Source organism: Prosopis cineraria, unplaced genomic scaffold, assembly GCF_029017545.1.
Source record: "Prosopis cineraria cultivar Desert tree isolate PC_DT_omini unplaced genomic scaffold, ASM2901754v1 PC1, whole genome shotgun sequence".
In the NCBI taxonomy this organism is placed as follows: domain Eukaryota; kingdom Viridiplantae; phylum Streptophyta; class Magnoliopsida; order Fabales; family Fabaceae; genus Prosopis; species Prosopis cineraria.
In genome coordinates, this window is record NW_026555332.1 from 29,773,640 (window position 1) to 29,845,728 (window position 72,089).

General features: G+C 32.4%; 3 protein-coding genes across 3 annotated transcripts; all 3 read right to left on the minus strand.

Moving 5' to 3' along the window:
• Positions 1 to 18,664: 18,664 nt before the first annotated feature.
• LOC129286880 (zinc finger BED domain-containing protein DAYSLEEPER-like) lies at positions 18,665 to 21,820 on the minus strand. Its single transcript, XM_054923005.1, has 5 exons — positions 21,620 to 21,820; positions 21,489 to 21,570; positions 19,893 to 19,992; positions 19,704 to 19,781; positions 18,665 to 19,616 (listed from the first exon to the last, which is right to left on the minus strand). Exons 1-5 carry the CDS (start codon positions 21,818 to 21,820, stop codon positions 18,665 to 18,667), a joined length of 1,413 nt encoding a protein of 470 aa, XP_054778980.1.
• A 21,782-nt stretch (positions 21,821 to 43,602) lies between these two features.
• On the minus strand, positions 43,603 to 44,367 carry LOC129286965 (E3 ubiquitin-protein ligase ATL6-like). Its single transcript, XM_054923107.1, has one exon. The coding sequence runs from the start codon at positions 44,365 to 44,367 to the stop codon at positions 43,603 to 43,605; it is 765 nt and encodes a 254-aa protein (XP_054779082.1).
• A 4,601-nt stretch (positions 44,368 to 48,968) lies between these two features.
• LOC129311192 (E3 ubiquitin-protein ligase ATL6-like) lies at positions 48,969 to 51,161 on the minus strand. Its single transcript, XM_054953335.1, has 2 exons — positions 50,065 to 51,161; positions 48,969 to 49,118 (listed from the first exon to the last, which is right to left on the minus strand). The coding sequence occupies exon 1, from the start codon at positions 50,955 to 50,957 to the stop codon at positions 50,121 to 50,123; it is 837 nt and encodes a 278-aa protein (XP_054809310.1). The 5' UTR covers positions 50,958 to 51,161; the 3' UTR covers positions 48,969 to 49,118; positions 50,065 to 50,120.
• Between the last annotated feature and the right edge of the window lie 20,928 nt (positions 51,162 to 72,089).

A 72,089-nucleotide genomic window follows, 5' to 3' on the forward strand; every position in this document is an offset into this window, starting at 1 on the left:
TTAATGATACATGACATGGTGATTTGCATTTGCATGCTATGATGATATACGCATGTATGATCACGTGGTGATTAATGGTCTATATTTAGTATAGATGGTAGTTCACTAAAGTAGAGGAAGTGATGATTAAAATTCATATGGTATTACTGATACCTTAAGACACTAGGTATAGCTTATATTCTCAGTGATTGAAAAGGTATGGTGTTAGAGTAATAACACCCCAATTACTTATAATAGGGGTAATTCAAATAAACTAAGTGTGGTTAAGGAGTTAATCCTCTAACCAACTTAAGAAATAAATCATTTAAAACTTTAAAAAAAATTATAGGTTCTACCTATAGCGCATGGAAGCAAGCTAAACAAAAGTGAAATAAAAAGATGCTATCAGGACAGCATTAAATTGCTGTCATAATAGCCTTCCCGGGCCAAATTTTGGGAGGCACCGTTCCGCCATCTAACCTCCGATCAAAGTGATTTTAAAGCTCACACGTCACATTCAAACGGTACTATAAGTGTACCAAATTTCAAAAAGATCCAACGAATAGATTAAAAATTAGATATGTTAAAAGATTGATTATTTTTGCTATCATGACAGCTAAAAAGTTGTCATGATAGCACCTCCGGACTAACTTTCGGGGTACACCATTTCATCATTCGACCTCCAATCGGATCGATTCCAAAACTCACATGTCACTTTTAAATAGTACTATTAGCATACAAAATTTTAAAAAGATCCAACAGACGGATTGAATTTCGTGTATATTGCAACATTATCAATTATTGCTGTCATGATAGCACTTTTGTTGTCATGACAGCTCCTTCGGACCAAATTTCAAAGTGCGCCATTTCTCCATCTGATATCCGATCGACATGATTCCAAAGCCCACACAAAGATTATAAAAGGTTTTACTTGTGACCCATATTTTAAAAAAATCCAACGATCGGATTAAGATTTGGACACCCAGATGCAAAAGTGCAGTTTTTTTAGTAAAAACCATTCTTAAAATTATCCAAATCTCATCTTAATGGTCACAAACTTGTGGGAACACTTCAAACACGTCAGATAGGACTAAAAACACCTGATAGAACATTTAAATGATAGAAAAACCATTTATATCAAAATTTGACTATCCGGGTGCCATTTCCCAAAATGGATCATAAACCCCCAAAATACACAAATCACACAACAGTGGCTAAAAACTATTCCAAATATCATATACATATATGAATACACATGTTAAAAATTTTCAATTGGCTCAGAGATCTCTATGGGACCCACACACCCACTCTCTTTATCCAAGGGATATGTTTGCCCATAACACACTATTTGCAATGCAACCACTTTGCATTTACTTGTGGAATCACATATATGCCAAAATAAATATTTTCTTGTAGTGAAATTTAGTCTACTAAATAAATCCATCAAAACCACACACCATAGCCAAGTTTCCTAGCCACAAGTCTACAAGCAGACAAAAATTCATACACAAGCCATACAATCCACACATACTCACGCACATATACATAATCATATCCTACTGGCACCCTAATCCTAAATACATTACAATAGATTTGCTTAAAAGAAAGTGGTTGCAGTTCTTTACAATTCACAAACAACCCCTAGCTCTGCTCCTTTCCCCATCCTCTATTGGTTCCTTGTCCTGGACCTAAAATATTAAAAATAAAGGGGTGAGACAACCACAGTTTCAGTAATAGAAAAATCTATATTGATTATTACAAAGTAAGCCATAATCAAATAAACGAATAATAAATTCAATATAGTATATAATTTAGCCATTTAAAATGCATGAATGCATGATGTAGGCCGGTATGGCCTTTCATGACCAACAGAATGCTCCCTGGTACTTTTTAACTCACAGATAAAACCTTATACCTACTTGTACCTCCACAGGCACAAAACATAAAGGCATGATCTAATCCACCGAACCGCCTATGCCCCTTCGACGTGAATCCTGAGCAATCAAAGCTAACTCCCTCCCAGAGCTAGCCTGACTTACTCTCCATGTGAGGGTTACCTTAGCCTAGATACTCAACCTCACACTTCATATGTCGGATTTCCTCCCCCACTAAGAGGTGTCGAACACTTAATTCACTAACCACTTTAGTGCACTGAGTCCACAATACGTAAGGCAACACTGAGTACTGGCAGTGTGCCATAGAATATCAAAAGTCCACACCTTCTCATTGGTGAACTCCTACTGAGATCATGCCTTTTATTCGCGTCTACCTTTCCCGAGTATTGACCACTTCAACACTTTAAGGTAGTATAACATTTGTAAATCTCCCTTAAATGGTTCCTTAACCTATCTAAGGCACCTTACTTAGTTACACTTCCTTAAGTGAAACTTCTATTATTTATGATTACAATACATGCAAACAAATTTTCTTTCCATAAAAACATTATTGTTAAATAATTAGAAAACATATTTGCACTATAATCAAAGTAGTACCCCATAACCCCTTATAAAGCATATTTAATCTTTTAAAACATGTAATGCATGATAGCTAGTAATATTTATTCAAAAATAGCTAAAATAAAGTAATAAGAAATGTAAATTCTCCTGTTACCTCAACCCTGTACCAAAGGGTTCCTCTTGTACAAAATAGGGCTCGGCTTATTCCTTAACTTTCGAATAAATTTCACCAACAATTCCTACAACATATAAGTGATCTACATCACTTATCATGTCAAATAGCATTAATGAAGACTATAACTCATACCACACAACTTGGGTCTATAAGCCATAATCCATCCCAATGGTCCATATATTAAACCAACCATTCACATAGTATCATTTAATCACCAAAATCATTTATTAGCCATCATTAGGCTAATTTCCAATTTATATAATTTTAATCAATTAAAAACCCTCACTTAGTGACACCAACTTTCACTATTAGCCCTTATAATGAAAACTAAACCTTAATTTAAATCTTATTGGGCTCAAATAGCAAAATTATAACTAAATCAATAGGCTTAAACCATTGAGGAGCAAAATCCAATCTCTCAGGGTTTAATTTGTGCCTAAAACACTACTTTTTATCCAATTATCCACTCAAAATATTAGATTACTATATAAAAACTCAAAACATCCTCCCTAGGATCCAAAGAAACAAAAGCTTATAAGAAGAAAGCCTTTATGATCGAAATCTAGAAATTTCCTCTTCCAAAAATTAAAGAAAATCAAGAGGAAGGGAAAAGGATTGAAGTAGGGAGTTTATCTATCGTGTAGTCGAGCTCGCAATGGTCGCAAAGCTTCTTAGATCCAAGCCTAACTCCCTCTCTTTCTCTTCTCTTCTTCCTCTCTCATGTTCGTTTCTTTCCTTTTTCTTTCTCTGTGTTTCTGCATGCATTTGGCTCTTTAAATTGCTAATATTAGACTTTAGGGAAAATTACAATAAAGGGCCCAACATTTTTTATTATAACACAAAAGCCCGAGTCAATTTTGGTAATTTTTCCCATAGTTAAAAATCAAATAAAACTAAACTTTTGCTGAGAAAAATTCAAACTCTAGACCTCTATCAAATTATTCTAAATTTTAATTTAATTATATATATTTTATTTTATATTTTTTTGAAAATAAATCTGAGTCTTAAAATTTTTAGGATATTACAAATTAGAACACCTTCAATTGGGGTAGTTCTACTATGGAAGGTGAGCTTAGACTAAACATGTGCTTTGTTCTAGTGGGAAAGCTTATGAGTTCAATTTAAAGTACTAAAGGTTTGGATGGCTATAGTAATGCATTATATTATGGTGATATAATACTAGTTGTGTTAACATGTTTTTAAATATTTTCTTCTATTACTTGTTTATAATTTTGCATGTTAATCAATAGCATAAATTATCCTAATTATTGAGATGTTTATCTACCTCATGGTTACTTTTTTTATAAGTTCTATGTAAAGTTCCAACTCAATCTAGGCTTTATCATTCCCAATCACACAATCAATAAATCAAAATCAAAGTAATAGTCCTTTATTTATTTTCAAATCGTGGGATGTCAACTTCTGAAAATATATATTCAAATAAGAGGGCTAACAAAAGCGCAAACATATTCAAATGACTCAAAATACATATTATTCTCAACCCTGAAAATGGACCATGCATCATGACATGCAATACATGCGTCACGACATGTGGCATAGAGCCATATGCTTTATTTTTGACTATGTTATGCACTGTGGTATGAGACGCCATACACTATGGTGTGCCTATCTGAAATTTTTGCTGTCATTTATCAACAAAAATGATGAACTTTTGGTGTATGTCATTTTCACATTTGATATTCAATTGGAGTGATTCAAGTGCCCACACGAAGCTTACAATGTATACTAGCTAATGGATTAAGTTTGGACTAGATCTGATAGTTTGATCTTAAATTAGGCACTCAAAGTGTAAAAAGTCACTTTTTTAAAAAAAAAACTTACACCCTAAGTGCTCAATTCTCATTCTTTATCCCATTAAACCACTTCAGGCCTTGAACCAAGTCTCAAAGGACCACATATACTTTATCAACATCACATATCACATATATCATATCAATAGCCCATTTTGGCCTCTCAAAGCCACATTACACAATTATGGTCTTATATGATAATACATATATACAACACATATTCACAAATACAACTAAACTTATTCCACTCTTAACCCTCTGACTTTTATATATGGGGCTCTGCCTCACCATATAGTCAAGAATCACAAATGTACTTGACTCTTTCAAATGGAGCTCCTCTTCACCATTTATGTCAAGTTCTCACCATTTGTATTAAGTTCTCACATAACAACACAATTCACAATCAACACATATTCATCACCTATATACATATATATTAGTGGAACAAGTTACAACATAACATATATTTGCTTATTTTGCATTAAGGCCTACCCACGTACCCTCCACTGGAGCACCCTCGGCATAATGCAACACCATATATATATATATATACAAGCAAGATTTACAACACAATTCACTTTCTCATATTCACATGCATCTATACATCTTAGTTGGTAACATAACTCTATAAATAACTTTATACATTCATTTCATTCAAATGATAGTTATACCACTACCAAGTGAGGATACTCTTTCCCTACTTCCTTTCCTAGCCTTCTCATGCTCTCTTCACATGTATTTAAGAGTAACCAAGTGAGACATACATCTTAGTAACTCACAGGTAACCCTAATTACTAATTAGTAAGCAAAATTATAAACAAGCGATAAAGTAGCATGTGTATCAATGAAAGCAATATCATATACATATATAGGAAGTCATTCTCATCAACTTTGTTATGCTCATGCAATGCATTCTTGGTTCCCCATAGTAGAGTAATCTCTACGCTTAGACCAAGACTTTTAGAAACAAAGAACAGGATCCATTATACCACTGCTTAGACCAGGTAATCCTCTTCATGTATGGGGTGGTCTCTTAGGTCTATCATGACAAAATTAAACTCTATGCTTTAGATCATTAAGACTTCCTAGCCTTATACAGAGTAGGACCACGACTCCCTACCCTAGTCTAGGGTAACCTTATGGATCATTCAATATCCTAGATCCATCACAGTGGAGTCAAGCTCTATGCTTTAGATCATTAAAATTCTTCTCTTAGGTCTGTCCTGGCGGAGTCAAGCTCTATGCTCTGGGTCATTAGGACTTCTTAGACCTCATCACGGTAGAGCTGTATCGCCCTATCATAATCCAGGGTATTTTCGTAGATGTGATAAATGTTAATACACGTGCTACTTCAAATTCATTTCAATCAATACTCATACACCCACATACATATACTTTCACAATGCTGCTACTCTATCAGTTCATAACACAATGCATATGGTTATATCAAAATACTTGCAAACAATTTCACAAACAAATAAGTAAAATGGTTGCTCCAGTTATTTTTAACCCTTGCTACTAAGGGTTACTAACTATACTAAGCTCCCAAGGGCACAGTTTCTCATGAGCAACTTCACAGGTGCTCAATTTATATAACTCAGTGCCCCTCGATCAATTCTCAACACTTAACATAGGCATTGATTTAGCTCAACCGAATCCCTTAACACATAAAACAGTTCAATTGAACCCTTTTGAATTCACTTATCTATTATTTATAGTCATTAGCCCTATAAGCTACTCAAGCAACTATAACAACCTCCTAATCCATTCATTCACCTAAATTCTTACTATTAACCTAACCTTTTGGCTATTTTGAGATTAAAGTCTCAAAGATCAACCATTCAACTCTATAGTAGTCAGAAAACTTTAGTTTTGTATTCAACAGCCCATTTTAACCCTTTCTTTAAGATTATAACACTTTAAAATCTTATGATTCAATTTCTAAATCGATGAAATGTAGTAAAAAAGGGGTAGAATCGAAGCTTAAGGCTGTGTGTTACTTACTTGAAAAGTTACTAATCAAAGGAAACTCTCAAACTCCAGTTATTGTAAGCCCTAGCAAATGAAAGCTTCTCCTCCTTTCTCACGCATGTTCCTACCTCCTTCTCTTTCTGATTTCATAATTTGACTTAGCCTTTAAGTAAAAATTCTACATCATACGTCACGGCATACTCAGCTTCTACCGTGGCGCATGGCACAGTGAGAAAAATCTCACTCATGCTCGCACATTATGTCTCAGATTGTCTTTCTACCCTTCAATTTTATCAATATAACACCCAAACAACATAAAATATCAACTCAACACCCAAACCACAATTAATCCATTAATTACTAATTTACCCTTAATTAGTAACTAGTTCTTGGATTGAAATTTAGAATGTTACATCTTAAGTTAGAGAGAGGATAAAGGAAAGAGCTAAACAAGGAATAGTTGTACAGCTATATTTATTATAATGCCTGCTTTATATGTTGAACTTATGTACATGTTTGTAAATATATGGTCTTTTAGCTCGCCAACTAGGAATGCTTTATCATTTTAGGACTGCACTTGTATGAAGTTGGGTCTATTGTATTTCAACATGAACTTATATGTAGTAGTGATATATGTAGTGAAATATGTGTTGATGGGGCTGAAATATTAGTACAAGTGCAAGTATGTGTAAATGGAATATGTTGTAATAATTTATACTTGCATAATGAAACATTTGAGAAAATTTTAATCTATAATGCATATTTTAAGAAACATGATGTTTTAAGACTAACATTAAAATGCAAGTATATATTTGTAGTGATTTTTGGTGATGTGTTATGGTGAATTGGCCAAGTAGTGTTTATGTGGTGATTGGCCTTGTTCTTTAAAATGAGGGCCTTAGGTGGCCAAATCCTATATATGATATATTATTATGTATTTAATTGTTAATCAAGCATAAATTGATCCATTGGACTTGGTTAAAACACCAAATTGGGTTAATGATATAGATGTAGTGATTTGAGCACTTGACTACCTAACATTTGTTCAAAATTTGACTTTTGGCAATCAAATGTCTAAATTCTACATATGATATTAGATTATAGCAAAACTTATATCATTAACTAGATTATAGAATAAGCATTGCGTGGGTATTTGAATCACTCCAATTGAAGTTGCGCTTGTGTGGTGATTATTGATAATGTTAAAGTGGACATTACATAAGACTTACACCTCGTGAGGATAAGAGACTCAGAACCTTGGTTTCACCTGACATACTAAAACTTCCATGAGTCACTATTGGATCTCATGTTTTTTAAGTGCTCAAAACCAAGTTCCCTTTCAGAGCTTAGGAATAAGCGTCAACTTAACCTACGCTCATGAGAGTTCAAGCATTCCAAAAATTCCTTCTCTTCTAGAGCTCTAAAACTCTCATGTGTCATACTAACACTCACATATTTGAGCATCACAGAACCAACGGATGTTTTAGAACCTTAAAACTTGTGAGGGAACTCTTAGAGCCTTATAGATATGAGATACAACACTCAAAGAATAATCTAAGGCATTCATTAAAACATGCATGGGTAAGATGGCCTTATGTAGGGAATAGATGAAAAACATGAAATACATAAAGATATTTTTTAAGTTTGAAATCCATGAGAATTTATATGTGTGTGTGAGCTTAAGACTTGTCTTTCAAAACATTTTACCATATATGAAAATGCAAACTCTCTATTTCAAGGCTTTTAACAAAAGATCAAAACAAATATAAAGATGAAGCTATAATATAATATTCACTTGATCTTGAACCTTTTCTCTCTTTGATTAGTTTTGTCATAGTTAATTTCATAATCTATATAAAATAAAATCATAATCTAGTTTTGTTATCTTCAAAAAAAAAGTTTCTAATACAAACTAACAACATAAGTCTCATATGGTGATTCAAGTACTCATAGAAAGATTATTTAATAATTTAACTAATGACATAGGTCTCACAACAAAACAACATCATGTAACAATTTTGGACATATACCCAACAACCATTTTCTTACAAAAGCATAGCTTTAAGGTGTCTTATTCTTATTAGCCTCAACAAAGCTTGAACCAACATGCACCTAATTAAACAATCATATATAATGACAACTATCCAAAACATAATTTGGTCATTCAAAACCCTACAGTTAAAAAAAAGGGCATATAACAAGAACCTAATTCCAAATAAGTTCAATGGCCATTTAGCTAATCAAAACAAGTTTAAAATCATTCATGCAACAACTACAACCATATTTTCATCCATACCAAATATTAAATCAACAACTACAAATGTTTAGGGTGAAAATACATCAAAATACATATAAAATCCCTTAGGATACAAGTGATGCAAACAATGGCTACTAGTTGGCAATATGATTATATATTCAATTATACAAACTAAATAAGGCATTATAATCAAATAAAATTACTCCTTGTTAAATGATAACCACATAGGAGAAAACAATGTCTTAATAACTAATTAAGTTAATATATTCACAAAAAATTCAAGAATGTAAATGAGAATGCAAAGTGGGCTATAAAACAGTTTATAATGTCCATATATATGTCTATGCATGATTATCACACTTACCTTATGTTCTCATGTTACCTTTAACTAAATCTATAGGCTAATAATACAAACAAGACCAAATTTATGTAACTAGATTAGTCAAAACTCACAATTTTATAAGGGGTGGCCTAACAAAAGCTCCATACTCACTTTCAGATCATAGAATTTTCCTTCCTAAATACCAGAATGTCGTATGCTTGATCCACACCCTTGCGGGTGATAACATGGCCATCATATAATTGATTGAACATTAGGGCCACTCATGGTATCAGTGAGTATTACATAGATTTGATCTAACCCCCTAAGATGAACTCCCACCCTCTCACAATATGATCATGCCACAACAACAATATGCATTTCTCTATACATTACTCAACATATTCATTTCTAATACTTATTCAATTTCACAATCATCATTTCCAACAATTATTTTTAAATAATTTCATAAACAAAATATATATATTCCTAAATCTTTAACCCAGTTCACATAGCACTTTCCAAAGCAAACATAATAATATATATATATATATATATATATATCAAAATAATCATTTATCATTTCACAAAAAAAAAATCATAACAATCCAACCAAGAAAGTAAAAGGATTATATTATTTAGTTACCTTAATTATTTTGTTGCAAACAAGGGTTACCCATGGATTTTTATTGAACTCCTTGAGCCTCTTTTTTCTTAAAGATATCCAAACAATGTTAATCTGCAATTCCAAATATTGACGTATCAATTAAAAACTCTAATATATATACCTCTAGATATAATTAGCTAACCCAAGCTCATAACTCCCAACTTTAATATATTCCAAACATTTACAATCTTCCATTAACTTTGTTTAAACTCCATTATGCTACATAAGCCCATTATAAACCCTACATCACTCCCAATCATCCATTTTATAATTAGGTTTCACTTAAACTCAAGAATTCAATCCTCTGACAACATAAAATCACTAATCCTAGGCTTAGAATCTTTACACAACTCCTAAAGACTCTATTAGAGCCCATGGGTTTGACCAAATCTCCTAAGGATTTGCAATAGCAAACTCTAGCACCACTTCTTCATTCTCCTTATGTTTTATGGTTTCTCTCTTTTGTTTTGCTCATGTTCATGACAATTTTAAGTCAGATTTTGTGTTTTTTGCTATAATGCATTATATGTGACACTTGCCTCGAGTGTTACCAAAAACACACCACAACCAATAAACTAAGTATGGTTAAGGAGTTGATCCTAAAACTAACTTCAGAAACAAACCCTTTAAATCACTAAAAATTTACATAATAGCAAAACACACATATAAAACCTCTTAGAAAAGTATAAAAGATTAATATGTAGTGCACGGAAGCAAATAAGGCAAATAAGGCAGTTAATTGATGTCATGACACTATTAATTTTACTGTCATGATAACCTTCCTAGGCAAATTTCTGGGAGCTATTGACTCACTGTCTGGCCTCCGATTGAAGTGATTTGATAGCTCATATGTCACTTTTAATGAGTAATTATAGTCTTCCAAATTTCACAAAGATCCAACGAATGGATTAAAATTTAAACACATTAAAAGTTTGGCGTTTTTGCTGTCATGACAGCACATTCAGTCCAACTTTTGGAGTGTATCATTTCGTCATCCGACCTCCAATCAGAGTAATTCTAGAGCCTATACATCACATTCAAAGAGTACTATAATTCTACCAAATTTAAAAAAGATCTAACAGTCGGATCATGTGCATCCCAACTTTAGCAATTGTTGCTGTCATGACAGCATCTCTAGACAAACTTTTGAAGCACGTCGTTTCCCTGTTTGACGTCCGATCAAGGTGATTCTAAAGCCCACATGAATATTATTAAAATTTTTACTTGTGACCCAAATTTTAGGAAAATTCAATGGTCGGATTGAAATTTGGACACTCGGATGCAAAAGTGTAGCTTTTTGGTAAAGACTATTGTCAAATTTGTCCAAATCTGGACACTTCAAATAGGACTAAGAGTACCTAATTGAACATTTTAAATGATGAAAAATTTCCATACATCAAAATTTGACCACTCGGGTGTCATTTCCTAAAATGGATCCTAAACCCTCAAAATGCACAAATCATACAAGAGTTATCAAAAATCAATCCAAATATCATGTATTTATATAAATACACATGCTAAAAATTTTCACTTGACTCAGAGCTCTCGTGGGGCCCACACACCCACTCTCTCTATTCAAGGTGCATGTTTGCCTTTAGTATACAATTTGCAATGCAACCAATTTGCAATTGTGGGTAGAATCATACATATTCTTATATATATATATATATATACACACACACACACCAAAATAAGCATTTGTTTATAGTGAAAAATTGGTCTATCAAATTAATCCATCAAAACCACACACCATAACCAAGTTTCCTAAACACAAGTTTACAAGCAAAAAAAATTCATACACAAGCACACAATCCACATATATTCATATATCTGTATAGTCACATCCTACTGGCACCCTAATCCTAAATACATTACACTATACTTGCTAAAAAAAAGGGTTGTAAATCTTTACAATCTACAAGCAAACCCTTAGCTCGGCTCTTTTTCCTATCCATTACTGGATCCTTTGTTTAGGCCTGTAAATATTTTAAAGAAAGGGGTGAGACAACCATAGTGTCAATAATAGAAAAATTAATATTCCTTATTACAAGAAAAGCCATAGTCAAGTAAATAAATAATAAATTCAAAATAACATATAATTAACCAATTAAAATGCTTGAATGCATGAGATAGGCCGATATAGCCTTTCCTAACTAATAGAATGCCCCCTAGCACTCTTTAGCTTGTAAGTAAACCTTATACCCACTGTACCTCCACAGGCACAACATATAAACCAAGGCATGATCTAATCCACTGAACCACCTGTGCCTCTTTAATATGAATCTTAAGCAGTCAAAGCTAACTCCCTCCTAGAGCCAGCCCGACTTACTCTCCATGTGAGGGCTTCCTTGACCTAGGCACTCAACCTTACTTTATATGTTGGATTCCCTCTCCCACTGAGAGGTGTCGAACACTTAATCTACTAACTACTTTAGTGTACTGAGCCCACAATACAAAAGGCAACACTGAGTACTGACAGTGAGCTATAGAATATAACAAGACCATATATCTCCATTGGTGAACTCCTACCGAGATCATGCCTCCTACTCTTTTTCTACCTTTCCCGATTATTGACCATTTCAACACTTGAGATAGTATAATACTCATAATTCATCCCTTAAGCGGTTTCTTAGCTTATCTAAGGCACCAAACCTAGTTGCACTTCCTTATGTGCACTTCCTTATGTGCAACTCCTCATTTTTTTTATGATCACAATGCATGCTAATAATCTTATTTCCATAAGTAACATCATTATTAAATAGATAGTAAACATAGATGCATTATTATTAAAGCAATATCCCATAAACCCTTCTAAAACACATTTTATTTGCATTTAATTATTTAAAACATGTAATACATGCTAGATAATATTATCTATTCAAAAATAGCTAAACAAAGCAATAAGAAATATAAATTTTTCCTGTTACCTCAACCCTTTTATACCAAAAGGGTTTTCTCTTGTTCAAAAATAAGATTTGGCTTGTCCTTTAACTTCCGAATAAATTCCACCAACAATCCCTACAACATATAAATGATCCACATCACTTATCATGACAAATAGCATAAAATAAAACTATAACTCATACTACACAACTTGGGTCAATGAGCTATAATCCATCCCAATCGTCCATATATTAAACCAACCACTCACATAGTATCAATTAACCATCAAAACCATATATTAGCCACTATTAGGCCAATTTCCAATTCATCTAATTTTTAATCAATTAAAAACCTTCACTTAATGTCACCAACTTTTACCATTATCCCTTATAATGAAAACCAAAGCTTAATTTACATTTTATTATATTCAAATAGCACAATTATAACTAAATCAATAGGCTTTAACCATTAAAGAGAAAAACCCAATCTCTGGGGGTTTAATTTATACCAAAAACACCTCTTTTCATCCAATTATCCACTCAAAATATTAGAGCGCCATATAAAAACTCAAAGCAACTTCCCAAGGACTCAAAGAAACCAAAGCTTACAAGAATAAAGCCTTTGGGATCAAAATTCATAAATTTTCTCTTCTAAAAATTGAAGAAAATCAAGAGGGAAGGAAGAAGATTGAAGTAGAGAGCTTACCTATCGCGTAGTCGAGCTCATAATGGCCACAAAGCCTTCTAGATCTGAGCCCAAGTCCCTCTCTTCCTCCTCTCTTCCTCCTCTCACTCTCTCATCCATGCATTTCTTTTCCTTCTTTCCTTTTTCATTTCTGCATATGTTTCTCTTTAAAAAGCTGATCTAACACTTTGAGAAAAATTATAAGAAAAGGCCCAACATGTCTTATTATAACACAAAAGCTTGGGTCAACTTTAGTAATTTTTTCCATAGTTAAAAATCAAATAAAGCCAAACTTTTGCTTAGTAAAATTTGAACTCTAGACCTCTATCAAATTATTCTTAATTTTAATTTAATTATCTATATTTTATTTTAAAATAAATTTGAGTCTTAAAAATTTTAGAATGTTACATTATACATTTGTCGTGGTAGATGGCATAGTAAGTAAACTTGGTAAACTATCATTTTTTAATGCACATTAGAAATATCTTGCAGTGGGGCCCTTCTGATTTCCCTAGACTGATGTGGGCTTAACAATATCTTGCAGTGGGGCCCTTCTGATTTCCTTAGACTGATGTGGGCTTAACTTTAGAATTTAGCAAATTAAAGCATGACCTTTGGCCCTTTAACTATGTCATTCCCCTATCATTTTGTCTAGCATCATGCCCTTTCCCCTTAATCGCTATTCTTCAAAACTATTATGGCATTTGTGCTACTATCCATTCCCCATACCTGTTACTGTACAGTTTCCTTACAGCTCTCCCTTTATCCTTATATGTTGTGCTTGTACACCTCCATTCCTATTTCATTATGATGTAATAGCCCATCTACTCCCCTTATGCCTCACAATGTTTCATAGCATGCCCATATTTTCCACCATTAAAACATATCATAAGGATACCCTTATATCATTTTTTCCTCCTTATCATTCACACATACAATTGGCAATAAAGTTTTAGAAATATTCTATAAAAATCTTCGGTACTCCAATTGGACTACCAAATGCATAGGGATGCTATTATCATAATATTTCATAGAGACCTCCAATACTCTTACCCATGCTATAATCTTAATGACCTCTTCATCTTTAGGAATAAAATCTTCCTTCTATGGTTGGATAGTTAGATGATAATCCATACTTAGCCAGATGCCTCTTGTTTGTCAATACAAAGTCATAATCATCTTTTTTTAAAAAAAATTACCATGAAAAATCATGCTCCCATATCAATAGTCTCTCCACCACCAGTGAGTCCCCTCAATTGTTGTAATTTGGTTTCTAAGCAATCTTGACGTATCACCCAAGGTAGAAGTTTAATAATAAGCATTTTTTTGCCATTTTTTAACTAATCACTTTATTTTCCTCCAGTGGCACAATTAAGTTTGGCCCCTTATTTGTCTACATCTATAGCACTTTTAATCTCTCCTTCCACTTTTCATTACTCCAATAGTCTAACTCCTCCTCAATCTCCTCCTCTTCTGATTCTTCACTTGTAAAATTACTTATATGACATTTTTCCTCCTCTTATAATTTCTTAGGTTTCTTCATCTCCCCTAGTGAACTCCTTACTAGCTTACCTGTCCCCTATTTGTCCTCTCACATCCAATCTTCCTTTGTAACAATGAGTTGTGACTCATTCAACAACAAGCCTTCCATCATTCAGATCTCAGTATGCCTTCAATCTATCATCTCCACCTTATTAGGAGGCTAGTGTAGAGAGTTATGAATAAGAATCAAGCTTGACGGGCTGCCCATTTAAGCCCATTTTTATAAGGTTTAGGCTTGAAAAATGGCATTTTTAAAGACATTGGGCTTTAAAGCCTGACCTTGATAAGCTCTAAAAAACAGGCTCAAGCTTGGGTGGCCCTTTCAAGCTTATTTTATTTTTACCCCTAAAAACTACAATATATGTTTATACTTTAATATAAGAATTTTTATTATTCATTTTTAATTTTTAATCATTATAACATTTATTTTAAAAATATAAAATATTATAATCAAAAATTTTAATTTTTAAAAATTTCAAAATTAACAAAAAATAATAAAAATAGGCTTCTACCTTGAGCCCTTTGAATAAGGGTATGGCTTTAGAAAATGATGGATTTTAGGGTAACCAGGCTTATGGGCTTGAGCCCTTAAAGGCAAAGTCCATATGAACTAGGCTCGCCCATTTTCTATTAATGGTTGAGTCATGCACTCGATGTTTCTCTCAAAACCCTAGCATAATAAAAAAAATTATAGATTTATTTTTTAATAGTAACAACATTTCTAGTCAAACTTTATCAAATTGGGTTATTATGCTCATTTGATAAAATATTTCCATATCTATGTATTTTGTCACTTTGTTATATATATATATATATATTAGCAAAAATATTTTTTAGCGGGAAATGCCCTCCCTAATGAGACTTTAACGTCCACCATAAATAAATATTTCAATCATTTAAAAAATAAATAGGCCACCTTTTCAATGGAATACAAAATAACTTGTCACTTAAATTTTCAAAATCTTGTAAATTAATATTCGGTTAACATAAATGTAACGATACCAATTGTTTTTTTGGTCATACTGGAAGGAGAAACTTTTTTAATAGAACAAACCTCAATTGGCCTTGACAATATTTGAATCTAACTCAATTAATATAGCCATATTAGATTATAAGGAAAAAATAAGTGTAATACTTTTGACAAGTAGAAATTTAATATTTTTTAAAAAAATTATAAGAAGATAATAAAAGTCCTAATTTCCTTTATGTTAATTTGAAAACTTTGTAGGATGAAAAATTGGGTCAAAGAAAATTGTGCAGAGATTAAAATAATTGATAACAAATTAATTTTAAAAGAATTAGCAACAAATAAACAAAGCTTGGGTGGTGTGGAATGTTTGATTTTGCTTTAAATTTAATTTTTGAATCAAATGTTAAATATTTGTATTTACTCCATATTTTTTTTGGCCCAAATCTATATTGGCCAAAATCTTTTAAAAAGGAGAGAAACTACTTTCAAGAAATAGTAATTGAAGCACTTAGTGGCCTTCGTAGGTGATGCAACTCATGAAAAGAATAGGTCACTTTAATTGCCTATAAAATGGAAAGCAAGAGATAATGTTAAACACACTCCAATCTTTTTAACACTTAAACTAAGATAAAGACAAAGTATAGATACTTTCTTTATTAGAATTTCGACCGTATAAGCATCCAATAGAGCACAACATCTATAGAATAGCAAAATTACCACTCACTACTACAAAAAGGCAGTTCCACTATCCTAATTCATGTTGCATTTTGAAAATGGGACTTTGAAAGAACACAATGTGTGTCACCTAAAAGAAAAGAGGACGTGGATTAAAAAAAGTATTTGTTTAAAATTTTAATAAGCCATGTCCCCCCCTTAAATCCACATCCCCTTCCCCCATGGAGGATGTATAATATGTTAAATTTTTGGACTCCGTGCACTCACTTTTTTATTTTCAAAACTAGTGTCAGCTCCTTGTGTCTTATCACTGTGCTCTGTCTCTACCTCCTCCTCATAACTCCCTCTCTCATCTCAGCTCCCTCATTCTTGTCTCTGTTTGCATTCAGCTCCCTCCATCGCAAAACTCTCTCAGCTTTTAGCTCCCTCATTTCTTGTCTCTATCTCTCGTCTCACGTCCTCCCTTATAGACTCTCTCATCCCTGCCTCTATCTTTCATTTCTCAGCTCCCTACCTCACTCTCTGTCTCTCCTCTCCTAACTTCCTTATTACCTCTATCTCTCTCGTCTTCTCCTTATCTCTCTTGGTAGCTCTGTGAATGAAGAAGCCTAGCCACTCACGACTGAAGACACTCCTTCTTTTCTCTCCAAGTGTTTTTTTCTTGTTTTTTTTATTTTCCTAAATAATTCTCCATGCAAGAATGTGATTTTTGTTTTGACCCAAGAATGTGATTAATTAATTTTAGTTTTACTAATGTATATGATATTATGATGCTTAAATTTTGTTTGAGCCCATGAAAGTGTGTACTTTGCTTGATTTTGAAATTACAGCAAAATAATAATGTTGCTGTCAGAAGTTCAAGGATTAAGTTTTATGTTACTAATTAAATTATATAATTATGATTTTGTTAGAATGAAATTATATTTTAGGAGAAAATTACATGCTAGACTATTGCACGTATTTCTTTTGTTGTTTTGATTGTGTATACCATGCAAGTTCAAGCTCTTGAGGCTATTGCTTATGTTTAAAAATTATGCAAGTTCAAGCCTTGCACTTAGAATCTACCTTAAATTCACATAAGGGTTAGATATTGCTTTTGTTTAAAAACATTATTTATTTTAAATACTTAATTTTGAGCTTGGACTTCCATTTGAAATGGGATGTAATTCTACTAATTGTGTTGCATATTATTAAATCTTGTAAAGAGAAAATACACCATAATAATAGGAAGGAAGGAAGGAGAAAATGAAATGCTCACAGGAAAAAGTTATAAATGTTTAAAATACTTAATATTTTAAATAAATTATAATTATAGAATTATAATATTATATAAAATATTATTAAATATTGTAAAGAGAAAATACACCATAATAATAGGAAGGAAGGAAGTAGAAAATAAAATTCTCAAAGTAAAAAGTTATAAATGTTTAAAATACTTAATCTTTTAGATAATATTATAATTATAGAATTATAGGTCTACTTGCATTAAAACCTTCCATCCAAAATAAATAAAAATAACACTTTAGATAATTTAGTTTGAGAATTAAGTTTGAGAACTAATTTAGGTAGGAAATATTTTTTGAATTGGTTCTTGCATCTAGGGGTGTAAACGGGTAGGTACGGGCTGCCTGTGGCTATACCCGTTACCCGCCCGTTTATAGGTAAACAGGTGGCCACCCACCCGTACCCACTTATACCCATTTGAACCCATTTTTAAACGGGTGCAAACAGGTCTGGGCAGGTTTGGGCCACCTGTTTACCCACAACACCCATTTTCTTTAAAAAAAAGGAATCAAAACATATAATTTTCATTCCACTATAACTTAACATAAGTACTCAAGTAGCATCATTCTAAAAGTTTAAATCTCTGAATGATACAAGCACAAATATTTTAACAACAAATACTAGATAAACAAGGATCAAAAATTCTAATTTTTAAAGTGAAAACCCAGCCTCATCAATCCTCATTTATCTTCTTTGGAGTCACTTGACACAGCAGAAGATTAAGCTATTGACTCTTCCTCTACAAGACAAATTAAGACAAATAGATTAGTAAGTAATAATATATATTATATATTATGAAGAATTAAAATGAATATAATTAAAATAACTTATTCATATTATTATTACCATCAACAGCACGTAAAGTCTCATCAAAATAGTCAATATCAATCTCTTCCAATGGGGTGCATGATGTTGATGATAGCCAATTCTGCGCGCAAATGAGTGCCTCGGCCATTTTTGAAGATAAGGAACACCTGAAAGTATCTAGTACTCAACCCCCAGTACTAAAAGCAAATTCCAAAGACACTATGGAGACAGGTATAGCCAACAAATCACGTGTAATCAAACCCAAAACTTTATACTTGGAAGAATTCACTTTCCACCATGCCAAAATATCAAAACTATCATCACAAGCATCAACTAACTCTGCATTTAGGTACTCTTCCACCTCTGAAATTAGTTTCTTTGGACGCTTACTCATTACAGTGGCTAAGAAATCTTGTATTGCCACATCAATAATTTTTTTAGAAGATGGAGGAACTTGCTTCCCTCCACCACTAGAACTAATGTCCCCCATCTCTATACCAGTTTCAGATGGTTCATTGCCACTGACTGCAAGAGTTACAAAGTACTCATCAAACAAGCGATGCAAAAACCTCATAATCTTCTTTTTCATCATTTCCCTCTTCGTGTAATCACCAATAAAATGTTTAAAAGCAACTTCAACATAAGAAAATTTATATCTAGGATCAAGAATCACAGCTATTACCAATAATAGATTCATGTTTTTTGCCTTTCCCCAGTACTTGTCATACTTACTTTGCATCCTTTCTACCATGTCACTCAACAAAGAATTAGATTCAACTGCAATTGAATCCAATCGTGTCTTGATTGCAACTATATTTTGAAAGCATGTGTTTGATGTGACATAATTTGATCCAAAAAATTGAAGAGTCATAGTATAGAACAACTCCAAAAAGGTAAGAAATTCCTTTGCCATACTCCAATCATAGGCATTAGGAGGTTTAACTATACCTTTATCACCATCATGATCACCAAGCTCATCTTCATCCTCCTCTTCCATCCTATCAATAAAGCTTGAGCTGGAAGACAATTTAACTTTCTTTTTGAAGTAGTTCTTATAATCTTGATCCTCATCCTCCATTCTATCAATGACCTTAGTGAACTTAGCATTCTGCAACATGATGTATGTTGAATTCCACCTATTACGACAAGAAAAATATTTAAATGTTAGGAAAAATTGCATATCATAATGCAAACAATCATAATTTAATAATAATATAAATTACCTAGTGGGACAATCCATGGTAAGAAGACTCTTTGAATCAATTCTTAATTTTTCAATAAGCTCCTTGAATTTTTTAAGCCTGCTAGGAGAAGATTTAACAAACTTGATTGCATGCCGAATAAGTTCAATAGATTGATTCATATCTTTAAGGCCTTCTAAAATGATTAAATTTAAAATATGATCAGCACACCGCATCTGCAAGAATTCTCCATCACAAACTAGACCTCCCAAATCCTTCAAACGCTTCTTTAAAAATACAATTTCAAAATCATTAGAAGAAGCATTATCAACTGTAATTGCAAATACTTTCTCAATACCCCAATAGAATAAGCATCCCTCAATTTCATTGCCAATGGTGTCCCCTTTATGATTTTCTACCACACAAAAATTTAAAATTGGTTTCTGTAATGTCCATTCTTTATCAATCTAATGAGCTGTCAAACACATGTAGTTGGAATTTTGAATTGAAGTCTAACAATCTGTGATGAGTGACACACGAACTTTAGATTTCTTAAAATACCTCTTTGAACATCTTGCTTCTTCTAGATATATTTTGTAGCACAACTTAGCCATAGTGGTATGAGAAGGGCATGTAAATCTTAGTTCAAGCACTTTTAACATTTTTTTTAAAACCTTACCCTTCCACAACTCAAAATGACATCTCATCCAAAATGATGAATTTAGCAACTGCTTTTTTACATCATTCTGCATTATACAGTTGATGAGTCATTGATTTACCAAAAGAAGTAGAGAATAAGGACTGTCCCGCCTTTGCTTTATGTGGATTCTTTGGGCAAGAATTAAAATGTCTTTAAAGGTTCTTAGTCCTAGTTTTAGAAGAATGGCCTGCAAAATATTTTTCATAATAGTTGCATTTAGCTCGATGCTCACCTTTTTTATTTATAAATTTTTCATAATGATTCCACATTTTAGATGTTGCACTTCTTTTTCATTTAGGAGGTGGAGCATCTTCATCTTGGGAAGCTCTAGGTTTAGTAGGTGCTGCTAGGATGGTGGTGGTATTGGGAGCTTTAGATTCATGTGAACCTTCTATAGCTTGCATATTTTCCATAGTAACTTTAAAAGTAAAAACTATATAGCAACCAAACCAAATCAATCACAAACACATTTGGTACTAGGTACATCACATTAACTAAAATATCAACAAAATTATAAGTTTTCAATATTGCGTGCATAAGTCTGCTAGGCTGCTAGCAGAGTAGAGCTTACCTAGAACGTGTCCATAAATACAATAGATTTGTTTCAATACAGTTACTGCGAAGCATTTCTATTTGTATAAAATAAGTTATACAATAATACATTCAAAATGGCCACAAACATCAGATCGCAGTTAGTGCTTCATGTTCTTAATCATGGTAGGACCATATCAGTTCATGCTAGAAAAGCCATACAACTAGACAAATCAACACATAAGTAAATGAGTAAAAAATTTATGATTCATAAAAGCAATGGTTTCTGAGCATTGATACAGCATTTAGACGGTATTAACTTGCTATTGATTGCATCAATTACCACATTCAAATATCAAGAATTTTAAATCCTTTTCCACGCCATACAAAAGAATCAGAATGAAGTCTTTCTATGTTTCTAAAAAGTCAAAACCATATATAGAAAAGAAGGTTTAGCAAGTCTTTTTATTTTTCTATTCACCAAGGAAAAAAAATAGCTATGGAGTTCAACTTCCTATGAAATGAACCCATGGTGCATTTACAAATAAGAAGAAAAAAAAGAAGCAATTATCAACAGAGGAGCCTGGAGGTCGAACCTGAAGCTGAAGCGTGCTGCTGCATCTGCGTGCTTGCGTCTGCTAGTAGAGTAGAGCCGAGGTCAATGCTGGAGGTGAAAGCCTAGAGCATACGTCTGCTAACTAAAGTTGGAGGAAGGTGAATGGCATACGTCTGCTAGATGGAGCTGAAGGAAGGATGAGAATCTCGCACAAGCTATAATGAAGATCAGGCGAACAGTGGAGAAATTGGCCAGGCGAACTTGCGAAGTGGTGGATGCTGGATGGAACGACAGAGCTAGGGCACTAGCGAAGACATCGCCACTAATAACAGCTAAAGCAGTCTTAACTCTCACGAGCGAAGATAATCTCATAAAGTCACACGGGTAGATGAATGACGAGGCGAGGGTTTTGATTTTTGGAGCTTAGAACTGGATTGATTTAGATGAGGCATGGGTTCTGTTCTGACTTTTAGAGCTTGGACTAGACTGATTTGGCTATTCTTTTTTTTCCAATTGATGGTAGCACTAGTAGACCACTCTGGACTGAAGTTTGCCAAAATATATATATATATATAATATATATAAAATATATACAGGCTGGTATGGGTCACTCGAGGGCTAACCCATTACCCGCCCATTTATACTTATACAGGTATTACCCACCCGTACCCATTTTTCTTTCCTCACTAAATGGGTATGGGTTGACCCATTTATAAATAGTCGGGCGGGTTTGGACCGGTTGACGGGTTTTTGGGTATATTGCACACCCCTACTTGCATCTATTGGTTCATAATTGTTGTAATTTTAGGATGTTCAATTTTTAAGGGGAGACTCTACTAATTTTTTTTAATTTAGAAATTAAACTTGGATAAGCTTAAAGTTTGATATTTTATAGGTTTAATAGGTAAATATTTATTCAATTGCTTGTTGGTTCTATTGATTTCTGGTTGTTGTAATTTTAGGATGTTCAATCTTTAAGGGGAGACTTTGTCAATTTTTTTTAGAAATGAGTTTAATTAAAGCATAAGTAAGGTAGTGAATTGTTAATTTAATAGATTTTGTGATGATTTGTTAGGTAAAAATAGAATAGATCATAGTTAGATAAATTCTAGTAGAATGACTGAGGAGTATGAAAATGGTGTGGATCAGGTTCTTGAATTTGCTAGAAACAATATTTCGAGCAAAAATGGAAAGTATTGTTGTCCTTGTATTAACTGCATGAATAAGATTGAATTGGGCATTAATGAAATAAAAGAGCATTTAATTTGTGATGGGATAAATTTGATGTATACAAAATGGATATGGCATGGGGAGGCAATAACAACTTCTATGTCACAATATGAGTCAATTGTGAATGACTAGGATAAAAGAATAGATAATAGGATTTGTGATGTTGGGATGACGTCATTTGCACAATTACATGTATATGACAACTTGCGTAGTGATGTAGGGAAATCCTTATACCTAAGGTGTACTAATTTTATGCTCTTGACAGTTGTGTTAGGATTGGTTAACTTAAAGTCAAGAAGTAGGTGGACTAATTTGAGTTTTATAGAGTTACTTGAATTCTTGAGTAAAATGCTTCTAAAACATATGTATGAGACAAAGAAAATCTTATGTCCAATGGGCATGGATTATAAAAGGATACATGCTTTTCCTAATGACTACATACTATATAGAAATGAGTACAAAGGACTACACAAGTGTCTGAAATGTAGGACTTTGTGGTATAAAGTAAAGAAGGATGATGATATTGATTATGGTAATAAGATCATAACTAAAGGGCCTATTATAAAGGTGATATGGTATCTTCCAATAATACTATGGTTTTAATGTTTGTTTGCTAATCCAATAAAAGCAAAAAATTTGAGATGGCATTTTGATGAGAAAATAACTAATGGAAAACTTCGACACCCGACTTATTCTCCTCAATAGAAGACATTAGATCACATGTTCCCTCAATTTGGAAGCGATATGAAAAACCTTCGTCTCAGACTCTGTACAGATGGAATCAACCTATTTGACAATCTTGGTAGCACACATAGTACATGACCAGTTTTATTAGTTATTTACAGCCTACCTCCTTAGTTGTGTATGAAGTGTAAGTACATAATGTTTTCTTCGATGATTTCAGGACTAAAACAGCCAAGAAACAATATTGATAGCTATTTGGCACCTTTGATTGAGGACTTGAAAATGATGTGGGAGGAAGGCATAGATGTTCTTTATGCTTATAAGAAAGAGCACTTCAAGTTGCCTGCCATGATTTTTATGACAATAAATGACTTTTAGTGTTAAAGCCTACAATGCATGTCCTATATATGAAGAAGGCACACACAACCACCAACTTAAATATGGAAGAAAAATAGTCTACCTTAGTCGTCGAAAATTTCTTGATCAGTATTACCCTTATTGTAGATTGAAGAAGGCCTTTAATGGCTTACAAGAGTATGCAATGGCTCTAAAGGCCTTAACTAAAGACTAAGTTTATTAACATGTGGAAGGAATCAATTCCATTTTCAGTAAGAATAAAAGGAATGCAAGTAAGAAGAATGTGTGAAAAAAGAGGTCCACTTTTTTATCTTTCATATTGGTAAAGTGTAGATATGAGACATAGTCTTGATGTGATGCATGTGAAGAAAAATGTGCATGATAGTCTTATTGGTATACTTTTGTATATAAGTGGTAAGACTAATGATGAAATAAATGTTGGACTATACTTAGCTGAAATAGGAATAAGAAAATGCTTACATGCATAACAAAAAGAGGGGAAGAAAGCTTATTTACCCCCAATGGTTCACACATTATCTAAAGAGGAGAAAAGAAGCTTATGTAGATGTTTGCATGATATTAAGGTGCCATAAGGGTATTCTTCTAATGTTAGAAGACTTGTCTCGATGAGTGATTTGAAGTTACTAGCCATAAAGTCTCATGATTGCCATGTGTTGATACTGCAACTTTTACCAGTACTATTCGAGAGATTATGAAAGATGATGTGAGACGTCCTATAACTAGATTGTGTATGTTCTTCAATGCTATATGCAACAAAGTCATAGATCATAATAGTTGGATGAATTAGAAAATAAAGGTTATGTTATTTTATGCCAATTAGAAATGCACTTTGCTCTAGCATTTTTTGACATCATGGTGCATTTAATAATTTACTTGGTTAGGGAAATAAGACTTTACAATCCTGTTTATCTAATATGGTTGTACCCATTTGAGTGATACATGAAAATTTTAAAAGGATATTCTAAGAACCCATATACGCCTGAAGCATCAATTGTTGAATATTATATAGCGAAAGAGGCTATTTAATTTTGTACTGCATATCTAAAAGAATTGAAAGCTATTAGAGTCCCTCAAACTTGACGAATAAAACTTATTGGTAAGGGATCACGGGGGGTCAGAGTGAAGTGTAGGTCTCATGAAGTCTTATAAGCACATCTGTACATCTTAAATAACATAGAAGAAGTTCAACCTTATATAGATGCTCATAAAAAGTTGTTAAAAGATAAATACTCAAGAAAGAATGAAATGCAATTGGCTAATGAGCACAATAAGACTTTCAAAAGATGGTTCAAGGAAAAGGTTATGAATGAGACTAGTATGTTTGATACAATAATATGGTTAGTTGAGGGACCTCGTTTTGAGATCATGTGTTTGGGTGGGTATGATATGAATGGATATTCTTTCTATATAAAAGCCTAAGATGATAAAAGTACCATGCAAATTAGTGGGGTAATGGTAGAAGCTGAAGCTTAACATTTTTTCAGTTCAAAAGATAATGACACATTATTAGCTTGCACGAACTATTATGGAGTAGTTGATAAGATATGGGAGGTGAACTATACTAAATTCAAAGTACCTATTTTCAAATGCAAGTGGGTTCACTTTAATGCTATTGAAGTAGATAAAGAATTTTGGTTTATTTCAATTGATCTTAAGAGACTTGGTTTTAAAGAGGAGCCCTTCATTTTAGCAAGTCAGGAAAAACAAGTATTTTATGTCACTGATCCAATAAATAAATAGCGTTCTATTATACTACAAGGCAAAAAAACAAATTATTGATGTGGAGGATGATGACTCAACTTTTAACCTTGATGAAACCCCACCTTTTAGTACAAATCTACCTAGATCAATTGAAGTAGATTTAGTTGATGATGAATATGCAGTTAGAGATGATCATTGTGGAGGAATTTGGGAGAATGAATAAAGTAAGAATTAATTAGTAGAACATTGAAGTAATTGATTCCTCATGTTCATATATTTATTTCATTTATTTTTTTCTATATATTTAATTATAATGTAAGTTACTTACCTATATTATTTTCTGATCTTAACAGGCACATGGAGGGTTCTAGTAAAGATGTAGCTAACACATCTAGTGCATCTTATAAGAAAAGAGGTAGAGGAAGTACAAAATTAAAGGAGTTGGCTTTACGCTAAGGCATTACAAAGAGAGTGCATTTAGAGTTTGGTGGTGGTAAAAGACCACTTAGTATAGAAAGGGATAAGTTTGTAATTTATATAGGTCTTATAACTCAAAGTAAAGTTGGCATCTTGTATCCTAATTGGCAAGAAGTACCAGAAGCTACTGAGGACATGATTTGGAATGATATTTTAGCATGCATATTTTTTTATCTTTTTCTATTGTTTTAGTTATATTAGATACTATCATCTTACTTCATAAGTATGACACTTTGCAGCTTACTTATAATATCCCTCCTACCAATGACATGAAGAAGTATTAGCTGCAGCAAGTACATGATCGATGGAAAGATGTCAAGTCATCACTTTCCAAGGAATATATTCGAGGAGGAAGAAAGAACAATAATCCATGTTTGGAATATAATTTCATTGATAAAGATATTTGAAAACAATTTGTGAGGTCACGAGATGATCTTAGATTTTAGGTAAATTTTAATATAATTAATAATTTACTTAGTTTATTTTTGTTTAGTTTACATCTGACTTACTTTATTTTTATTTCATTATACGAATTAAGTACTGCAAATAAAGAGAGATAGTCTAAAAATAAATATCAACATTACTTATGTTGGGGGGATATAGGAAGCTAGACTAAAAACTTAGGGAAGTTGATTTGAAGCAATTGGAGGAAGCTATAAGATCTGACGCCAATATTATTGTTCATCCCCTAACTCCTCCAACTTGTCAAAGAAAATGGAAAGAGGCCAAAATTAAGAAAGGCCAATATATTACTCCGAAGGTTGCTGAAATTACTCAAAGGATTATGAGTAATTATACTAAATGGATTAAATCAAATTTCTAATTTTTTATCTTCTAAGATAAATTCATTAATTGTATATTGCAGGATTCACTTAAGAAACAAGTATCCCAATGTTCATTTCAATCCATTAGCAGAATGGATATCTTAGCATCGGCAATTAGAATGCCAGATTATTCTAATTGTGTTAAGGGGATAGGAAAAGGAGTTGGTCTCAACGAGTATTTCAAACTAATTTCATGAGGCTCGTCTGGAGTTGTATCTAAAGCTGAGCTTGATGACCTTCTAGCAAAGGTTACAGAAGAAGTTTCTTGAAAATATGAGCAGGATAATTTGTTGCTCCATGAGCAGATTCTTCAAGAGGCTAGATCCATGGTCACTAATATGAGAACTACACAAGACACTGGGCAGGGAACTAGGTAGTAGGAACCTTAGGTTTTCATTACTTCTATTTAGTTTAATATTTAGTTTTGTCTATTTTTATTTTTAATTTTCTTTCATTGTGTGTACTTATTCCTCTATGCTTCTCCCGTGCCTCAAAAGCACTAAAGATAGCTGTAATCCACTAGAGATGGCAACACATGCCTCTTGTCCCTTAGTAGAAGAGGAACAAGTTTGTTTTCTTTATATGGATAATCCTTGGAAGCAGATTGTTGGTTCAATATGCCTATATATGTTCGTAGAAACAATCCATAACATGAATATTTCGGACGATCAAGTGAAGGTAACAGTTGAGGTGGTTCTTGAGCCAAACATGAATGTGCCATTCCTTACTGATGAGGTTGGAAAATTAGATAAAGCATTAGGACAATTTATTTTATGGCCTAAAAGACTTGTTGACACAGAGATGACAATTCTAATGGTAGAAAAAATCTTCAGTTTGATTAATTATATAACTTTTGTTCATTTCATATTTCATTAGGATTTTGATGATACTGAGGACTACTCTACTCTGCTACAATTACATGATTTTTTTTAAGGCAATGACAAAGCCTATCAGTTTGTTAATGCTTAAAGGAATTGTGGGTATAGACAAGTTATATCCTTTTGCAAGGGACAAGAAAGACATCTTGGAATTCTTATTCATGAAGGAGTTGGATATCTCATGGGCTATGTTATCTATCTTTTAATTTTATTATCTATATTCTATCTCATTTTTATTTATTTTAATTTATATGCAATAATTTTTATATCCTTCTATTAATAGGTTTCTCAGTAATCTCTGCACTGGATCATGGAAGGATCAATTTGGATTTTTATGTCCAACTTCTTTAACATCGGTTCATAATGATATCAATGATAGGATTAGATATGTGGGCAATATTATTTTAGAAACAAAATTACCATGTTATCTGGCCCTAATTCTTGAATATATATATATATATATATATATATGTATGTATGTATGTATGTATGCATTATATTCAATTTGATAATATTTTTATGCTTTCACGTATTAATTTCATTTGTCTCTTTGTAATTATCATCGGTCCTTTTTTGTTGTATGACCATATTTGCACGAGATCTATTGGTTTTGTTCCATAGGCAAGCAAATGAGTGCTGAAACTAAAAATATATTCAACATGTAAGTTAAAATTATTTTTATAAATATTAGATATTTATTTTGTTGTAATACTTTATGTTTTATTTAAACTTCATGGTAGAGTATTGAAGATATTTTATATGACCGGGGCAAAGTGTCACCCACTAAAAAATGTATCTCAAAAAAATAACTCACCGACTTGAATTTTTCTATACGTAAGTAATTTCAATTCAATACTTTTTATCCACAACTTTTTGATATATATTTTTGTTTATACTTATCGTTTGATTTTTAATTTTTAGTGTCATTGCCAAATAGGGAGTATAGAGTGTGGATATTATATTATCCATTATATGTATGAGATTATTCAATCAAAAACTAATGAAAATTTACACATGGTAAGTTATGTTGTTATTTATTTTACTAATACTAGTTTTGCGAGCCTTTAAAATTTTATTATCTAATGAACATTTGATAAAAATTTGCAGCTTTTTGATAATTTACATGCTTATACCAGTGAAGATATAAGTGGCATTCAAAATAGTTTAGTAAGTTATCTTCTTTAAGAGCTATTTACATAGTCATTTCATAGTTTTTCCATTAAGTTAGAATTTTAGCAAAATCAATGGAAAGATAGAAGGATATAAATACTTGAATAGGTGACAATAGATTGTTGTTCCATTGCATTTGGTATATTTTGTTGTGATAGTATATGAATGGATGTAAATGAGTTGCTATTTGCTGGACTTTCGTTGTATGAATTGGCTATTTTTGTAGCATACTTTAGTAGATTATATTTTAGTTATAAAATAAATGAAAATTGTATGTAAAAAAATTTTAAAAACCACATCCCCCAATAGTTAGAGGGGGACGTGTTATGTGAAAACGGATGAGAAACCATGACCCCCTTGTTAGAGCCTCCCCTTATAGCAAGGGGGATGTGGTTTCTCAAACTGTGAAATGAGAAATGGGGGCGTCCCCCTCTATCAAGGGAGACGTCGTTTCTCAATCTGTGAATTAGGAAATGAGAAACTACATCTCTCTTATTAAAGGGGGATGTGGTTTCTTTATAAACCACATCCACCACCTATAAGGGGGATGTGGTTTGTCTGAAAACCACAGTTATATTTAGTAAAATGGGGACGTGAATTTTGTAAAAACCACCTTCCGTATTATTAAATGGGATGTGGTTTATGGTTTTCCACATCACACACATTTGTGACATGAATAAGCCATTATTCTAAGTCATCCAGTATGATGTCTCTTCTAGTTGTGACGTGGAAAGGCTTAAAAATGCGACATGAAAAGTCTATTTTGTAGTAGTAGCTCTTGCATTTTGATTCATCCTATTTCTTTATTTTGTTTATTTTTTATCACTTGCATTTGGTGAAATTGTGACAAAAGATATTAGGAACTCACTGTTTGATTTAGAAGTTAGGTTCATTGCATTGTGTAAGGAAAAGCTCATTTGGCATGCCCTTGCAACTAGAGCTGATAATATGGGTTGAACTCATTGGCTCAATCCATCAACTCATAAAAAAGTAGTGGGTTGAATTGGAGAAAATGAGTTCATTTAGATAAAGAGCAGTTTTGAGTCACACTACATAACTTGAACCCACAATTGTCTAACCCCGCGAATTGGCAGGTTAGCCCTCTTTTTTTTTTAAACATTTCAATCCTACTTGAAAATAATTTGCTTTTCCACGTGCCTTAAGCTTGGGAAGGAATTCTTATTCCAAAAAAGGATATACATATATGACAGTAAAACATTTTTTTTGGTCAAATACGGTAGTAAAACATTTGAAAACAAGTTGACTGAGAGCTTACTATGTTTTCTTTGTTTTCATGCTCCAAATCCAATATCTTCCCAGGTCATCATTATTTTGCCCCCTTCTAACATATAATTCATTACAAAATTTCTTCTCCTTCCCTTGTGCTTTATTTTTTTGGGTGTGATAATCTAGGCATTTCATCATGGTCCATGGAGTGTTATGGAGCTTGCTGTGTTATTGATTTTTTCATGGCAAAATTTCTCTTTAAGTTTTAGACTGTAACTTCAACCTTTTCCTATATTTGTTTGGGATAGAGTATATATTTATTATAGACTATATTAATATATTTTAAATTTGTATTGTGTTTTTTAATGATTTAGAAGAATTTTATTGTTATTTAGATAATTCATTTTTAGGGGGAAACATGATTTTTTTTACCATAAAAAATAATAAAAAGAGGTGAATTTGTAATTTTTAAAATTAAAAAAAGTTATAACGAAATATGTTTTACTGGCAGGTTGGTAAAAATATAACTCGTCAAGACGTGTGTTATGCTAATCCATCATACTAAACCTGCAACCCGCTTTGTATTACCAACTCTGCATTGTAGCTAACCAAAAAACTAATTTAACACCAACAGTTTGTTAAGCATGTCTTTCTTTTGCATAATAATCATAATCATAACGATTAAGAAGGTGTACTTCAGGGACCACAACAATCATTATTAAAACAAAACCAATTAAAATGATTGTTAAGAATAGACAACAATTATTAGAATTTGACGTTCAGGATTAGCCTAGAAAGGTCGCCATGTGTTTGGGATCTACAGTTTACGAAAGAAAACTCTCTTTCCCAGTTATATCCAGTGTTATTAAAACCAACCAGTCAACCGGGAGAACTGACCCTAAGTCCAGTCTATCAACATAGAAAACTAAGAAATTTGAGAACCGGCCAAAACCCATTGAACCAGTCACATTATTTTTTATTTTAATTTATACATATTTATACCTAATAAGCATTATGAAATGAAAAAATGTAAAAAATATGTATGAATTTTGTATATGTGTATATATTTTAAGGTTATAAATTATAAATTATGAAATAATTATATATATTTTGGATGAAAATGATGTGATATTGATGAATATTATATTTTTTATTGTATATTATTTTGTTTGAAATTTAAACATTCATTTTTGTTATTATATATTATTATTACTTTCTACTTTAAACATAATATTTAAAATATATTAATTTATTTGTGATTGGTTGGACCATAGTTCAGACCACAATCTGACAATTAAACCGTGAACCAGTACCTCAATCGATTCAATGACGAGTGCATTTTTCATAACATTGCTTATATCACAATTCTACAGCTCCGAAATAACAAGAGTGCATTTTTTTTTTTTAGGCAATAAGTGCAAATTTTTTATGTGGACCTAAATTCACTATTAGACCAGAATATTATGTCCTTCTGGATAATGTTTATAATATATATTAGTAATTTTAGTTCAAAACTTTTGATTAATTTTTAAATCATACTAGATAAATCTCAAAATTTTCGTATTTCTTTTTAAATTCTATATTATTTTCCTGTATGGCATATTCCTAATTTAAACGTAAGATAAACGCAGATGTGTGTGAGCTCTCTTCCTCATGACAAATGATTTTTCTAGTTTGTTGTCTCTTCTAGCCGCAGAGAAAGCTGGATTAACAAGGGCTATGATTCTCCCCAATTTTCATTTTTTTTTATATTTTTGAGCATGTATGTATGTTTAACACCAACCTCATGAGTATCTTGATGATGCTTTTGACATATTTATTTAACAAGATTACACATCTAGGAGTTCAAATTCAAGATCTCAAGATAAGCTAATTCAATTCTCTCAACCACTTAAACCGAACATAACTTGATCAATAATATTCATTATAAAAAATATATATAAATTATAATATATATATATATATATATATATAAAATATTAATATATTAATATATTAGTATTAGGATCTATAAATTGAAACATGTGAATAAGAATTTGTATGGCATCTCCATTTACAATGTGTAATTAAAAAGATGTTATATAGAATGAATTCTTCTTTCATTTAGTCATTCAATTCAATGGTTGACCAAATTGGTTTAGGATGAATGATATTTGATTAAATTTTCATTTGAGACACATGGCATTCATTCATTTTATTTTGCTATTTTTGGGAGACCAATCTAGACCATCCATTCTGAAATAAATTGTATTGATAATGACCTTTTAACCCATTCGTCAATTGATTCAATACAGAATTGGGAGTGCTCCTATATTTTAATTTGGAATAATGAGATATTCCTTGTACTCCATGAAAAGAATCCTTTATTTTACTCTTAAGAAAAATGGGTGTTCCATGATATTTAAAAATGGATCTTAATTTATATTTATATAAGTTAATAAATTGAGTTTGTAATAATTTATAAAATACATATGCTTGTGACAAAGAGGATATGTCACAAAAATTTTGTGAATTTGTAATCCTAATACTACAAATTGATTTTTTTAGTAGAAATAAATTTGATTAACTTTTATTTTTCATCACTTCTTTTTCTTTCTTCATTTTCTTTATTATTGTAAATGTATTTATTAAGAATTTCTTTTTTGGTTGATTCAAGAAAAAGTTATAAGTTGATTTTGGGAATATTAATGATACATATGCTAGTACAAAATATGAGTTTAACAACTAACTTTTAACCCCAGTTCATGGGCAAACACGATTGAAAATGAACACGGTGCCATTTTTAACATTAAATCACGGCTGAATGACTTTTAACATCAGGTATGAAGATACCTGATGTTGTTTCTTATTTTTAACATTGGGTGGAACATCCACCCGATGTTAAAAGTATTTAACAAAATTTAAAAGAAAATTAATATCGCTGTCCACCCAACGTTAAAAGTATTTAAGAAATTAAAAAAAAAAAATCCACCCCCTCCTGCAGCTTCCTCGGTCACGTGCAGGTTCTTCCTTCAGGCGAGTATGTCTTTTATTTTTTAATATATATATATATATATATAAATTATTAATTTATATTTTAGTTAACTAATTTTAATTAATTATTATATAATTTCTTGTTAAGAGTACTGTTAGTGACTGTCTGTTATCTTAGGCTATTGCATGTGATCAAATTGTTATTACTATAGATATTGCTTATGTATAATATTGTATTTTTTATGCTTTTAAAATTTTTTAGGCTCCAATTTTTATGGAAGACTGCCAAATTTTTTTAAGCTTTGTTTTTCCCCTAAAATGCTTCAAATTTAGTTGTTAATAACATTAATTATTGTTGGGAGTGCTGTTGCATGTAATAATTTCTTTGGTATAAAATCATGAATTTTCACTTGTAAAATTTTTTTTAAAAGTCTTGAGAGATTTAATTTTTAGAGGAGACTCTGCCAAAATTTTTTAGCTTTATTATTTTTCCTAAATTACTTAAAATCTTAGGTTAACGAGGAATATATATTTTTGAAATAGTTTGTAGGTAACATTCACATTAGTTCTATTTTTCTTTATGAAGTGACATATATATCGAAGTTGGATGAATACTAGATGAACAAATAATGAGTATGATAATGGAATGAATGAGTTTTTGAAATTTGCTAAGAAAAATCTTATTAACAATTGCGGGAAGTTCTATTGTCCTTGTGTAAATTGTTTGAATGAGAGGAGATTAGGTGTTCCCAACATCCTCACACGCTAGGCACAATATTCTATAGATTGTATGTAAGGTTTAAATAGTTTTTTAGGAAATTGTATAGACTATTTGAGTTTTATGTAATTTCTATGAAATTTTGTATTGAATTTTGGATTATATATATGTACTGGAACTAGCTGGCTAGTGATAAATTATATAAAATATTTTCATTTGCAGGAATTAAGAAAATAAATAGAAACATATGAATTTTTTAAAAAAAAAGCTTTTAACAGTGGTTATGACCATAACCGTTGTTAAAAATCACACTTTCAACTACGGTTGTTACGATAATGCTATTGAAAGTCACAATTTGTTTTTCCAAAAATTCAAACAATTGGCCACTTTCAATAGCAGATTTGGAATCACTATTGAAAGTTTTTTACAACAGCGTTTGGACAAGCACTGTTGAAAATCATAGGCTTTTAACATCCTTTGAAACAATAATAGTTCTATAATAGCTGTTGATAGCATCTCTTACCCACTGTTAAAAGCTTATTCTATAACAATATACATACAAAGGTGTATATATAAACCCGTTCTATGAAAAGCTTTAAAAATAATGTGATTTGCAGGATAATTGAACACTTTTTTTTTATGATATCTGCCAAATATTTTCCTATGATTCTAATATTTTATTATCACAAGTTGTTTACATAGAACAAATATTTCTCTTTGAACCTTTTTCTTGTCTTTTTTAAAATTTTCTATTTGTTTTATGATTTTCTTTGATCTATCATTCAGATTTTTTATTTTTTTCTATCATTGAACAATCTGTCCAATTAATAGATTGAATTGGAATGGTGGATTTGTAAATCATTGGATTAATCTTACTTCATTCAATTCATAAATTTTTCTCAATCCAAATATAAATAAAAGATTTGATAATGATATTTTTTTATTTCTTCTTATAGAAATAGAATCCTTTTGAGAATACTTTGGATGATCCATTGTGATGTTTCTTTTAAGATATTTAGAAAAAAAAAATTTCTTTTATTTAACAATTTTACAACCAAAAAATATTCTTTTACCAAAATTTTTTTTAAAGTTCTTTAAAAACTGGATCAAAAAATGAACTTGGGTTTTGGGGAGAAGAAGGAAAGGGCAATTTCAATTCCATTCTGAAAACTATCAAAACAAAGAAATCCAATTTTTAGTTACTTTTTTTTTTCATTGGATCCTTTTCCTTTTGAGGTGATTGTAACTTAGATCTATATCTGTGCCAAGGTTTCAGACAAGAAGGAAATGGACCTTTATTTGAAGACCCTCAGTTAGCTAGTTTTTAAGAAATTTTGTTTCAAGTAATTGAATGCCATTAAAGGTGCATTTAATATGCATTTTGTAACATCCTAAATTTTCAATCCTGTGTTAATGACTGATTATGAAATGAATTAGTAATTTAATGTGGGATTAATGTTTTGGGTAGTAGGATATTATATTGACTCCTTGGGATGTTATATGAATAGGTATGAGAGGAAGAAGCAGAGTGTGTGAGTGCAATGAGGATTTTCTTCATTCTGCCACGTGCCACGGTAAAGAACAAATGTGCCACGACACATGGTGCAAAACTCAAATAAGTAAGAATGTGTCCATCTCATGAAAACAAAAAGGAAATAAGGAGGAAGAGGTTCTGTAAGGAAGAGGCCAAGCTTTGTTAAGGCAAGTGAAATCAGGAGCAAGAGCGATGTTTTTGACCTGTTACTTATCGAGTAAGTCTCGTACTGTCTTAACCTTCAATTCTACCATATTTTCTTTTAGTTTTAACTAGTAAAAAATTGAATTCAAAAGTTTTAAGAAGTTGGTTTCTTACCCTATAGTAATATAAAGGTTTTTTGAAACTAAACTAGTACTTTGTAACTAGTTTGAGTCGAAACAGTAAAGCTTTGAAGCTATAAGCACGATTTGCCCTAATATAAAGATAGTAGTGAGAGAAAAGGTGATTATGAGGAAGATAATGGTTGTAGTGAGTGGTAATTAATCATGATACGCGTGAGTGAATGTAAATTGTGGAAGTGATAGCAATTAAGTACTAGCTTATTGTAATTGACACTTTTTATCAATAGAGTTATCGACCCTAGGTGCCTAAATTGTATAGATTTTAGTGTGTGATATGCAAATTTTGAAAAGAAGCTTGGATAAGGTTGTTGGAACATGGGTAACCCTTTCTAGTAAACAGAAGGGTTGAGGTAACTATATAGTTTATTTTATTTATTAACAATTATAACTGTGTAAAAGTAAATATGAAATGGTGAATTTGTTGTTTTATGAGTTTTATACATGATTTGATATTATAAATGGTTTTAACATGAAAAATCAATTTGTGAAATGAAATTTGAAAGGTCAATGGTTTCAATTGAGATATATAAACATATACGTTAAGTATAAAAGTGTTTAATATGTGGAAATATGAAAGAAAACAGTGAAAATTGTGTAAGAAGCATGATTATAGGTGGTGAGAGTTCACCCAGAATATGTGGGGATGTGTGTATGTGGAGATATGTGAGTGAAAAATCCATATGGTCATACTAACACGTGAAACATTTGGTGCATGCAGCATTATACGAGTTGTTACCATGGGTAATTCGGTACAGCATATTATGATACTGTTACCATGGGACATTCGGGCAGTCTAGCAACTCTCTAGTGCCCATTAGGGTGCGGTGAGGAATCAACAATACCCCTATCACAAGTGTGTGAAATGAGGAAAACCATAGTTTGTAGGTGAGTTAGATTACTTTTAACCAGGTGTTTCTACCACCGAAAGTATGCTTTGCTCAATAGTGATTGATTCAATAAAGCTTATGATTTTATGTTGGGGAGCTTTGGAAGATCAGTCAATAGATGATCATGCTAATAAGTAAAATTGTGTAAAAATGGTTTATATGTGAAAGTGATGATTTAAGCTATGTTATGATACATATATATGCTATACTTTTGTTTTGTTACTTTGACATGATTATACGTAATAATAGACATTAAATGAACTATTTTGGTTACTGAGATTTTTATCTTACCCGTGGTTATTTATATTTTTCAAGTTCTGGCACTAGTGGTTTAAAGGGAAAAGACATTGGCTAAGTAGATATCTCTCATTAAAGCCTTTATAAGAGTTCAGTGTAATGAATTTATAGATTATTAGTTATGAACTCATATAAGTTACCATAAGATTCGGTGCATGTGCATAAAATGGTGATTGGGGCATATTTTGTTAGTTTTAGGTCCCTATCTCTATGTATATGTGTAAATGTGATGAAACGAGAATGTGGTCTAGTAGATGGAGCATATTATGTGAAAATATGATAAATGTGTGAAGCATATGTTAAATTTGGCCTTGTATAAGTTGAGAATGAAAAATGAGAATTTGCCTAAGTTATGTGTCATGGGCAGTTTACAAGTCAAATGTGTGTATATGTGTTATATTGTGTGTATGAATGGTTAATCTAATATGTATTGTCTACTTGGACATAGTCAAGGCCCAAAAAGTGGCTAATGACATATGGTTTTAAATTGAGATGCTCAAGTGGCAAATTTTGACTTAAAATAGTTAGAATGCGCTTGGATATCTAACTTTTAAACAAGACATCAAATTGAAATGAAACTAATGTTATTAGTTAGAATATGAAAAAAGCTTCGTGTGAGCGTTTAAACCACCCCAATCGAACATTGAATGCGAAAACAATACATATTTGATATTCACACCAAAAATTGTAAAATCGTAGTAGATTCATGCATGTGTGCCTCGGCGCATGTATTCACATGTCGTAATGCATGACACAGAGAGTCATGTTGTGGTCTCTGTGACACATGCCGCAGTGCAAGTGGCACAAGCCACGATGCATGATTCCAGGTTTGACTTAATATGTTGAAACGCACATGTTGACTTAATATATATTCTTTGAAGTTTTTGTGAAAGGTTAGCAAAAGAAGCCTGTTTTGTTAATTACAACCGAAAATATACACATTAATGAATAATTTGGACATCCATCGCATGAACAATATTTTTTTTTTTTGCAGGAGACAGGGCTAAGAAGGAAACTAAGAGAGCTGTGGGTGAAGCTCGTTCTAAAGCTTTTGAAGAATTTTATAAGAACCTTGAGACGAAGGAAGGAAAGCAAAATATTTATAAGATTGCCAAGAGTAGGGAAAGAAAATCAAGAGATCTAGAACAGGTAAGGTGTATTAAGGATGAAGAGGGAAGAATTTTAGTTACAGATGATGAAATTAAAAATAGATGGGAGACTTACTTTTCTAAACTTTTCAATGATGGAGAGGATTCATCTAGTAACTTGGAGGATTTTGTAACTGGTGAAGGAGAACAAAATTTGTCATTCTATCGAATAATACATGATAAGGAGGTAAAGGAAGCTCTTAAGAAAATGGCAAATGGTAGAGCCAACGGACCTGATTGTATACCTATCGAAGCGTGGAAATGTTTAGGTGAAGAAGGGGTGAGATGGTTAACTAAGTTATTTAATGTGATTTTACAGTCCAGGAAAATGCCTGATGAGTGGAGGAGAAGTACATTAATTCCTATTTATAAAAATAAAGGAGATATTCAGAATTGTACTAACTATAGAGGGATTAAACTCATGAGCCACACAATGAAATTGTGGGAGAAAGTAATTGAGCACAGGTTGAGATTGGAGACAAGTATTTCTGAGAATCAGTTTGGTTTTATGCCAGGTAGATCAACTACAGAGGCGATTTATCTACTAAGGGGATTAATGAAAAAGTATCATTGTAAAGATAAAGATCTACACATGGTTTTTATTGATTTGGAAAAAGCTTATGACCGTATACCAAGAAAAGTGCTTTGGAAAGCGTTGGAAAAAAAGGGAGTACGGATTGCTTATATTAAAGCCATACAAGATATGTATGAGGGGGTAAAAACTAGTATAAAAACACCTAGTGGTCAAACAAAGGATTTTCCTATAAAGATTGGACTACATCAGGGATCATCTCTGAGTCGTTATTTGTTCAACTTGATTTTAAATGTTTTGACGGAACATATTCAAGAGGAAATCCCGAAATGTATACTCTTCGCGGATGATATAGTTCTTATAGCAGAGACAAGAGAAGAGGTTAATTGTAAACTTGAGTTATGGAGGAGGACATTGGAATCGAAAGGTTTTCGTCTGAGTAGAAGTAAGACGGAATATTTATATTGTAAATTTGGTAAAGGAATATTCGACAATAATTTGGAAGTGAAATTGGGAGATCAAATTATACCTCAAGTGGAAAAGTTTAGATATTTGGGAGCCATTATTCAAAATGATGGCGAAATCAATGGAGATATTTCACATAGAATTCAAGCTGGGTGGTTTAATTGGAGAAAAGCTAAAGGAGTTATTTGTGACCGTAAGGTGCCTAATAAACTTAAAGGAAAGTTTTATCGCACTGCTATCAGACCGGCAATGTTATATAGTAGTGAATGCTGGGCTCTAACGAGACAGCAAGAGCATAAAGTTGGAGTAGCAGAGATGAGAATGTTACGATGGATGTGCGAACATACACGTAAAGATAAAATTCGAAATGAGCACGTACGTGAAAAAGTGAGGGTGGCACCTATTGAGGAAAAAATGGTAGAAAATCGGTTGAGATGATTTGGGCATGTACAAAGAAGACCAAGGGAGGCACCAGTGAGAAGAGTGGAACATATAACTTTGAGTCCGATTAAGAGAGGTAGAGGAAGGCCTAAGAGAATACTCTTGGAAGTTGTTGAACGCGATCTCTTAATTAATAATATTCCTAAAAGTTTGATAAATGATAGAGCACAATGGCGTCTTGCAATCCATGTAGCCGACTCCACCTAGTGGGATAAAGGCTTGTTGTTGTTGTTGTTGTTGCAGGAGACAGGTGTCTAATGTGCCTTTTGCGTTGCCTTCATCTTTAAGCCTCGGATTTCAGCCATCTACTTCATCTAGTGATGAGAAATAATTCACTAATCAAAATTTTGTCGTTTAGCATATTAGACCCTTGATGGTTCATTCTAACACTCAGTTCTAGCCATTCATGATTTTTAATTTAAACCAATTATTTCTTATCACGTTGGCATAGAAGACGGTCACGAAAGGGTTACAAGCAATGCTATGAAAATAGAATCAGTCATTGAATCAGTTGAGGCATTGATTCACAATTCAATGGTTAGATTGAAGTTGGACTAGATATAATTAAATTAATATATTTAAATATTATAGAGAAGTTTAAATTAATTTTCTTTTTTTTAATTTCAAAATGATTGTTGATCTTTTTTGAGATGGTGATCACACATATTTTAAAAGAAACAAGAAATAAATTTTTTTAAAGATATGTAAATAAATATTTGGATGAATATAGATGAAAAAGGTGTTTACATGTAAATAAATAAGCCCAAAGAATCAATTGAAAAAGAGAAAATTGGTGTATTTTTTATTTTGAGTTTGGTCATTAAGCATTTTTTATAGGCAAATTATAACCAAATTAAAATGATATTATATGAAACAAAAATGCAGATAAATAGCTAGAAGAATGGAGATAAAAGAAATGTTCATACATGAAAAAATAAGCCAAAGGAACTAACGAAAAAAATGAACAAAAATGAGGAGGGGAAAAAAAAAAAGCAAACTTGTTAAAAGGACTGGTTAGCATACATATTTGTCAACGGAAATAGTGCCACATTGCTTGAGTAATGTGAGGCAAGGCACACTCTCATCTATATAATGGAATGAAGTGATGACACTTAAGAAGTGCTGTTGGGTGACAACTTGCATGAGCTGTGGGCTTAGGGCATGGCATTTTACTTTTCTTTCTTTTGTTTTTTGTTTTGTTTTGTTTTTTTTTTTGTTTTGTTTTTGTGTTTCCATGTTTGGCCACCGTTTTCTTTTGCATTTTGCCCCTTTCTTTTGCATTTTGCTTCTCCTGTTAACTTTTATCCAAAATAATAAAAAAAAATTAAAATAAAAAAAATCTAAAATGATGTGGTATTTGTAAGAGAGAATTACATTGAAGTTTCACTTAAAAAAATTAATTACTGCAAAATCTATTGACAATTGAATTAAATTGCATTGACAACACAATCAGTTGTCAATGTAATTTAATTTAGTTGTCAATGAACCTTATAGTAATTAATTTTTCTGTGCGGAACTTGGTTATAATTCTCCCTATTTGTAAATTGGGGGAAAATTAAAAGAAAGTAGAATGAATTGTATGGACTACTTAAACTGTCAGTTCTCCTGATTTAGGCTGGTTCAAGCAGTTCATAGACAATTCTCTCCTCCCCCAATTATGTAGTAATTTTGGATAGACTACCTGACCGGTTCCCAATTGAACCGGTCAAATTGGCCAATCCGATCTGATTGTGATAACCTTGGCCACAAGAGGTTCTGTACATCTTGGTTATAGACTAAATTTTGTAGAAATTGCCAACATCTCAGTTTTGCACAAGACGCCTACTCATACACTAATAATCCAGTCATTTCCAAATTTAAAAAATTAGCTCAAAACTTGAAGGCACTGAACAATAACAAGATAAGTATAATCTAAGCTAGGTGAAAGTAGGATTTGAGATTGATTAAGCATCGCCATAGCTTGAAGTAGAAGCATTTTGGGAGTTTTGAGTTATCCATAGTTATGACTTCATCCGATGAACAAAAAATCTTCTCAATCCCAGAAAGAAGAAGAAAAACAATGCCTATCGCCTGCTCGGCCGCTTCGAGGTTGAAGAACTAGGGGGGAAGAATGAACTCCATTGCTAAAAAGGACCCTAGAAAGAAAGAATGATTTTTTTTTTTTCGTGGAAAGAATGAAGAAAGAACAATTAGTTCTATCCACGGGGGAGGAAGATGGATTTGGATTAAAAGAGACCAACGATTAGAATTTGTTTTGTAAATAATCCATCAAGATCTGCTCAATCAAAATGATATCGTTTTGATGAATCAAATGTTTCTTGCCCGTGTATATATCAAATGGAGGACTGAGATTAGGCATGTTAGGGAAGCAGACAAGGCGCAACAAACACCCTTTGCCCATTTTTTTGTTGATTATTGATTACCCTTAATAATAATAATAACAATAATAATAATAATAATAATAATATATTAAGTAAGTTTTGATGTGGGGTCCTTTATTTAAAAGATAGACCTTGAAGACATATTTGATGCTAATTTTAAAGAATATTAATTAATTGCTGACGGATAAATTAAAGGCAATCAATGTTGATAATAAAAGTTAGATGTCAAGCATGAAAAGAAAAGAGAGAATGAAGTGATAACATAATAAAGAGAAGCAAGGATGCAAAATAATAAAACAAAAAAAAAGAAAAGAAAAAGAAGACAAAGATGCCAAATAATGTTAAGAAAATAAAAGAAAAACACATGAAGGGGGGAAAAAAGGAAAGAAACTAAAGTCAAAACGTTCACCGAAAACAAATTAATTACAACAACAACAACAACAACAACAAGCCTTTATCCCACTAGGTGGGGTCGGCTATATAGATTGTAAGACGCCATTGTGCTCTATCATTTATCAAGCTTTTAGGAATATTATTAATTAAGAGATCACGTTCAATAACTTCCAAGAGTGTTCTCTTAGGCCTTCCTCTACCTCTCTTAATCGGACTCAAAGTTATATGTTCCACTCTTCTCATTGGTGCCTCCCTTGGTTTTCTTTATACATGCTCAAACCATCTCAACCGATTTTCTACTATTTTTTCCTCAATAGGTGCCACCCTCACTTTTTCGCGTACGTGCTCATTTCGAATTTTATCTTTACGTGTATGTCCGCACATCCATCGTAACATTCTCATCTCTGCTACTCCAACTTTATGCTCTTGCTGTCCCGTTAGAGCCCAGCATTCACTACTATATAACATTGCCGGTCTGATAGCAGTACGATAAAACTTTCCTTTAAGTTTATTAGGCACCTTACGGTCGCAAATAACTCCTTTAGCTTTTCTCCAATTAAACCACCCAGCTTGAATTCTATGTGAAATATCTCCACTGATTTCGCCATCATTTTGAATAATGGCTCCCAAATATTTAAACTTTTCCACTTGAGGTATAATTTGGTCTCCCAATTTCACTTCCAAATTATTGTCGAATAGTCCTTTACCAAATTTACAATATAAATATTCCGTCTTACTTCTACTCAGACGAAAACCTTTCAACTCTAATGTCCTCCTCTATAACTCAAGTTTGCAATTAACCTCTTCTCTTATCTCTGCTATAAGAACTATATCATTCGCGAAGAGCATACATTTTGAAATTTCCCCTTGAATATGTTCCGTCAAAACATTTAAGATCAAGTTGAACAAATAAGGACTCAGAGATGATCCCTGATGTAGTCCAATCTTTATAAAAAAATCCTTTGTTTGACCACTAGGCGTTCTTATACCGAAAACAAATTAATTAGAGTTAGAAAAAATTAACTACAGTCATTCTGAAGTTGATAAAACAAGCAAACTTTTCCCCTTACATGTATTAAAAATTTTTATCTCCTCTCTCCCCCATGTAAGACTGTTTTCCTCTTTTTCACTTGTAAAATGTTCTCCTCGTCAAACATTTTCGTGCAAGCACTTTATACTTTTTTTTATTAAAAAAGTCACATGTTTATACCTATATTCTCTTTTTTATAAACTCTTGGAGGTCTGATCCTTTGTTTTGTTTCTGATCCTTCCGCTATTATGAATTATTATTATTATTATGTAAGAGTTGAATTTACTATTTACAGAACAGAACACGATGCATTACACGAGAAACAATCGGAAGCTTCATTCACAGAATCACAAGCTTTCTACTGTTCTCTTCACCTGGCCTTCATCCGAACACTTTTGAGATCGCCGACCACCGTGTTCCTCCGTGATTCACCGGAATCTGTTTAATCACATCCTCCGACATCCTCAGACTGTACCTCTCTGTGTCTCTCCTCTTCGATTTCACTTTCACCCAAACCCGAAGAGTGACCAGTTGAATGACACATCCCTAAACTTCTGTTGCCTGAATTAAGCTCCGTTCTTGTCACAGAACTTTCATCGAACGCCTGTTGTGCATTTGTAACCTCATTTGGAATAACTATCACCACATCGCCTTCACCTCGGTGGTGGTCCTCCGCCGGCTTCAGCCTCGAGCGACAAACAGGGCAAGTAACGTGGGAGGCTAACCAGGCATCGATGCATCCAGGATGAAACACGTGGTGACATTTCGGAAGCAATCGGAGCGTATCGTGGTGGTTGAACTCGTTCAAGCACACCGCACACTCCGGAGCGGTGGCTTTCCCAAAGTCGAGGTGTTTGACGGCGGAATACACGAGGATGGGGAAGGTTTCGAGTAATTTCGGGTCGATACCGTGAGGAGCACTTGAAGAGCAATTGACGGTGGCAGCGTCTGTCGGGCCTCCGGCAGGAAGTTCCAAGTCGGAGCATTGGCGGATGTAGATGACGAAGCAGGCGATGAAGAGGAGGGCGCAACCGAGGGCGACAACCACGGGGGCGAATAAGGCGTTCCTGTTGCGAAGTGAAGCACCAGGAGAAGCCTCCGGTGGCGACCTTGACTGGGCATGGACGGCCGACGATAGAAGGAAGAAGACGAGGATGTGCGAGAGAGTGATCCTCCTTATCACATTTGGACAGCTCTGGAAACTCATTGACAAAATAGATGAATTGGAGGGGTTAGGATTTGCTGAGAGAGAGAGAGAGAGAGGCAGGATAGAAATTTGAATTAGAATATTGGATCTGATGAGTGATACTGTCAAAAACACTTCAATCAATCAATTAATATTAATATTAATATATATATATATATATATTATAAAATGAGGATTTGTCCAATGCAACGTGGACAAATTAGGATTTAAATTTGGATAGGTGGGTTAAGTGCATTCCCTCGACAGTGTCTCTCATACTCGTTGCCTATGTTTCCGTTTTCAAAAATTTAAAATTTAAAGCTTTTTAATATTACATGACAAAAATTTTGACAACTGATTAAATTAAATTAAATAATTATTCTTTTATCACGTAAGATATCATTGAGTAAATATATTTAAATTACTTATTAAATTTAAATTTAAAAATTAAAGTGCTCATATTTACACCAAAGACAAAAAGGATTCTCTCTCTCTCTCCATCATTTTTTACTTTTTTAAATCATTAAATTAAAAATTAGATATTTTTATTTAATTTCTTATAAAATTCTTATTAAAATGTTAAGTTGCAAGACAAATGAACAATTAAATTTAAAATTCTAAAATTTATTTTGAATATTTTAAAATAGTATTAAAAAAGGATATATGCTATAAAAAATAAAATCCGAGTTGTGTAAAATGTTAATTTTAGTTATTTGGGAAAAAAAGAGGAGAGCAGTGGATAGAGTCTCTCGTTTTTTTTTTTTGACAAAATTGTTTTTAATAAAAAGCACCTACATTACTAAAAAACTTGATATACTTAACGAAAAAAATTAGTGAGAAGGTCCATAAGATTAAGGTTTTTAGGATAAAGGACCATGGTCCTTCAACTTAATTAATGTTAAGTGAATTAAGGTGATAATCTTAATTCACTTGAAGGACTTTAGTCTTTTTTTTAAAAAAATAATATTTCCATAGTCCATGCCAATTTTTCATATAATCAGATACTCCTCTAATTTTATTTATAGGTCAAAAAAAAAAATTAGTCCTATTTATGACTTGCCAATTCCCAGTATTTCTTTTTTCATTTTTTGTCCTTATTAACTCACTTGACTAAAAATACTAATAATGAGATATAAAAATAAAAATAAAAATTATTAAATTTTACAATAAAATTAATAAGATTTAAATTTTTTTAATTTAAAAAATATATGAAAAGTAATTTATAAATAAACTGGAAGTAACTGCTGAGAAGGACAAGCCAATATGTGCAGTAAGGAAATAAAACTGAAAATCAAATTAGTACAGACTTCCGCGCGAGATGGGCTAGTTGGACAAAAACCAAAACCGGTCCCCGGTTTTAATTTGTTAGATAAGGCATCTGGTTTCGTCACCTTACCTCGTACGTTCGGATTCCCACGTTTTAATTCCTTAACCATTTAACTAAATAGAATAATCTAGTTGACAAATATATATATATATATAGAGAGAGAGAGAGAGAGAATAATCTAGGGCTCCAGGCAAGGCAATACTCGCTGGCAACTTGTCATCAATGTAGACAAATATCTTAGAGGATAACTATCACCCTCGCCGTAAAGATGAGTTTGTTTTATTTTTCTTGCCTACTTTTTTGTTTTTAAAAACTTAATTTTTAGACTTGATTTCAAAACAAAACTAAATAAAAATATATTTCACTATATCAATTTTAAAATAGTTTTAAAATTAAAAAATAAACTTACAATGGTGGTTGCAAGGAGTAATTAATGGTGGTGATTTATGATAGAATTTGATTAAACTAATTATATTTTATAACATAATTACAGAGTACACTAGAGATTATCTCTCATGGGATCCAGAAGGCAAACGGTAAACATCGCTCAACGCAATTACTACATATATAAGGATTGGATTCGAACCCTCAATCATTTGCATAAGTGATGAAAGCCCTTACTTTCCATACCAATTTTAATTGATAGTTTTTTGGTATTACTAAATAAAGATATATCTTTTTAAAATATGATTTTTGTTGTATGTTGTAAAAAACATGAAAATTGAATTGAATTTTCTCTTAAAAAAAAAGAAACATCAATATTTGTTAAGTTTCTAGCTTTTATTCTACAAAATAAAAAAATTGAAAAATATCACATTTTTATTAATAATAATTATGTAGATGGAGTAGATTATTTTTTTCACCTTTCATTTCATTATTTTAAATATGTTTTTAAAATAATAATTTAATTTTTTTAAAAAAATTATCTCTTAGACTTATTCTACTAAATTTAATTTGTTTAAGAAATAAAAATGAATAATGGAATCAAACAAGGGATAATGTTGATTGAGGATCTAGCAGAATTATTAATTATTAAATTTCTTACTTTACTTATTAATTTAATAATATAAGTTGTAAACTACATTACATGACCTGTACATTGTAAGATCACTTTTATTAGTACAATACTTAATTAACACACCGCTGGTAATCAAGGAACCAATAAAAAAAAATCACCCAATCAAGGTTAACAATTTACAAGTATTTTAAAATTCAAAGGTATTTCTTTTAAAAATTAGGATCCTAAGTTTAAAACCTTATAAAACATTTCAAATATAACTTTATTAAGCATAAAACAAAGTCAAACTAAGTATGGAAGCATGAAATATCATTTAATGGTCAAAAAGCCTCAAAACTAGTTGAAAAATATTAAGTGGGAGAAATGATAGAGGGATGTGCTGTGAAATATGCGCATGTGTCGCAACTTATTTCTTTTTATGCCCAATGTTCAATCGGGGGAATTTAGGTGTCAACCAAAAAAATCTTTACATAATTAGTTAACGATATGAGTTTTACTCTCAAAAATTTTCACACAACAGATATGGACACCCAAATACAAGTTTCCCACTTTTTTAAAATAAAGGTGTTCAAAAACCTACATATATGTTAAAAGCCACAACCAACACTTAAAAACATACTCAATTGATTTAAAACTATCTGTGCAACACACCATAGTCACAATATATTATACATATCTCATTTTCAACTTTCAACCTCTTAATACCAAAAACAAAAGGGAGAGATCTAGCCTTGCATTTGATCAAAATAACTACAAAGTTATAACATTTCAATATCCCTAGTCTTGTACTAATATTTTAGTCTCATTAAAATTTACATCATGCTTATACGACAACTCCAAGGCCCAAAATACAACAATTAATCATGCACTTCTATTTAACAAGTGTCAAAAAATAATTTTTTAGTTGGCAATATCAATGAAATTACACATTAAACAAATAAAAACAAGAGACTGTACAATAAGAATACTAAATTTCTAAGCCTCTAAAGCTTTTTCCTTATCTTATCCCGAGCTAAAGCCTGTAAAATATTAGGAGAGGGAGAGGGGTAAGTACAATTACTTAATAACAAAGATATATTTCTTATAACATTTTGAGATTTAATTCAAGAATAAACTAATTAATTAGGTGACATAATTAATTAATTATGATAGTTAGAAGTTGACTATTGGCAACGTCTCAATTATGCACAAGACATCTACTCATACACCAATAATCCAGTCATTTCCAAAAAAATTTTAAAAAAAGTAGCTCCAAACTTGAAGGCACTAAACAATAACAAGATAAATACAATTTAAGTTATAAAGTTAATAATATGGGTCAACCTATAACCTGTGAGTTGGCCTACAGTAGGATAGCATAAGCCGCATCTTATATACAGGTTATATATGGGCCAACCCATTAACTCGTAGCTGGTTTGCAAGTTAACCTACAAATAAAAAAAATTTTAAATATTTTTAATTTTGAAAATTATAAATTCATCTCTTTTTAAGTTTTTTTGTGGTAGAAAAAATCATATTTTCTTCCTAAAAATTAATTATTCAAGTAATAATAAAACTCCTTCTAAATCATTTAAAAAAATACAATACAAATTTAAAATACAACACAATCTAAAAACATAATTAAACATAATATGTAACAAAATTTCGAGCATATGTCCCAAATGATCAGGTCAAATGAGCGAAACATTGAATAAAATAAAGGAGGCAAAGTCCGTTTCTAACATGAGAAAATTAACAAGGATGGCTTCAACAACTACGTCTCTCTCGCAAATAAAAAGCTGTTAGATTTCCAAGGAACTGCATAAATAGTGTTCCAGCCACGAGAGTATTCTAGTGGTGTTGGTTCTCTTCCTTCCTCGTCTGAAATTGAACCAAGAAGTGTAAACTAAATAGCTTCGAGAACGATTCGCAATTGTCCCTAATATATTGAAATTGTTTTTCCGCGCGGCGTCCCACAAGAGCGAAGGACCCTAAGCATAGTCTATACATAGAAGAAGCGCACGTCTCTGTCTTTTTTTTCTTTTTTAATAATAATAACTGGGTTAACCCATAACCCGTAGCGAATTCAAATTATATAGGGCAAGCTAAACCTGACTTGCAAAAAAATGAATCTGGTTTTTTTTTTTTTTAACATGGCCCATTTGTTTTTGTAGGTTAGTGGGTTCAACCTATGGGTTTAACCCATATTACTAGCTCTACTGAGTTAGGTGAAATTTGAAAGTAGGATTTAAGTTTGATTGAGAATTGCCATAACTTGAAGTAGAAATATTTTGGGAGTTTTGAGTTATTCGAATTTATGACTTCATCCAATGAATAAAAATTCTTCACAATCCCACAAAGAAGGAGAAAAACAATACCAATCTCCTACTCGGCCACTGAGGTTGGAGAACTGGGGAGGAAGAATAAACTCCGTTGCTGAAAGGGACCCTAGAAAGAAACAACGACTAGCTCAATCCACAGGGAGGAAGACAGATTTGGATTAAAAGAGACCAACGACTAGGATTTGTTTTGTGAATAGTCGGTTAGGATTTGCTCAATCAAAATGACATCACTTTGATTAATGAGATGTTTCTAGCCGGTATATCAAATGGAGGCATGGGATTAGGCATATTAGGGAAGCAGACAAGGTGTAGTAAACACCCTTTGCCCCTTTTTTGTTGAATACTGATTAACTTGTTACTATTATTATTAAGTAATTTTTGATATGGGGTCTTTTACTCAGGACAATAAAAACATATTTGATATTGATTTTGAAGGATATTAACTAGTTGTCGACAGATAAAAATAAGGATAATTTATTCAGACAGTAAAAGTTGGACGGCAACTATAAAAAAGAGAAAGAGAATGAAGTGATAATGTAGTAAATAAAAGTAAAGATATGATTAACAAATGTGCAAAATAGCCAAAAAAAAAGATGTAAAATAGTTAAAAGAGAAGAAAGAAAAAAAAAAGATGCCAAATAATTAAAAGAGAAAATGAAAAATATGTGAAAAAAAGAAAATATCAAAGTCAAAAAAATCCACCAAAAAACAAATTAACTAGAATTAAAACAAATCAATAAGAGTCATTGTCAAATAAATAGAAGAAGGAAATTTCTCCTCTCATAGATATCAAAAAATTTTATCTCCCCTCTCTTCCTTGTAAACTATCATCTTCTCTTCCGCTTTTAAAATTTTTCTCTCCTCTCAAGCATTCTTTTTAAGCACTCTATACTTTTTCTTATATCAATAAAGTCACGTGTTTATATTTATATTCTCTTTTAATAAACTCTGATAGGTATCCTTTGTTTTGTTTCTGATCCTTCCGCTATTATGAATTATTATTATGTAAGTGTTGTATTTTATCATTTACAGATCAGAACTCGATGTATTACCGCGAGAAACAATTCGAAGCTTCATTCACAGAATCAAATGCTTTCTACTGTTCTCTTCACCTGGCCTTCCTCCGAACACATTTTAGCTCGCCGACCATCGCGTTCCTCTGTGATTCATCGGAATCTGTTTGCTCACATCTTCCGACATCCTCAGACTGTACCTCCCCGTGTCTTTCCTCTTCGATTTCACTTTCACCCAAACCCAAAGAGTGACCAGTTGAATGACACATCCCTAAACTTCTGTTGCCTGAATTAAGCTCCATTCTTGTCACAGAGCTTTCATCGAACACCTGTTGTGCATTTGTAACCTCATTCGGAATAACTATCACCTCATCGCCTTCACCTCGGCGGTGATCCTCCTCCTGCTTCAGCCTCGAGCGACAAACAGGGCAAGTAACATGGGAGGCTAACGAGGCATCGATGCATTCAAGATGAAACACGTGGTGACATTTCGGAAGCAATCGGAGCGTATCGCGGTGGTCGAACTCGTTCAAGCACACCGCACATTCCGGCGCGGAGGCTTTCCCAAAGTCGAGGTGTTTGACGGCGGAATACACGAGGATGGGGAAGATTTCGATTAATTTCGGGTCGATGCTGTGATGAACACTTGAAGAACAATTGGCGGTGGCAGCGTCTGTCGGGTCTCCGGCAGGAAGTTCCAAGTCGGGGCAGTGGAGGATGTAGATGACGAAGCAGGCGATGAAAAGGAAGGCGCAACAGAGGGCGACAACCACGGGAGCGAATAAGGCGTTCCTGTTGCGAAGTGAAGCACCGGGAGAAGCCTCAGGTGCCGAACTTGACTGGGCATGGACGGCCGACGATAGAAGGAAGAAGACGAGGATATGCGAGGGCGTGATTCTCCATATCACATTTGGACAGCCTTGGAAACTCATTGACAAAGATGGATGGTGCTGAGAAAAAGAGAAAAGTTAGAATAGAATTAGAATTAGAATATTGGGTCTGATGAGTGACACTGTCAAAAACACTTCAATCAATCAATTATAAAATGAGGAGTGGTCCGATGCAACGTGGACAAATTAGGATTTGGTTTTGTTAGGCGAGTTAAGTACATTCCCTTAAAAGTATCTCCATTATAATAGTTAAATTTTATTAATACTTAAAAATTATTATACATGCATTTCTTTTCAAAGATTTAAAATCATTATTATTACCATAATACCCCTTGCTTATGTTTTCCTCGTCGAAATTTTAAAATTTAATACTTTCTAATATTATATGACAAAATTCTTTACAATTGGTTAGATTAAATCAAATAGTTATTATTTTATAGTGTGAGATTTTCATTGAGTAAATATATTTAGATTATTTATTAAATTTAAATCCAAAAATTTAAAAATTTGCCCATATCTACTTGGAGCCATACTCTAAAAGGATTCTCTCCTTTTTTTAACTTCCCATCATTTAGTTTTTTCTTTTCCTTTTTTAATCATTAGATTAAAATTTAGATAATTTTTATTTATTTTCTTATAAAATTCTTATTAGAATGTTAAATTACAAGAGAAATAAAAAATTAAATTTAAAATTATAAAATGTAATTTGAATATTTTAAAATAGTATTGAAACCAAATAAAAAGATATATTTTATAAAAAATAAAATCCGAGTTGTGAAAAATGTTAATTTTAATTATTAGGGAAAAAAAAGAGAAGAGCACAGGAGAGAATATCTCCTTTTTTGACAAAATAGTTTTTAAGCACCTGCTTAATATAAAAAACTTGATATAATCAATGAAAAAATTAGTGAGAAGGACCGTAAGATAAAAGATTTTAGTAAAAAGGACCAAGGACCTTTAACTTAACCTTTAACTTAATTAAGATTAAGTTAATTAAGGTGATAATCTTATTTCACTTGAAGGACTTTAGTCCTTTTTTTTTGGATAATATTTCCGTAGTCCTTCTTACCAATTTTTCTTATAATCAGATAAGTGCTGAGAAGCGAGAAGGACACGCCAATCCGCATGCGCAGTAAGGGGGGAAAAACTGGAAATTAAATTAGTACTGACTTGCGTGGGAGATGGGCTCGTTGGACAAAAACCAAAAGCGGTCCCTGGTTTTAATTCGTTAGATAAGGCATCTGGTTTTGTCACCTTACCTCGCACGTTCGGATTCCCACGTTTTAATTTCTTAACCGTTTAACTAAATAGAACAATGTAGGGCTCTAGGCAAGCCAATGCTTGTTGGCAACTAGGGCATCACACCAATATCTTAGAGGAGAATTATCACCCTCACCGCAAAGATGAGTTTATTTGACTTTTTGCCCCTCATTTTTTTTGTTTTAAAAACTTAATTTTTAGACTTAATTTCAAAATAAAACCAAATGAAAATATGTTTGTTTATATCAACTTTAAAACAGTTTTAGAATTGAAAAATAAATAAACTAATAGTGAAGGTTGCAAGGGTTAATTAATGGTGGTGGTTTATGATAGAATTTGATTGAGCTAATTATATTTTATAGTATAATTAAAGAGTGCTTTAGAGATTATCTCCCCTAAGATTTGAAAAGACAAATGGTAGACCTCTCCCAACTAAGTTACTATATATATAAGGATTGAATTTTAACTCCTAATCATTTGTTTAAGTGACACAAGCATTACCATTCATGCTAACTTTAATTGATATTTTTTTTGTATGTTGTGAAAAATATAAAAATTAAATTAAATTTGTTATGAGAACAAAAAGAAACATTAATATTTGCCAAGTTTCTAGCTTTTATTCTACAAAATAAAAAAATGAAAAATATCATGTTTTCTTTAATAATAATTATATAGATGAAGTAAATTATTTTTTCACCTTTCATTTCATTATTTTTAATATGTTTTCAAAATAATAATTTAAACAATTTTTATATTTTTTAATCTCTTAAATTTATTCTACTAAATTGAAGTTGTTTAAGAAAAAAAATGAATAATGAAATTAAACAAGGGAGAATTTCAACTGAGGACTATGCAAAACTATTAATTGTTAATTTTCTAACTTCAATTGTCAATTTACTAATATAAGTTGTAAATTATATTACTTGACCTGTCAATTGTAAAGTTGCCTTTACTAATCCAATACTTAACTAACATACCATTGGTAGTCAAGAAATTAATCCAAAAGAAAAAATTACCTAATTATGGTTAACCATTTACAAATATTTCAAAATCTAAAGGTGTTTCTTTCAAAATTTGGAATCCCAAGTTTCAAATCTTATAAAACAATTCAAATATGGCTTTATTAAGTCTAAAACAAAGTAAAAATAAGTACAAATGCATAGGGTATTATTTGGTAGTCAAAAAGACTCAAAGTTAGCTGAAAAACATTAAGTGGGAGACATGACAGAGGGACGCGCCGTGGCTTGATCCTCTCTATGCCATAGGCTGTGGTGCAGGACAACACTAAAAAGCAACTTCTGACATGCCTTATTGCTTAATCTGACATTCAATCGAGATGATTTAGACATCTATAGAAATCTCTTTACATAATCTAGCTAGCACAGGTTTTACTCCTAAATAATTTCGCACAAGAGAGATGGACATTGATCTACTTCATATTTTACATGTTATACACTTGGTTTTTGGCACCAAATAGTGCATATTAGGGTTTCTTTCCCAGTTTTTAGCTATATTTCACACATTGACTATATAGACCCTAATGATGCTATTTAGTGGATAGTTTGAGACTTTAAGATGCTTGATTGGACTTTTGGGCTTAAATTCTCATTTTCTTCCTTTTTAATTGTCTTTTTAAAATTTGTTTAGTCTTGTGTTTTTATTTTCAGGTTTGTGTGAGGGCAATCTTGAAATCAAGGAGCAATAACTAAGTCAACCTCATTGGAGAATTTAAGAGCAAGAGAGGGCTTATTTGGCATTTTAATTCTGGAATTGAAGAGGCTGTGATATTGACACCTAATTTCAGAAATTAATTGGAGGAATTAATTAAGTAAAATATTAGGAGCATGTGTGTGACTTTGTGCGTGATTCAAAATCTGATTTTCAAGGAGAAGCATTGCATGACATCATCATAAGAAATGAGAGCACATTATGCGTGAATTGAGCTGATCCAAGGGAAATATTAAGATGACATCATGATGAGGCAAGCCAAGAGCAATTTAGGTGTGACTTCATCTGAAATACATGGAAACTCATGTGGAACTGAAGCAAGCTAAGGGAATCACGTTTTTTGTCCATGCATCAAGTCACATTTCCCTTGCTCATTCATTTAGTTATGAGGCGCCAGATTTAGTTTGAATTTTAGCCAATTAATTCCATTTTCTAGCTAGAAATTAACCAACTTCAGATATGGATTTTTCTTGTTTTTATCACTACTCACTTTGGTTTCATCACCTTCACATTATTCACACATACATAAGTTGAATTTTCAAATTGGAGCCTCATAATTCAGATCCCACTCTCTCTCTTCAGCCATATTCTCTCTCAATTTTCGTTCATATTCACTCTCCAATTTTCCAGATTCAGTTCTCTCATTTTCTTGTCTAGATCATGCCATATTCTCATCCTCTCACTGTCCAAATCATTTCTTCTCCTTTTTCCTTCATTCACATTGAGTTCTTCCTTTATTCTCCTTAAAATTTTCGTCCATTTTCTTCTCTCATTTTTCTAGATTTGGTTTATCATCTTTCATCCAGCTTCATCACATGTCCAAACTTCTCTTCTTCTCCAGTCCAATTTCGTCCACTTCAAGCTTCATTCTAGCACATAATTTCATCCAGCACACACCAATTCTAGATCTGATCTTCATCTTCATACATTCATGGAGGCTTCTCAAGGTCTGATTCAAGTGAAGAGGAAGAGCATGAGAGGCTGATCATTTAGAGCTCCAAGAAAGATGACTTGACATTATGAGATTTTTAGATTTGTAATTGTTGTTTATTTTCTTGATTTCATGTTCTTATTTTGATTCTTTGAGGATTCAATTTTGAACCTAGGTTTAATTAAGGAATTTGTGATTCTAATTCAGATTTGATGAGAATATGAATGTTGAATTTAGATTTTTATGCTATTTTTAGTTTTGGAATTTATGATTTACCTTGATGTTCTAGGGTTATTTCATAAGTTCTTGTTGATTCTTGTTCAGGTTCTTGTGTAGACTTGAGTTAGATCCATTTTGGCTATATGAATTTGACTTAAGCTATTTTTCTTCCACTAGTTTTGGTCTGAAATTTGTGTAGAACAAGGTTGAATATAGTGTTAATTTCTAAGTTCACTTGACCTAGATTCATTAGTATTCATTGGGTCTAATGGTACACCACACTTAGAGGTTTCTAAGTGTTTCATTTTAGGTTAATCAAGAAGGTTTATGATGTTATAATTCTGGAAATCAATGATTAATGTTAGAAAGTCTGACTTGGGCTCACCATAATCATCATTCATTTCATTACAACTAAAATAAAATTTTACAAACATTTATTGTTGCATTATAGAGTTAGTTTAATCACTTGAAAATTCAGATTAATTTGTGGTATTTGAACAATGATTTGTATGCTTTGCTCTCTAGGGAAATGAGCTAGAATACTCACTTCTACATTCTAGTAAAATTTGATAACCCAGTCACCCAAGTACAATTTTTTCAATTTTTCACAATAAGGGTGTCTAAAACCCAACACATGTGCTAAAAGCCATAACTAACACCTAGAACATACTCAATAAGCCTAAGGCTACTTGTGCAACACACCACAGTTTCAATATGTTACATATATCTCATTTTCAACTCTCAACCTCTTAATGTCAAAAACAAAAATGGAAGATTTATCATTGTATTTAATCAAAATAACAACACAATTATAACATTTTAACATCCCTATACTTGCACTAATATTTTAATTCTATTAAAATTTACATCATGCTTAGACAACAACTCTAGGGCCCAAAATACAACAATCAATCATGTACTTTTATTTAATGCAAGCATAAACAAAATGAATTCTTGATTTGCAATATCAATGAAATTACACATTAAATAAATAAAAACAAGAGGTTGTATAGGAGGAATACTCAATTCCTAAGCCTTTAGAGTCTTTTCCTTAAATTATCTTGAGCTGTAGCTTGTAAAATATTAGGATAGAGAGGGGTGAGTACAATCACTCAATAACCAAGGTATGTCTATTATAACATCTTGAGATTTGATTCAAGAATAAACTAATTAATTAGGCAATGTAATTAATTAATTATGGAAATTAGGAGTCGACTATTAGGTTTGGGGTGGCTACTTAGGCTTCTAGTACCCTTTAAGGAGGTCAAAATAGAGTTAGGAGAGTTTTGGGCTTTACTGGGCCCAATATGTTTAGCTTAAAATGGAGCTTCCCATTTTGGACAATTTGTCATGGTGAGCATGGTAGAACTTTAAAACCTTCATCTACCATACAAAATAACATATTTGAAATATTTTGGGAGAGAAATCTAAAAAGAAAGCATTTAGGCTTTGCTAGGGTTCGATGATGATGGAGTTTTAGGAGAATTTTAAAATTTCTACACCATAGGTAAGCTTCCTACTCCATTATGCTTGCCCCTTCCTCCTTCTTTTAGTGGTTTTTGGAGTTGTTTGGCGACTATCTACAAATAATTTCAATAATAAGGCATTCAATGACTTTAATAGGACTTAATGTGCTTATAAGTATAACCAATGAGGAGGTTTTTGATACTTGCTTGCATTAAGCATCATTATTAGGAGTTAAAAGTATTAACCATAATGCTAAGTAATTGATGTAAACTTTTCATAGGTAGCTAGCAGTGATGGTTGACCCTAGTATGAGTTGAATGCACTAATAAAACTAGTTTTATTGCCTATTATGCTTGATCGTGCTCAATGAAAGGTTTAAGCCTTAATCACATTTAAGGATTAATTAATGAAAATTAGTCATTAATAATGACTTGTTAACCTTTACAAGTAGATATAAGCATAAGCTTATTAAATAGAGGAAGAGCTACACCAAAGGGTGGACTTTCCACCCTCGAAAATGATAGAAACCTCAACGTAGAGATAACCAAACAAAATATTTAATTTATTAAATCATTAGAATATCATTGTAAAATAACCATGTGTCAAGTTCTAATTAAACATTGTGGGGAGCCTTTGTGAAGAAAGGCAAGGTAAAATTTAGATAAGTATTTCATGCTCAACTAAATTATGTTTTGGCTGATGGAACAAAAGAGGCATGTAGGTGTATTTAGATATAATTTCGGCACATTTAAAATGGCCTTGCATTAGTGTTGTGCGAGGCAAAAGATTCCAACTAAAGGAACTATTTTGGAATAAATTTAGGATGTTGTTACTTAAATTCCTTAAGGTTGAGAGAATTGGTGTTCACTTAGCTGAGAATTTTCTATTCATCATTATAGCTTGTATTGTTAATTATTGATAGTGGAATTGGGGCTACATATAATTGTGTTTGCTACTATGATTGAATTACTATATGATTAGTGACATGAAAAGAGTAGCATGGATTTGCTATGAGACCAGGAACTTGATATTGTTGTTACATGTAAAGTAACCTCAATAGTGATAGTTGTTTGACAATTATATTGGGAAAGATATTGTGCAATTAAGTAATTAAGTTGTTAACTTGGATTGGGTGTGAGTTATCAATGATATTATGTAATAGAATGCAATCCTAGATTGACTATGATTTATTGATGATGTTATATGATGTAATGTATGCTTAGATTGGTTGTGAATCATTGATGATGTTTATATGATGGATTATATACCAAAATTGGATTTGTAGTTAGTAAGATAATGAGGTGTAGTAGTGATTAAGTGGTTACTTGAGCTACAATAGTTTGCAAGTTATATTGTTCAAGCGCATGTACACATGAGTAGATTTGTATAAGTTAAATTTAACAGGCATGAGCATGAAGGTGGGAGTTCACCCTAGATAAGTAGAAGGTTAGAATAGTAAAATTTACATGGTGTGGCCTCCACTGATTTTGCATATAGTGTAACATCCTCAATTTTTGACTTTAAGATTTTAAGTGTTAAAAAAGGTAAATTGGTAAAATTGAGTGATTAATAATCTAATGATATTTTTGGACTACTAATTTAGTTGTTGGGTCATTCGGTAGCCTTAGAAGTAGGCTAAGTTAGAGTTCGAGCAAACCAGGGCACAAAGAGAAGCTTAAAACGTTATGAGCCTTGTGCCATTTGTCGTGGCAAACACACCATGTGCCATGGTGGATGCATAAAAATTTTCTTTTATTAGACTATCACACGTATCAAAACAAAAGGAAAAAATAGAAGAAATGAGAGAGAGGGCGAGAAGGACAAGTGAATCATTGCTTGGGCTTCATTTTTCTAAGTTCTTGGGAAGCAATCTAATCTAGCAACATATTGAGGAAAGTGTTCTTCCCTTCCTCTATATGGAAGTTTTGAGGTTGAAGGCTAGGTTTAAAGGTTGCTCTTGTTCTCCCTTGAGTTTTGATTAAACCCATTGGCTTAGTTAGTGCTTTAGGGAGTTAAATCAAGTTTTTAAACTTAGGTTTGGAGATTTTATAGTGATTTGAGACTTTTTATTAGGGTTTGGACGAACTTTGAGTGGAATTTGTGCTTATTTACATGTCTAGCTGCTAGATGAAATTAAGGGAGTATATTGAGAGTGTTAATGATATTAAAGTGAGATTTTGGGTATAATGGGTACTCAAAATTTGGTGAAAAAAGAGGTTTAATTAGAGTTGTAATTGATTATTAGTGTTTAATCTTATAGATTAAATATTGATCGGTGTCGTTGAGTGAGTGAGCTCTTGTAAAGTAATCAAAATTTCCATGATAACCCTTTTGTGATAAAAAAAAGAATATTTATGTGTTTGGATGGTTGTGTGGAATTGAAAAAATTACCTTTATTATTGTTTTGAACTAGTATATTATTAATATGTATAATGGTTGGAATTTAGAAATATTATGTGAAGTGGAATGTACATATATGTTTGCACATTTTGGGTCTTGAAAGAGATTTATGCTAAAATCATAAGTGCACACACTTGCAAAATTAGATGATTTGTTATGGTAATGATTGTCCTGAAATAATTCACGTGTGTGGCTATGTGAATGGAAATATATGAGCATGATCATTGTGAGAGGGTGAGAGTTCACCCTAAAGTTGTCAGGAGATATTGTATGAAATTCATATGGTATACAGGTACTATGGAGGACCCAGTGTATAGTCCTATTCTTGTTTAGAAGTCCCAATATTATTAAAGAAAGATTAGGCATACAATACTTCGGGTATTCGAGGAAAGGAAAAATTTATGGTCTATAATGGGTGAAGGCGCCTTTGACCAAGGCTGCCTCCCATAATTGGTGAGCTTGAGCCAATCCAGTCACATAAAATTAGTTCTATTGAATTATTAACCCACAGATTCAGTCAAAGGAAAGAAGAAGGATATAAGGTGGTGTGTTAGTTATGCTATTGTTATAATTGTAAAACCATATCCATATGCATAATTGATAACTAAATCACCCATTTTATTGCTACTTCACATACCCATATACTATTCTTATACATGAGTAGTTAGATTAGATTTTTTAGTTACTCAATCCTTGACTTACCTCTGTGGTTATATTTTACAGGTGAAGGCTTTGATAGAGGCAAAGGAAAGGAAGATTGTTGTTGAGGTTTGAAGAGCTTAAGTTTGTATAGCTCTTACCTTTTTTTTAATAGGTTGTAATGATTTGTATTAAAATGCCAACTTAGGGACATATATTGTTTTGATGCAGTTGTATGAGAATATGTGAATTGTGGGTAATTATGATGAAATTGATGTAAGGGACCAAGATATTAGTGTAAGTGAAGCTTATGTTGTTTGTGTTTGAATGGCCAAGAGAATTGGTATATGTGGTTATTGCCACTCCCTTGAATTATTGTGGAAAATAGGGTTTTAATAGCCAACTTATGTTTTGGATGTAATTATCATTGTATGATTACTCAATCAAGTTGATTCTGGTCTATTTAAGTTGGTTCAAGTGGTTCTAAGATTATTGGCATTAGTTTAGTTGGTTTAGACACACTTGTAATGGTTTTGATAGGAAAAGAGGATAATTTTATGTTTGCATGCTTAACTTATAAATGGCAAAGTGTTTAATTGTGAAATTAGTGCCAATATCTAGATGGCTTAAAGAGCTACATGTGGACACTTTAATTGCTCAAATCAAACATTAGATGGTAAAACAGTGCACTCCAAAGGTTGGTCTTGGAGTGCTATCATGACAATAGGGATATACTACAGTGCACTACACAGTGAGAAGACTCTCCTCTCTATGCCATTTGCCATGGCAGATGACATATGTGCCACAATGAAAGAGGCATTTTAGGAGATGACTGATTTTCCCCATTTCAATGTTTGGATGTGCTTTAGTTTATTCCTATGCTTTCATATTTCTTTTTACTTGTTTTAATCTATGTTTTGAGCTCAAAAATGTTTTTTAAAAAAAAGGTTTTCTTTGAATCCTAAGTTTTTTAAATTTGATTTTAAACCCTTGTGTTATGATAACTATGTATAAGGAATTAATTAATTCCTATTTATCATAATGGTGTTATGTGTTCATGTCTCGTGTTCTGGTAATGTCAAGGTGGACATTACACATTGTAGTTAGCATATTACATTGCTCATGTGCTTAGTATTGTCAATAACTTACGGGTATAGTATGAGTTAGGCATAATGCTCAATATCACAGATCTTCGGTTAGACGGTGTGTGTGTCAGTTACTTATGACACATTAAAATTTGTGTAAAAGAAGCCTATGGCTTGAGAGTGAGTATGGGAGACTTGGTCAGGTGACCCCTCACAATTAGAGAGTGGAGCTAATCTAGTCACATAGATTAGTTCTATATAATTTATTAGACCATAGGGTTAGTCAAATGACATAAGGAGAGCTATAAAGTGGTTATATTAATCATAGAATATTGTGGCCTAATCATTTGTGATTTATTAAGGTTTTGAGTTTTGTAATGTATTGGTTATCTAATTTTTGCATGGTTAATTATGCTCATGAGGAGATAAGTACTTTTTCCAACTAAGAATGCTTACATAAATTTTCTTTTGGGAAAGAATTGAAGTTTTCAAGCAGTTTGTGTTAATTGATACTAAATTTGTAAACCCTTTTCTTTTTGTTGGTTATACTAATTGTCTTTGTACTAAATTGTTTGGTTATTGAGATTTTTATATCTCATGATTGTATTGGTTCTACCTTGCAAGCATTCTAAGGCAACGAGAGAATACACTGCATAAGTGAGGGACTAAGGTGTCCAAAAGGGCCCTTAGTTCTTCCTGCGTGAGATACAAATGCATATTTGCCAATACTAGGATGCTTATAAGGTCTAGTAGCATTGTTTTTCATACCTATAGTATTGCATTAGGGTTAACTGGATTACTAGGTAATTGATATTGTAAAATAAAGAAGTTAGTACCCACACTAGTTCAGTTTTGCAAGTGTAGACTTGCCACGACCAACAATCATATTAGCCACGATGAATTAAGTCTTAGATGGCTACAATGAGTGAAACATCGGCCATGGCTAGTGTGATTGTTTGTTGTTAGCTACAGTAGGGTTTATCTCTAACCATAGTAAGTGATAGTAGCTTTTTAAAAATGATTGTTTTTGCACATTTCATTCTCTTTTGATGCAAAGTCTTGTTTCCACGGTTTTAGAAAAAATTTAAATGCTTTAATTGTTGGAAGGCATTAAATTCTTCCTTTTGAATATTATTGGAATCCTAATTTTCAAAGTTGATCTTTTATCCATGTTGATTATTAAATATCTAAGCCATGATTACTTGTTTCATTTTAAAATTATTGTTTTTTTATAGTCAATTGGAGACTAATGATTATGGGCCATTACAATTTGGTTGTTACATTTATTCTATGCAATTGTAGATCAATTGACATTTAATCAAGTATGAGTGATAAAGTCACACATTCACACATATGTGATTAATCACATTTCTCATAGTCAAATATAAATATTTGCTAAAACTTAAAAATAGAAACAAGTCCTTTGTTAAATTAAAAAAAGGGTATCAAAATTCAACAAGAGGTATCAAAATTGAACAAGCGATATAGAACTCAACTAATGGCATCAATGTTCCTCTACATATTGAAGATTATTCTTTAGCTATATAATTATGATTGTAAAATATTCAATTAAATATTGAAATTTTTCACGACATTTTTTTAACATCCATTCATTTCTTCTATTAGTAAAAACACATAAGAAAAATGTTGCTTATATTGGAATGAAATCAGAGTAAAAAATGATCATTCAAATAATAGTTTTGTTTTCCAAAACTTTCTCAAATAAAAGAAACAAGTAAAAAATTGTATAAAATAATAGCAAATGGGTGGTATATGTAACATCCTGAAATTTGAATCCGAGAAACTAATTACTAATTAAACATAAATTAGTAATTTAGTGATTAATTAGATAATCAAGATTTTAAATGGTAAATTTATTTTTTGATTTCTTGAGGTTTTAAGTAGATAGAATCAAGCAGAAGAATGGCAGTCTAGAGTGAAATGTGCAAGTAACAGTGAGATTTTGTAACGTTCTCACTCCACCAAACAAAATTATCCAATAAAACACTTGGTAATTAAAGACTTAACTCAACTAGTTAATTACTAAGGTTCAATTTAAAAATAAGGGATCCCAAGTTTTTTAAATAGAACAAGTCAAAATCAATTAAAATCTTTCATATCAGAGTAAAAATAAGTTTCAGAAGCATAGGATACCTCAGAGGAGTGAAAGAAGTCAAAAACAATTGAAAAACAAAACATATGCTATAATTTAGAGCTATGCGCTATGGTGTGTTGCTCTTCGTGCCACGCACTATGACTCAGGCACTGTGCGCTGTGGCATGTTGCATAAAATTTCATTAATTCTGTTGTCATTTGATAGTACAAGTGGGGGAACTTTCGACTCACCCTGATTCTCCATCTGACATCCGAATGACGTGATCCAGGTATCTATGAAAAGCTTTTTATATAAACTAGCTAATGGCATGGGTTTCACTTTCAAAACAAGTCATATAGGAAGTTAGACACCCAAACATAATTTGACCACTTTTCAACACTTTTACACAAAATGGGTGTCCCAAACCCTTAACAAGTGCCAAAAACTTTTCCTAACACCTAGACCATGTTCAATGGATCTAGGATTACTAGTACAATACGTCACAAGCATTGAAACAAAAATATAACAAAAATTCACTCCTCAACCCCAATTTACCAAAATAAAGGGGGAGGTAATTTGTCATTGCATTTAACTCAAATCATTCAAAACATACTCAAATATTCATTTCTACACTTGCACTAGTATTTTAGCCTATATATATATATATATATATATTAACATACACTAAGGGCTAAAAATACAATTTAAACATTTTAAATAACTAAAATAGTGCAAGTGAGATAATATGCATCTTAGAATTGGCAAGCCATATACTATTACACAATTAAAGCTAAATTAGAGGCATGCAGTAGGAATATGCCAATTCCCTACCTCTTTAGTCTTCTCCCTCTCAATACTAAAGCTAGAGCTTGAAAAGTATTAAATAAGAGGGGTGAGTTCAGCCACTTAATAACCAAAGTTAACCCTACCCTATGTAGTTATATATCAATTATAAAACAAATATATGCACAAGGAGATCAAAAATGCAATTCACACTCACATGTATCATAATTTACCATTTTTCACTATATAGCTTCTTTAACTCACGTAACTAGGTGCATTGTCACCATATTCTCAGATATGTGACATGACCCATACTCTTGTGACCTGCCACCACTTAGTATGTGTGACACATCATATATTTACTTAAGCAATGATCTTCCAACCTTATATCCTTTTTATTTTTTTAGACTAAAACTGTGAGCTATAACACTGATTAGGGCTCTGTTTGTATGACTGAACTATCCAAGCTCACTAATTGTAAGGTGTGACTCAGCCAAAGATCATAGAACTCACTGTCTCATACCCTAGGCTATTCTTCTCATTAAACCGGTAGAGATAGCTAGGTTCTAGTCCATCGACAAACTATGGGACAATCCCTCGACAAACAGTGGGACAAGGCTATAGCCCCTGTGCACTAGAGGGCAGGCTAATTACCATATGGATTTTTCTCTACTCCTAAATTCCTAGGCGAACTCCCGCTACTAATCATGCCATAATCAATACTCACTTGTTCTCCCTTTTCACTTTCATATACTTACTTTTATTACAACCACGTTGGGCTCACGACCTTGCGCTACCCAAGTGTGTATTCTCATTATTTTCTCAAATTCATTTCATGACTAACACACAAATATCTCTACTCATCATTGCATTCATTTTTCAAACCATAAGCACTTTCACAGTAAAATCCTTTTGACTTTACATTTTGCATTTCAAGTCAAAATAGCATTGTGCTCAATCAAATTTTCATACATTCATTGAAAGCTAATATATAGTTTTACATAAAAATCAATCTCACGCATGTAATATTCACCATTCAAATTTAACAATCAATTAACACTCAATTAACATACAACTACCTAAAGTAGAGTTTTTTCTCGGTTACCTCAAATGTTTGAGAGGTTAAAGGTTTACCCCTCAATCAATTAGCTTCCAAGTTTGAATTTCCATTCCAATAGGTGACCAAGAGCCAAAACTACAATCAACCAAGTTAAATTCCATCAACATGACAAACTTAAACATTTGAACCCTCAATCTCTACTTCTAAATTGCCTAACCTTCACTTTATAAGAGGTGAAGCATAACTATTATGTTTAATGATTACCTTTAGCCTCCAATAGCATTAATGAGCCATTAAATCTCTATTAATGGCATCACAAACTTCCAACCACCCATAATAAATGGAATTTTTGGGTATTAATGGTACCCAACAACCCAAGACATTAAATTCATTATACCCAGGTTTAAATACTTTGATTTACCCTTATTAACTCATTTGAGTCAACAAATTTAGACCCATAATCTATATAGACCGAAATCCTACTTTCACTATCAAACCCTAATCATAAACTCATAAATGTGGAAGAAAAAGGGAGATTAATAAGTATGATACTTACTTTAGGTGTTTGCAGTCTTCAAAATAATCTCAAAGTAGTCCCCAAGCAAACCCTAGCAGAGCTTTGGTGCGCTTGTTTTTTCTCTCTTTTCTCTTCTTTCTTTTTCTGTCTCATTTTACATCTGATAAAGTGCAAAAAATGGTCATGCACCACAGTAGATGCATAATACGCCGTCGTGCATGGCACAGAGAGGTCTTTCCTTGCTTAGAAATGGCTGTACACTGTGGCAGACGATCTACATGTCGTGGTATGTAGTACAGTAACTTCAACTCTTCCTTTTCTTCTCCTTTCAATGTTTGGGTAGTCTACCTTGATATCAGACCCACAAATAGGACTGAAATAGCATCAAACATGATTATTAGACCTCTCTGGCCATACACCACTTTAATTTACTTAATTACCCTAATTAGGTCGAATTAATCAGGGAATTAAAACTTGAGATGTTACACATTTTCCTCATTGTGCCACACAACGCGTTATGTGCTATGTGTAACACTTGCCCCGAGTGTTATCCAAAAATCACACAATTCAAATAAACTAAGTGTGGTTAAGGAGTTAATCCTAAAACCAACTTAGGAAACAAACCATTTAAATCACTAAGCAAATATACGATTGCAAAGTAAACATTTAAAATCTTAGAAAAAAATTATAGGTTCTAACTATAGCGCACGGAAGCAAGTTAGACGAAAGAGAAATAAAAAGATACTGTCATGACAGCATTTAAATTGCTGTCATGACAACCCTCCCGAGTCAACTTCTAGGAGGCGTCGTTCAGCCATCCGACCTCCGATCGAAGTGATTTTAAAGCTCACACGTCACATTCAAAGGGTACTATAAGTATACCAAATTTCAAAAAGATCCAACGGTCGGATTTAAAATTAGACATGTTAAAAATTTGATTATTTTTGCCGTCATGACAGCTAAAAAGCTGTCATGACAGCACTTCCGGACCAACTTCCGGAATGCACCATTTCATCATCTGACCTCCGATCGGAGTGATTCCAAAGCCCACATGTCACTTTTAAAGAATACTATTAGCATACTAAATTTTGAAAAGATCCAACGAACAGATTGAATTTTGTGTAGGTTATAAAATTAATATTGTAGCTGTCATGACAGCACCTCCAGACCAAATTCTGGAGTGCGTCGTTTCTCCGTCCGATATCCGATCGACGTGATTCCAAAGCCCACACGAAGCTTATAAAAGGTTTTACTTGTGACCCAAATTTTAGAGAAATCCAACGGTCGGATTAAGATTTGGACACCTGGATGCAAAAGTACAGCTTTTTGGTAAAAACCATTTTTCAAAATTGTCCAAATCCCATCCTAATGGTCACAAACCTGTGGAAACACTTTGGACACGTCAAATAAGATTAAAAACACCTGATAGAACATTCAAATGATGGAAAACCCCCATACATCAAAATTTGACCACCCAGGTGCCATTTCCCAAAATGGACCCTAAACCCCCAAAATGCACAAATCATACAAGAGTGGTCACAAATCAATCCAAATATCATGTATTTATATAAATACATATGCTAAACATTTTCACTTGGCTCAGAGCTCCTTGTGGGGCCCACGCACCCACTCTCCCTATCCAAGCTGTATGTTTGCCCATAGCACACCATTTGCAATGCAACCACTTTGCATTTGCTTATAAAATCACATATATATTAAAATAAAGATCTGCTTGTAATAGAAACTTGGTCTACTAAGTAAATCCATCAAAACCACACACCATAACCAAGTTTCCTAGCCACAAGTCTGCAAACAGACAAAAATTCATACACAAGCACACAATCCACACATATTCACACACACACATAATCATATCCTACTGGCACCCTAATCTTAAATACATTACAATATATTTGCTCAAAAGAAAGGGGTTGCAGTTCTTTACAAATCACAAGCAAACCCCTAGCTTTGCTCCTTTCCCCGTCCACCACTGGATCCTTCGCCTGGACCTAGAATATTGAAAAGAAAGGGGTGAGACAACCACAGTCTCAGTAACAGCGAAATTTACATTGATTATTACAAAGTAAGCCATAATCAAATAAACGAATAATAAATTCAACATAATGTATAATTTAGCCATTTAAAATGCATGAATGCATGACCTAGGCCGGTATGGCCTTTCATGACCAACAGAATGCCCCCTGGCACTCTTTAACTCGCAGGTAAACCTTATACCTACTTGTACCTCCACAGGCACAAAACATAATCTAAGGCATGATCTAATCCACCGAACCGCCTATGCCCCTTCGACGTGAATCCTGAGCAGTCAAAGCTAACTCCCTCCCAGAGCCAGCCCGACTTACTCTCCATGTGAGGGCTACCTTGGCCTAGGCACTCAACCTCACACTTCATATGTCGGATTCCCTCCCCCACTGAGAGGTGTCGAACACTCAATACATTAACCACTTTAGTGCATTGAGCCCACAATACGTAAGACAACACTGAGTACTGACAGTGTGCCATAGAATATCAAAAATCCACACCTTCTCATTGGTGAACTCCCACCGAGATCATGCCTTTTACTCTTGTCTACCTTTCCTGAGTATTGACCATTCAACACTCTAAAGTAGTATAATATTTATAAATCTCAATTCCATAAAAACATTGTTATTAAACAATTAGAAAACATATTTGCATTATAATCAAAGTAGTACCCCATAACCCCTTATAAAGCACATTTAATCTTTTAAAATATGTAATGCATGATAACTAGTAATATTTATTCAAAAATAGCTAAAACAAAGTAATAAGAAATATAAATTCCCCTGTTACCTCAACCCTTTGGTACTAAAAGGGTTCCCCTTGTACAAAATAGGGCTCGGCTTGTTCCTTACTTCTCAATAAGTTCCACCAACAATTTTCTACAACATATAAGTGATCCACATCACTTATCATGACAAATAGCATTAATGAAGACTATAACTTATACCACACAACTTAGGTCAATGAGTCATAATCCACCCTAAGGATCCATATATTAAACCAACCATTCACATAGTATCACTTAACCACCAAAACCATTTATTAGCCATCACTAGGCTAATTTTCAATTTATATAATTTTTTAATCAATTAAAAACCTTTACTTAGTGCCACCAACTTTCACCATTAGCCCTTATAATGAAAACCAAACCTTAATTTAAATCTTATTGGGCTCAAATAGCAAAATTATAACTAAATCAATAGGCTTAAACCATTGAGGAGCAAAAACCCAATTTCTCAAGGTTTATTTTGTGCCCAAAACACCTCTTTTCATCCAATTATTCACTCAAAACATTAGATCACTATATAGAAACTCAAAACATGCTCCCTAGAATCCAAAGAAACAAAAGCTTACAAGAATAAAGCCTTTGGGATCAAAATCCAAAAATTTCCTCTTCTAAAAATTGAAGAAAATCAAGAGAAAGAGAAGAGGATTGAAGTAGGGAGTTTACCTATCGTGTAGCCGAGCTCGCAACGGTCGCAAAGACTCCTAGATCCAAGCCTAACTCCCTCCCTTTCTCTTCTCTTCTTCCTCTCTCTCTCTCTCCCGTTTGTGCGTTTCCTTCCCTTGTTCATTTTCTGCATCTGTTTGCTCTTTAAAATGCTGGTCAAAAATTTTGGGGAAAATTACAAGAAAGGGCCCAACATTTTTTATTATTGCACAAAAGCCCGGGTCAACTTTGGTAATTTTTCCCATAGTTAAAAATCAAATAAAACTAAACTTTTGCTTAGAAAAATTTAAACTCTGGACCTCTATCAAATTATTCTAAATTTTAATTTAATTATAGATATTTTATTTTATTTTATTTTTATAAATCCGAGTCTTAAAATTTCAGAATGTTACACTATGTGTATTGCAACACATGGTACATAAATCATATTAATAAGGATATGGTCAGACATGAGGAGAGAGGAAAAAAAGGGAAAAGAAGTGTAAATTTGAAGAGAGGGAAGGATGTTCTGTTAGGGTAAGGATCTTTAGAAATTTGGGGGATATTTTCAACCTATCATTTGTCAGGTAAGTTTCGTATCACCCTAAGCTCTTACTTTATACTAATTTTTCTTAGTTTGGGCTATAGAGGAATTGAATTATGGAGTTTTAAGGGATTTTTTTTCTTATCCTTTTGTAATAAAATGACTCTTTGAAATTGAATTAAGGTTTTGCAACTAGTTTGAAAATTAACGACTAAGCTTTAAAGTTGTAAGCTTAATTTAGCCTAATTTAATAGTGTAAAAAAGGTGAAAGCTTGGTAAGAAGGGTGTTAAGGCTATTATAGGTAGCAAGAGGATTTAGAAGGGTGATGAGAACCTACGATGGGTAAATGAAAGTGTTTGGGTGTTTAACTATGACAATTAGTACTTTTTGTCAATTTGATAATTGACTTATAGTACTAACTTGTGTAGATTGATGTGATTTGTACATTGGCTTAGCAAAGAAGTTAAGGGTTGATTAGTACTATAGGTAACCATTCTAAAAATAAAGAAGGGTTAAGGTAACCCAATAATTTGTTATGTTTATGAACTAGTATAACTATTTATAAGTGAATGTTACAATATAATTTATGATTTGTAGTGGCATGTTTTACAATCTACATGTTTTAGCATTCATCAGGGATGTGTCATGTTTATTTAAGTATTTACAAAGGATTTTAAAAGGAAATTAAATTCAATACATACATACATACATACATACATACATACATACATACATACATATATATATATATATATATATATATTTTAGTGTGTAAAAATGTATGGATGTGTTTGCATGCATGTAAAAAGTGGCATGATCATGTTAAAGGTTCGGAGTTCACGCTGAGTGTTTAGAGATGTGTGAAAATAAAATTCATATGGTTGAGCTGGCACCATGGAACATTTGGTATAGAAATATGTTTGGGAATGTTACTATAGGACATCCGAGTAATTTGGCAGCTCCTTATGCCAATGAGGGTGTGGTTTAGAGTTAATGATACCCTTATCATGTGTTTGTGAAAGGGAGAAACCAAAGTGTAGAAGTGAGATAAAATACCTTTAGCTAGGTATTTCTACCACTGAAAGTATGGTGGATTAATATTTGTAGGTTTGGTCTAGTAAAGCTTATAAGTTTAACCGAAAAGTACGAAGGTTCGGCGGATAGATGATCATGCGAATGTGTGAAAAGTATTTGTGAGTGCATTATAGATGTTTTGTTTACTTATTGGTGGTTATGCCTGTCAATAAGTATTGATGAATTATTGTGGTTATTGATATGTTTATCTTATCCATGGTTGCCATTATAAAGGGCCTATCATCGGGAGTAATAGAGGGAAAGAATTGGGTCGAGAGTAGTGGATTTAATGAATAGCCATCAAGATTGATGTAATGAACTTGATAGTAGTAAATTATATGATATATATATATATATAAGTTTTCATAGGATTGCATATGCATATAAAAGTGATGATGCACTTATCTATGTTTATTTATGTAACTTAGCCTTGTAGCATGTATACTTGTGTTTTGTTGTGAGTATTGTAAATGAGGGCTAAGGTATTATTGCAAATGCATGCTACTGTGTTTTGATGTAAATGTGTGTGAAGTTTGGCCAAATGTGTGCAAATGTGTGAAAGTATGCAAATAGCCTTGATGTGTGTGTATAAGGGTAATTTAATGGCCAATCTTATGTGTATGTGTGATATTGATGATATGAATGGTCAATCAAGTGGTATTTTTTTCCATTGGATGTGGTCAAGGCTCGAAAGTGGCTAATGACATTTGGTTTGAAATTGGAGTGCTTAGGTTAGTGAAAATGACCTAAAGTAATCATTTTGCATTCAAGTGTCTAATTTTTAAATAAAATATTGAATTGAAATGAAATCAATGTCATTTGTTATATTTTGAAATAAGATTCATGTAAGCGCTTAAATTACCCTAATTGGACATCGTATGTGAAAATGACACATGTCAGAAGTTAATATCAGATGTGTCGTTTGACAACAAAATCTAATACATTCATTACGATCCATGACGTACATCTCGTGGCATATGTCACAGAGCGCGGACTTCTAACTCTGTACCACATACCATGATTCATGTACTACATGCCATGGCATATGGCCTAGTATAGCCTAAAGCCCCTATTTTGCTTCTATTTCCCCCTAGAATGTCTTATATGCAATTCATGTGCTTTCATTGGGCATAAATGAGTATTTAAACAATATTATGTGGTTTTTGAAAGGTTTTATTTTGGGATCCTTACCTTTTATGATTTTCAAATTTTAAATGAATATACATGTGTTGGAAATGTAGGTGGCATTGTAATGTCAGAAGGGGTCATTACAGTATACGGTGGTGATAGTGTAAACAATGGTTCATGTTTTATCTTTAAATCTGAATGATACTCTCAACTTGTTGACCAAGGAGATGCTTTTCCTAGTTCCTCTTTGTTCTTTCTTAATGGCTAATGCCTAATCAATTGTGAAAGACTAGAGTAACAAGTTCCAAGAAATCACACATGAAAAAAAAAATTCCAAGCCATAGACAAACTTATTAAAAGAGTGGAAGGACCAAGAGAGATTGCAAATACCGGAGAGTGAGAAATGAAACCATACTCTTCTGATGGGAAGATGTAAAAGCATATTTTTTTTTCTTTTTCAAAATATGCCTAACTGTAGAAAATTTCAATCTGCCCTCTTATCCAACATAATAAAAAATAACCTCTTAAAAATTTCATTGTATATTTGGGAAATTAAAATGAAACTTAAGAGTCATTTCACATAATTTGATTGTCCTTAGTGAAAAAGAAAACAAAATACAAAGTTACAAATATGCATACTAATATTATTCTTCTTCCCTACATGAGTTGTTCATTATCCTAACTGGAATTTTTCACATTATAATTTTTTATATTTTAATAAATTATGACTGTAAGTTTTTTAAAAAAATAAATTTTTTACATTAACAATTT

Coding starts and splice junctions, on each gene's coding strand:
- LOC129286880 (XM_054923005.1), bottom strand. CDS start 21,820: ATGAGATTATCTTCGCTCGTGAGAGTTAAGACTGCTTTAGCTGTTATT. Junction 21,571..21,619: donor TTCAGCTCCATCTAGCAGAC/GTATGCCATTCA, acceptor CGTATGCTCTAG/GCTTTCACCTCCAGCATTGA. Junction 19,782..19,892: donor GGAGAATTCTTGCAGATGCG/GTGTGCTGATCA, acceptor TTCTCCTAGCAG/GCTTAAAAAATTCAAGGAGC.
- LOC129286965 (XM_054923107.1), bottom strand. CDS start 44,367: ATGAGTTTCCAGAGCTGTCCAAATGTGATAAGGAGGATCACTCTCTCG.
- LOC129311192 (XM_054953335.1), bottom strand. CDS start 50,957: ATGAGTTTCCAAGGCTGTCCAAATGTGATATGGAGAATCACGCCCTCG.